The following is a 72,089-nucleotide window of genomic DNA, read 5'->3' on the forward strand; positions in this document are numbered from 1 at the left end:
TACACGCTATAAACTCTGCAAAAGAGAAAATGATTAATAATTATCCAAGAAATATTAAAAACACGCCTAAAATAAATTTCCTCTACTCACCAAAATGCTCTCTTTTCTTTTTAGCATTAGCAACATCCAAGATAGCTTGGGTATTGACGAGTCGTCTTTGCTCATTGGAAGACCCCACGTCTTCGAGGCATTTACTCTCTTCGAATCCCAAGTATTTTGATAACATGAAATAATATCGCATTTTTGGACTCGATTTAATTAAATTATATTATTATTTAATTCGATTTATTTCATTTTATTCGATATTACTTGGTATTTTCCTTCTATTTATTTCAGGCAACATTATTTGAAGCATACGTGAAAAACAAAGAAAAGGGGGTGCAAAAAGTATGAGAAACAATTCCACTAAAGCCCAGCCCAAAATTGCCTAAGCGCTGAAGCTGTGACGAGCGCCACGCATGGTGTGACGAGCGTCACGCCCTGCTACCTTGTGTTACGAGCATAACACATGGTGTGACGAACGTCACACTCCACTCCTATATTTTTGGCTTTTGACGCGCAACAGAGGCACGTTGAGCCTATTCTTCCGTTTGACTCGTTGAAGCGTGAAGGTTACTTACTGAAGGAATTTGTGGGAAACGGTTACAAATGGGAGTAATATAAATAGAGCCAAGGATCCAACCCTGTAGCTCTCTCGGTCTCTCTCAATTTTCCAGTTTTCGGCACTGCATTTATTTTACTGCCTTTTTAATTTTTTTCAGCACTTTACTTTCCTAGCAATTTTTATTTCTTTTCTTTTCCAGTCAATCTTTCAAGCATTCAATTAATTTTCTCACAATAGTTTCTACACCGGAAACTATTGTGTAATTTTTACTGGGTCTAACCTTACGTTAGATCATAGTATTTTATTCCTTCGCCTTTATTTTACTGTCTGATCGAAGATTGTGAAGAACAAATTCAACCGGCTTGTGGTGGAGTGTTCAAACATCGAAGTTAGAGAACAATCAAGATTTCTATTAATTTTACAGGTTCTTTAATTTATTGTTTTAATTTATATATGCTCTGCACTGTTATTTATTTATACTGTCTGTCTGATATGGCTGTATGTAAGCATAATTATTGTTTAGGCTTATTTAGCATGTCTGGCTAAATAAACTTAGATATCGATATGTAAAGTAAGCGGAATGAAGGAACCGAAACTAAGTTGGTTTAAATTTATTTAAAAATACAATCACTCTTTTTATGGTCTCAATTTACAGAATTAACACCAAAGTTTTTGTACGAGAGTAAAAGACATAAAGAAGTTAAAATCAATAAAACGAAAGTTTGAGCTTTTAACTGGACATGTAAATTGGACATTAATTTTAAATCAGGGCGAAAACAATTTTTAGAGTTAATTAAATTCTAATCATTTTCAAAAAGTATTTTTAAAGGTTAAATGTGAGGACGAGAGTTAAGCATTTAAGTTTAATTATATAATCTAAGTCAACAGAGCGAGAGTTTGAGACAAGGGTGTTTAAATGGTTAGTATTTTCTTAAAAAGAGTTTCTATAGATTCTATTGTTTTCAAAAAGTGATTTTGGACTTAACTAATTAGTGACAGCGCACGTTAATATAAAGTCATAGTCTATTCAACAGAGCGAGAGTTTGAGAAAAGGCTTTTAAATTAATAGTGTCTACTGAAAAGATTTATTTTAAAACTACGAAACCAACGAAGATTTGATTCCCTAATTACAACGAACTACATACCGATATCCGCTTATCTGATATTTAATCTAGATCTTATTTTAGTTTTGTTTTTTTCCCTTAATCAACAAAGTATCATCTGCCTTAGCTTTACGAAGTAACCTTAGAAAACGGTATATCGATTCATAAGTCCCTGTGGGATCGATATCTTTTATTACTACGCGATTAGGCTGTGCACTTGCAGTTAATACCCCAATAGACTCATAAAGTCGCGATCAAGTTTTTGGCGCCGTTGCTGGGGACTTTTATTTAGTCGATATCGTAACTCTTCTGTTACGCTGTAGAGACTAAGGCATTTTTATTTTTCCTTTTGTCTTTCGTTGATTTGTATGCCACACACTCGCTCACAAGGCGAACCGTACTACTTACGAATCAACGACGTCGAACGATATCTCCGAGTCTTACGACGAATTCGAGAGTATCGTGCTGCAAACAATCTCCCTCCAATCGAAATTCTTGATCTCAAAAATCTTCTTCCTTCGCCGATACCCGAGATGGCAGAACCAGCTCGTGCTCTTCGAGATTGCGCCGCTCCATCGCAAGATGAGCCGCATTCGAGTATTACTCCACCCGCAATCAAAGCAAACAACTTCGAACTTAAGCCTTCGCTGTTACAAGCAGTGCAACAGAATCAATTCTCTGGAAATCCTACCGAGGATCCAAACCTTCATTTATCCGTATTTGTCCAATACGCCGATACTGTTAAAGCTAATGGTGTCACTTCAGAGGCAATTCGACTTCGTCTCTTTCCTTTCTCGTTAAGAGATAAAGCTAGAAGATGGCTTCAGTCTCTTCCTTCCAACTCAGTCACCACATGGAATGAGTTGAAGAAAGTCTTTCTTGCCCGATATTTTCCTCCAAGCAAAACAGCTATGTTGAGAGCCCAAATAAATGGATGATAACGAGTCTATTTTCGAAGCTTGGGAAAGATACAAAGACATGATGAGACTTTGTCCACACCATGGTTTAGAAGACTGGTTAGTAATTCATACCTTCTATAATGGTCTCTTGTAAAATACAAGGTTAACAATCGACGTCGCCGCAGGTGGTGCGCTTATGGATAAACCTTACGCCGATGCTTATCAACTTATTGAAAGCATGGCCCAAAACCATTATCAGTGGGGAAGCGACCGAACAATGGTAGAAAAACCTCAAACGAAAAGTGGCATGTACGAGATAAGTAGCCTTGATCATGTTAATGCAAAAGTGGATGCTCTTGCCCAGAAAATTGAAAATCTAAACGTATCACCTCCAGCCACCGTGGTTGCCGTAACTCAAAATTGCGAAGTCTGTGGAATCCAAGGCCACACCTCTACAGATTGTCAACTCCTAACAGGAATCCAAGCAGAGCAAGTGAACTATGCTCAAGGAAATCCCTACTCGCATACCTATAACTCAAACTGGAAGAACCATCCTAATTTCTCATATAAGAGTAATAATGCTTTATACGCACCAGGACAAGCTCCCAGTCAAGCCCCAGCTATACCTCCTGGATATCAAAAGCCGACGACCCCATCTACACCTAACAATAACGTTCCTATGAAATCCAACTTGGAAATCATGATGGAGAACTTCATAGCTTCTCAACAGCAAACCAATAAAGATTTCTTAAACCAGAATGTACACACTAGCGAACAGATTAAACAACTAGCAAGTAAAGTAGATGCCCTGGCTACCCATAACAAAATGCTGGAAACACAAATATCACAGGTAGCTCAACAACAAGCGCCTACTGCTGCCCCTACTGGTACATTTCCTGGACAGCCCCAACCTAACCCGAAAAGTCACGCTCATGCAATTATATTAAGAAGTGGAACAGAGGTAGAAGGACCACCTGATCCAAGGATTGAAAACCAAAACTCTAAAAAGTCAACTGAGGAAGAAAATAAACCTAAGGAAAAGGATGAGAGTAATAAGGAAACCGTAGAAAAGAAAGAACCTTATATACCTCCACCGCCTTATAAACCACCTATCCCTTATCCTCAAAGGCTTATTAAAACCAAAGACGCGGGCCAATTTAAAAAATTTGTTGACCTACTGAAACAATTAAACGTCACCATTCCGTTTACAGAAGCTATTACACAGATGCCCTCATATGCTAAGTTCTTAAAAGAAATTCTTTCTAATAAAAGGAAACTTGAAGATAGCGAAACTGTTACACTCACTGCTGAGTGCAGCGCTATAATCCAGAATATGCCTCCTAAACTTAAAGATCCTGGTAGTTTCTCTATACCCTGTCACATAGGAAAATTCGTCATAGACAAAGCTCTATGCGATTTAGGAGCCGGTATCAGTGTTATGCCTTTATCCATATGCAAGAAACTGGAAATGGGAGAATTAAGACCAACTAAAATGTCTGTACAATTAGCAGATCATTCCGTTAGATATCCCGTAGGAATTCTTGAAAACGTTCCCGTGCGCATAGGTCAATTCTACATCCCAACAGATTTTATAATTATGGACATAAGAGAAGATGAAGTTACCCCCATTATATTGGGAAGACCATTCTTAGCAACCGCCGGTGCTATCATAGACGTAAAACGAGGACGACTCACTTTCAAAGTAGGAGAAGAGAAAATTGAGTTCATTCTTTCCCAATTTTTGAAAGCACCTGCAATAGATGACACATGTTACTTCATGGATATCATAGACGAATGCATAAAAGAAACAGAATTAGAAAATGACAAATTGTCTGACTATCGTGTAGAAGACGGATTGAATCATTGTTTAGCAATAACACCAGATCCTACGCAATGCCTCAAGAAACCAAACCTCGACCTGAAAACACTTCCCAAAAATCTGAGATATGAATTCCTAGACTTAGAACTTGAACGACCAGTGATAGTTAATGCAGACCTAGGAAAACTCGAAACCGAAAAACTCCTACATATCTTAAGAAAATATCCAACCGCACTATGATACAACATCACCGATATTAAAGGGATAAGTCCTTCTATTTGTATGCACCGCATTATGCTAGAAGAAGACTGTAAAACTTCTAGGGAACATCAGAGGAGACTAAACCCGATCCTGAGTGAGGTAGTGAAAAAGGAAGTAACAAAGTTATTAGAGGCAGGTATCATATATCCTATATCCGATAGCAAATGGGTTAGTCCTGTACACGTAGTACCAAAGAAAGGAGGTATAACCGTTATCGAAAATGAAAAAGGAGAAACTATAACCAAACGAATCGAATCGGGATGGAGAATATGCATTGACTATAGGAAACTAAACAAAGCAACCCGAAAAGATCATTTTCCTTTACCATTCATAGACCAGATGTTAGAACGATTAGCAAAGCATTCTCATTTCTGTTATCTGGACGGCTACTCAGGCTTCTTTCAAATACCAATTCATCCTGATGACCAAGAAAAGACAACGTTCACATGTCCTTTTGGTACCTTCGCTTATCGACGAATGTCGTTTGGCTTGTGCAATGCTCCTGCAACCTTCCAAAGGTGCATGATGGCAATATTCGCCGATTTTCTCGAAAACATCATGGAAGTCTTTATGGATGACTTTTCCGTATGCGGACAAAGTTTCGAAGAATGTCTTGAAAACCTAGAAAGAGTTCTAGAACGATGTGTAAAAGTAAACCTAGTACTTAATTGGGAAAAATGTCACTTTATGGTACAAGAAGGAATTGTTTTAGGACACATCATATCAAATAGAGGAATTGAAGTAGACAAAGCCAAAATAGAACTAATCGAAAACCTTCAACCTCCGAAAACTGTGAGAGAAGTACGAAGCTTCCTAGGACATGCCGGTTTTTACCGACGATTTATTAAAGATTTCTCTGAAATAACTAAACCTTTAACCGGACTATTAATGAAAGATGTTGAATTCGTATTCGACGGTAAATGCTTAGAAGCGTTCCAAACACTTAAACAGGCATTGATCTCCGTGCCCATAATGCAGACTCCGGATTGGAATGAACCATTCGAAATAATGTGTGACGCAAGTGACTACGCCGTAGGCGCTGTTTTAGGACAACGAAAGGATAAAAAACTTCACGTCATATATTATACGAGTAGAACTCTAGATGAAGCGCAGATGAATTACGCCACGACCGAGAAAGAACTTTTAGCAGTAGTGTTTGCACTAGATAAATTTCGTTCTTACTTGGTTAGAGCCAAAATAATCGTTTACACTGACCACGCTGCCATTAAGTACCTCTTAACAAAAAAGGACGCTAAACCTAGACTCCTAAGGTGGATCTTGTTATTACAAGAATTTGATTTGGAAATCAAAGATAAAAAAGGAACTAAAAACATAGTGGCAGATCACCTTTCTAGACTTGAAAATCTGGAACCGGAAAGAACATCGATCAATGATGACTTCTCGTACGATAAACTTATAGCTAATTTGGAAGAAAATAGAGCTGATGAACAGGAAGAGACCGTTTTGGCTGTATGCGTTACACCATGGTACGTCGACTTTGTCAATTATTTAGCCGACGAAATAGTTCCACTTAATTTATCCTACCAGCAAAAGAAACGATTCTTCCATGACTTGAAACATTATTACTGGGACGACCCTTTACTTTTCAAAAGAGGCCCCGTGGTATTTTCCGTCGGTGTATACCTGAAGAAGAGATAGAAAATATAATCTGACATTGTCATTCCGCTCCTTATGGTGGACACGCAAGTACATCCAAGACCTTCTCTAAAATCCTACAAACCGGTCTTTATTGGCCAAACATATGGAGGGATGTGCATGCTGCTGTCAAGAAATGTGATAGATGTCAACGCACAGGAAACATATCTAGACGTGACGAGATGCCACAAAAGGGCATTTTGGAAGTAGAGATTTTCGACGTGTGGGGAATAGATTTCATGGGACCTTTTCCACCTTCTTTCGGTAACAAGTACATACTCGTGGCGGTTGACTACGTATAAAAATGGATTTAAGTTATAGCTTCTCCAATAAACGACACACGAGTGGTAACTAAACTCTTTAAGAATATAATTTTCCCAAGATTTGGTGTCCCAAGAATAGTCGTCAGTGATGGTGGATCACATTTCATATCTAAGATACTCGAAAAACTACTGTTTAAGTATGGTGTAAGACATCGAGTAGCGATACCTTACCATCCTCAAACCAGTGGACAAGTGGAAGTGTCTAACAGAGAAATCAAACAAATATTAGAAAAAACAGTCGCCACCTCAAGGAAAGACTGGTCATCAAAATTACCCGAAGCTTTATGGGCATATCGAACCGCTTACAAAACTCCCATAGGAACAACCCCATTTAAGCTTATTTATGGTAAATCTTGCCACCTCCCGGTAGAGTTGGAACATAAGGCCTATTGGGCTATTAAAAATTTAAATTTAAACTATAAGACCGCCGGTGAAAAGCGAATCCTTGATATAAACGAATTAGAAGAACTTAGACTGGACGCATACGAAAATGCCAGGATCTACAAGGAAAGAACGAAAAAATGGCATGATAAGCGCATATCAAGGAAAACTTTCAAACAAGGCGATGTAGTCCTTTTGTTCAACTCTAGACTTAAGTTATTCCCAGGAAAACTACGCTCTAGATGGTCAGGCCCTTTCCGAGTTACTAATGTTTTCCCTAGCGGAGCTGTGGAAATTAAAGGAAAATCTATGGAAGCATTTATCGTAAACGGGCAGCGTCTGAAACATTATCACTATGATGAAAACGATGAAGACTCGCAAGTCCTGCACTTAGACGTACTGTCTCCAAAATCTATAGACTAATATTTGATAGTTTTATGTCGAGCTTGCGACATTAAACAAAGCGCTTCGTGGGAGGCAACCCACAAATTTTTATTTTTATTTCTTCTTTGATTATTCTTTTAAAATTTTATTTAGTTCTCATTCTTCGTATTCTTTATTTTAATTAAATATTTCTTCTTTTCTTTCGGCATTTGGCCAAATCCTGACTAAAACTCTTGTTTTTCTTTTCTTTAGTTAACACTAACCTGATGGGACAAATTGATCGTATGGGTATCAAATTCAGAGGGAAAGCTCAGAAACAAAAGTTCGAAGAACTAGCAGAGAGAGAGATGCACCCAAGTTTCTATGCTGATGATTGGGCAATGACTGCCCTTGGACTAAGAGAGAGTGTCATGTATCTGCTGAGTCAAATAGGGGGGAAACCACACCTATTCGAAGATAATTTGTTACTTACCGGAGGCTAACTCTAGAATTCCTTAGCTCCCTGATCTACCTACCAAGCCATGGAAAAGGAATAAGCAGAGGTTTCATCCAGTTCAGGATGTTCAACATGGAGTATCAATTTAATATTCAAGACTTTACTAACCTTTTAGGGTTCCCTACCTCTTTTGATACATTCACCATGAGCCAAGAAGACCTTTTTGAATATAGAGAACTTGAACATTTTTGGGGAAGTTTGACGGGAAATGACGACCCTGAGGAACATGAGTTTCTTTCTGGAAACATTCATAACCCATCATTTCGCTATTTCCACAAAATCCTAGCACACACTCTCTTTGGGAAGAAATCAAACAATACCACGGTATCACGTGATGAGCTCTTCATAATATTTTGTGCTTCCCAAAACTGTTCAGTGAATGGTGCCACTTATATGTTGGCAAATTTTGACCGTCTTATTCAGGATGACCGAGCACCAATTCAAATTGGAGGTTTGATAAACATGATTGCTAATGCTATTGGATTGCGCCAACCCATGCTCGACTTGAGCCCTTTTTGTGGCATTGCGCCTATGAGTATAGCTTTCCTCTTCAACACTATGTTTATAGGAAATCTCGGGCCTGAAGAGTTTGAGCTTATAATTAACAACCAAGTTCTTTGCCTATTCACCTTGCCTAGTCCGATGACTAGCGTTCATAACCGAAATAACTGGCTCCACAACCTGAACGGAACACCTTCCCTTGTTAGATCTACCGAATCCATCCAAGACTATGAGATTTGTGACAACCCAATTCCTTATGCTGAGTCTGACCCACAGACACCTACTGGATACCATGATGTTACCTCTCCACCTCATCCTATCCCGACCGCAGAGTCGGCTATACCTGATCTTAGACATCACATGCCCGGAACTGATTATAACACCGCCATTCAAGCCTTGATGTCAGAACAAGAAGTCATCAGAAAAGAGTTAACTAATATGGGACATAAATTTCTGGGATACATGAGTAGTATGACAAACCAATTTCATGAGTTGCTACACCGTGTGAATTCCTTTGTTCCTCTGGCCAGAGATCCTGCAAGTGGCTAGAAGTTTTTAGTTAATTAGTTCTAGTTTAGGTTATTTATAGTTTTGTTTCACATTACTTTTTATCTTAGTATTTGTTTTTTTTCGCATGTTTGCTTTTTCCTTCCAATGTTACATTATGATTATTTTATGAAGCTATTGCATTATTGGTTTATTTTATTTTATGCAATATCTACAATTATCAATAGTGATCTTTACTGTATGCTACTTACATAGCCTATTAGAGAAAAATATATTTATGCACTATGATGAGTAGTAGAATACATGGTATTTCTAAAATATAGCAATAGTAAAATAAAATAAACATAAGCAAAACAAAATAACAAAATAAAATAAAATAATAAAAACAATTATGAAGCACCCACGCAAGCAGTGACCGTTGCAAGCTGACTGTGTGACGAGCGTCACACACGCCATCACGGTCATCACACCAAGTGCCTGTGACGCCCGTAACACCTTCTGTCACGAGCGTGACAGCTTCAGCATAGGTGAACGTTAGTAACCGTTGGGGACACGACCGTTACACCTCCCTACTTTTTGCCTTCCCCATTCATTCACCCATTTACTCACATTCACCCACATTTATTTTTTTCTCACCCACTCCCTTTCCAACTTCCAAAACTTTTCCTATAAACACCTACCATACATTTCTCCCTAAACCACACCTTTCCATACATTTATCCATACAAATCCATTTTCATCCTTCCTCCTTCTTTCAACCCACTTATCAATATGGCGGAAAACCAACAATTCGGAAATATCATCTTCCGATTCGAATATGATAATTATCAACGAGAGCAATTCGAACGATTTCAACAACGAGGTGTCGTCTCTACCAGGTATCCTGATTTAAATTGTTTACAAGAATTAGGATTACTTCAAGGTATACAATGGATGCTTAGGCTTGCTGATTTAACTTTTCTTTGCACACACAATCAACCTACCTACCCATCACTCACCTTAGAATTTTTAAGTTCTTATTCCTACTCCACCCCAACCAGTGACGACGAGTACTTAACCGGTACCGCCACTTTTCGCATGTTCAACACCGAGTACTCACTATCCCAGGATCAGTTGAGTGCCATGCTACAGTTCCCTGTAGGAGACCAAGTCCACCCAAGAATCCCTCTGAACTCACAGTGGCCCATAAACGCCTTCGACCTCTTTAGAAAAATATCCGGTGTGGAAACCGATAATTGGGATGCACTACTTGCTTCCCACATACACAACCCAACCATCCGGTACTTTATCCGCATCCTGCAAAATACCATTTTTGGTCGACCCAACAACAGCAAAGTCAATGCCAAGGAATTATTCTTCCTCCACTGCGTCTTTGCAATGGATACACATGTAAACGCTGCCTCTTTCTTATTCCATCATATTCGCACCCTATGTGCTCGAGGCCGCCAACCTTTCGTGATTGGAGGATTAATAACCTCCATAGCACTTGGTTTGAATCTAGGGGACCGACTTCAAAATTTACAAGCTCTCCCACCCCTATTTATGGATATAAGCTATTGTCGCTCCAGCCGCTTAATCAAAAATAGGGTAGGCGGAAGGTATTATCTTATGGTGAATAACCAAGAAGTCCCAAGCGTTGTTTTACCCAACATTACCCTCACTGATGTCACCAACCCCGTCCGATTCATCTACGACCTTAATGCTCCCGAAGCTACCGAGCCTACACAAGCAAACCCGACCCCGAACGAGTTTGAAGAAATGGAGCAAGGTGATCAAGGTCTTGAACAACAGTCTGCCCCGCTTAACCCTTCTGATAATGCAACTGGTCCATCCTCCCGACGTCGTCGAAGAAGAAGGCCAGCAACTAATGATGACATCATGGATGCTATTGATGCCATGCATGCACAGAATACCGAAGTGATGCAACTGATGCGCCAGATGCAACAGCAACAGGAAGCGAGGAATGCAATAACCGACCAGCGGTTCACCGATTTGCTCAGCAGGTTTAATGACTTAGAGGTTCGTCCACAATCACCGAGGCCGAGAACAAGAGGACGTCGGCAAAATTAAGCATATTTATCTTTTTATTTCCTTTCTTTTCGCTTTTCTCTAAAAACATTGGGGACAATATTTCATTTAAGTGTGGGGGGGAAAACTTTGTTTCAGCTATGATTACTCCTCTTTCAACATTTCTTTTTCAAGTATGTATTTCCCTTTTCATTGTTATTTCCCTTTCTGTTATCAATATATAAGAATAAAAATAAAAAATAAAAAAATTTATAATATATATTATAAGTTGAGTCCCTAGTGTGAAAAATTTCTATTATCTATTCCCCTCAACTTTCTTGAGCCATAACAAAAATTCAACGCACTCAATAAGTATAAAGGTTGCGTATTTTATCAAACTTGAGAAAAATTTAGACAAAAACCATTACCGCCCCAACACTCTAAAAACCTCAACATGTTAGATCAGGCTAAGTACCTATTATACCAATCCCTTGAACTTTTAGTTTTATAGTAACCCCGAGTAGTTTATACGAGAAGTCGGCACCATCCTAATAGCAAACTACGTGGAGAGCCGATGAATATAAGTGAATGATTCCCAAGACAATATATTAGAAAAAGAAAAGAAAATCAGGAAATGCACTAATTAAGTTAGGTGATCCTTACCCGATCATTTAATCCAAAGGTTACGGGCCCTACAAAAACATTGTATGAACGATCCATTATGAGTTGGTTCAGCGGTTTCTGGTGCTGAACTTGGTAGGGCGGACTACGGTCCGATCCCCCGCAATTTGCAATGGACTAAATAACGAAGTTATCCAACTTATGTACCAGAACTTCAAGCTAAAAAAGGAATCAGAATCGCTAACCGGTTACTCCACTATGTGCAAGAAAAGATAAAGGGCTTAATGTGATTTCGCTAGAATGAAAACGGGTGAAATAAGAGTAAAAGAACTAGGCTGGCTATAATAGCGTGACTCGATCTGGTTTGCATAAGGTGGGGTTGTCTGAGGTTGTAACGGTAGTTGTTGATGTTAAGATTAAGCTCAGGTTATTTTTAAACGAGATTTACTTGCAACCTATTACGACTTGATGTGTGTTTGGAAATTTCATCTGGCTAATACTTTAAACTGATTTCTATATTGTATATTGCTTGAGGACAAGCAAAGATCTAAGTATGGAGGAGTTTGATAACATGAAATAATATCGCATTTTTGGACTCGATTTAATAAAATTATATTATTATTTGATTCGATTTATTTCATTTTATTCGATATTACTTGGTATTTTCCTTCTATTTATTTCAGGCAACATTATTTGAAGCATACGTGAAAAACAAAGAAAAGGGGGTGCAAAAAGTATGAGAAACAATTCCACTAAAGCCCAGTCCAAAATTGCCTAAGCGCTGAAGCTGTGACGAGCGCCACGCATGGTGTGACGAGCGTCACACCCTGCTACCTTGTGTTACGAGCGTAACACATGGTGTGACGAACGTCACACTCCACTCCTATATTTTTGGCTTTTGACGCGCAACAGAGGCACGTTGAGCCTATTCTTCCGTTTGACTCGTTGAAGCGTGAAGGTTACTTACTAAAGGAATTTGTGGGAAACGGTTACAAATGGGAGTAATATAAATAGAGCCAAGGATCCAACCCTGCAGCTCTCTCGGTCTCTCTCAATTTTCCAGTTTTCGGCACTGCATTTATTTTACTGCCTTTTTAATTTTTTTCAGCACTTTACTTTCCTAGCAATTTTTATTTCTTTTCTTTTCCAGTCAATCTTTCAAGCATTCAATTAATTTTCTCACAATAGTTTCTACACCAGAAACTATTGTGTAATTTTTACTGGGTCTAACCTTACGTTAGATCATAGTATTTTATTCCTTCGCCTTTATTTTACTGTCTGATCGAAGATTGTGAAGAACAAATTCAACCGGCTTGTGGTGGAGTGTTCAAACATCGAAGTTAGAGAACAATCAAGATTTCTATTAATTTTACAGGTTCTTTAATTTATTCTTTTAATTTATATATGCTCTGCACTGTTATTTATTTATACTGTCTGTCTGATATGGCTGTATGTAAGCATAATTATTGTTTAGGCTTATTTAACATGTCTGGCTAAATAAACTTAGATATCGGTATGTAAAGTAAGCGGAATGAAGGAACCGAAACTAAGTTGGTTTAAATTTATTTAAAAATACAATCACTCTTTTTATGGTCTCAATTTACAGAATTAACACCAAAGTTTTTGTACGAGAGTAAAAGACATATAGAAGTTAAAATCAATAAAACGAAAGTTTGAGCTTTTAACTGGACATGTAAATTGGACATTAATTTTAAATCAGGGCGAAAGCAATTTTTAGAGTTAATTAAATTCTAATCATTTTCAAAAAGTATTTTTAAAGGTTAAATGTGAGGACGAGAGTTAAGCATTTAAGTTTAATTATATAATCTAAGTCAACAGAGCGAGAGTTTGAGACAAGGGTGTTTAAATGGTTAGTATTTTCTTAAAAAGAGTTTCTATAGATTCTATTGTTTTCAAAAAGTGATTTTGGACTTAACTAATTAGTGACAGCGCACGTTAATATAAAGTCATAGTCTATTCAACAGAGGGAGAGTTTGAGAAAAGGCTTTTAAATTAATAGTGTCTACTGAAAAGATTTATTTTAAAACTACGAAACCAACGAAGATTTGATTCCCTAATTACGACGAACTACATACCGATATCCGCTTATCTGATATTTAATCTAGATCTTATTTTAGTTTTATTTTTTTCCCTTAATCAACAAAGTATCATCCGCCTTAGCTTTACGAAGTAACCTTAGAAAACGGTATATCGATTCATAAGTCCCTGTGGGATCGATATCTTTTATTACTACGCGATTAGGCTGTGCACTTGCAGTTAATACCCCAATAGACTCATAAAGTCGCGATCATATTTCCAGAAGGTACCAGGTATTCCTTCGATGACACCTCTTCTGGAGTCATATTTTTAATGGAGACGACATAGTTATGTGACTCCTGGCTTAAGTGATTACAAGTCAATATTTATTAATCTTTACTTTGCACTTGGAAGATGAAGAGGTATAGACGTCAGTCAGAGTAAATTCTCCCTCATGAACCTTTCAGAAAATGGAGTGGGCCTCTAGGGTTCAAGGAGTCACCAGGAGAAAGTGATCATTCATATTCTTCCAGCTATGCATACAAACAATTCCTTGCCCACATAGAGTATCATTGAAAGTATGGGATATCAAAAGAAATTGAAAAAGAGGTCAATGGACAACACTTTTTCCTGATACTCACATTGATATTGAAACACTTTGGTAAAGGCCCAAGCAGATGGGTGCAATTGAGAAGGAGCAATGTTCTAACGATTCATCAACTCCTCTTCAAATCCACTAAAGGGCAACCTAAACTTCAGTCGAGTGAAAAAACACTCGTAGAAAGGGATGAAGTGTTGGTCAAAAGAGCTACAATTCTTCTTGCCAACATTTATATGTAAAACTTACCGATGAGAAGAAATGTCAACTTCTATTTGAATCTTCTCCATTTTTTCGACGCTGACAAAAAAAGAAATTGTGTCCACTAACTCAAAATCCCTATAGTACAATCCGACCAACCAGTCTTTTCAATTGTTCAACATCTATTTCTTTATTTTTCTTTTTAGTTTAGAATGATTATTTTTTCTTACCGTGCGTCCTACACTTTTTTTCTTTCATTTTTTCTTAGTCAAATGATAAAAAAAATATGGGATTCTTGATAAGGCTTAATTCACTCAAATTTTAAAGAAAAAAGAAAGTATAAAAAATAATTAAAATGACAATAATAATCACTCTTAAATATTTTAACTGAATATATAATATTCGATTTAAATTGTTTTATTTTACTTAAAATGTGATTGGTTCAAAATACATTTTTCCATAATCAAGCATTAAAAATTGTTTTTACTTTTTAAAAATATTTTTTTCTAAGATTAAATAGCTCGTCATTAAAAAAAACAACTAATCAAATTCACAAATTAAACTAATTTTTTTATATGATTTTCATAAAATTTCACCGGACCGGTGGCCATTGCACATGAATCTTCATCTATGACCATCGTCATTTAAATCTTATATTCACGAATTCATGATCTCCATTACTATTAGATCAATATTCTTTTATGTTTATTAGTTGAAAAAAAAAAGAAACATAAAGTGTCTAAATTTGTGAGAAGCATAACTTCAATCCAGCGGATTCTTTTTTTTTTCTTTTTCAATAATATCATATTGAGTTAAATTTATCGAAGATATGACCATCATTTGAAAAAGGTCTCTAGAAATGATTCATTCCATTCTTAATGTTTACTTTTAGGATCAGGGGAACTCCAAAACAACATCATCATGAAGATATTTTATGGGAGTATACAAATTATCTTATTATTCAATGAATGTAAACTTTACAACAACTTTCACAATCAAATCACATATTTTACAAAAATCAATACAAATCATGTACACAATGAAGAATGAATAGCTATGGAGACATTTATGTGTATCTTGGCTAATTTTACAACTACATTTCTTCATACATATGCATACTCAAAAAATAGGACACCCTTTAGAAATGACACCTGAATCAGTTGGACATGAAGCTAAAGGGCATCTATCTGAGTTACTACCCCACCAATCTAGGCTGATATGCTGCATCCCCAAACACAAGTAAAGAAAAACTCCCATGAAGGCTAATCCAGCATCAAGAGCTCCAGACAAGAGATAGTTGTGACGGGTCCACCAACCACGATAGTAACGGTAAGCAACAAATCCTGAGGCAAATCCAACAAGAACCCAACTAGTGTAGTTAACTGGTGTAGCTGGAGGCATTTCGGATAATGCTCCTAAGAGCACAGGCATAGTAATAAGTTTAATCCATGGTTTATCAGGGGAGGCTTTGTGTGCTAGCCAAACAACTAAAGGAGCAGTAGCACCAGCCAAGAAAAACCAGTTGATGGCTGAGTAGTGTCCTAGATTTCCAAATATTCTGCGAGGCCCTATCAAACCCCATATCACAGATGCATCATAGAATACGTGATCACCTGGGCAAGTCCACGGGCTTCCTGCTGGAAGCAATTCCCTATGGCATATATTTGGAACTGTCTCTATTAACCACCATGCAGTTAATAGATGCACAATTGCAGCTATTATTGTGCCAAGTACCTGCCAAAGGAAATAGTGCAATTAAGCCAGGGAATCATAAATTACTACTTGTAGTATAGACACCTTCACAAGTCTCACACTAGTTACATTTAATTATTTTATTTTTCAAACTATTATTAATGTCGATGTGTTAAACTTAATTTCAATATTGTTTGTGATGTCCGTATCTGTGTTTGTGTCAATGCTTCATAAATTACAAGATAATTTAGATTGAATGTGTATTTGTCTAGTGTCGGCCACGACCTATACTAATACGACAAGGAAACATAAGGTTAAATTTTATTATTTCATAGATTACAAGATATGTGTTGGGTGTTTGTGTGTTTGTGTTTCATAGATAACAAGACAGTTTAGATCAATACAACATAAGAAAATCAACTCATATAAAGAGTGTTGTGCAAACCTGCGCCAAGAACATTGCTCTAGGAGGAATCTTCATGTAATGGCCAAGCTTAAAATCTTGCAAAAAGAAAATGGCCTGTTTCATACTCATGTTCCCATACACTTTAAACAACATGACTGCAATAGGATAACCAGGGTAGATGTATCCAATTATGTATTCTGTTATCACATTCAAAGCAGGTGCCTGATTTGTCGTAGCTCTGATTATTCCAACAGGAAGAGTAAATGATACAGCAACAACACATGCTAACATCACACCCCACCATGGTAGCTGAAGTTGATCGTTGTAATACTCACACACAAATGTAGCTGCCGTAATGCTGAACAAAAGAATGCACAAGAACCACCATTCAGGAACTTGTTTATAATTTTTTCTCATGATCTTCGTGTGTATATCTATCTTCTTCCCTTGAAAAGCAGACTTACTTAGCTGCAATATATCACTGCACGGAGAACACACACTATCAACCGGTGATGTGAAGGCATATGTTTTTACATTCATTAGATAAAGTGACAGTGGCAACATATATTGATCAATTGTGGTCCCCAACTATAATTGCAACTGCAATATAAATATTTTAGCAATCTCTGCAACGTCATCACAGAAACAATTGCAAATCAATTGTGGTCCCCAACTATAATTGCAACTGCAATATAAATATTTTAGCAATCTCTGCAACGTCATCACAGAAACAATTGCAAGAGTTTTGTTCATTTTGCTGCAATATCAAGGTTTATAGTGTAACCGCAACCACAATCACAATTTATAATTGTTGATATTTATAAATATAATATTAAGAATATTTGTATATCGAATAGTCTCATATGGATTATATCATGTAATTAGTTATAATTCCTCTATATATAATAAAGTCTCCGTAGTGCTTTTCAAAACACACGGTTTAACCTAAATGTCTCTTAGTCTCTCCTAATTCAAACAGGCAATTCTTTCTTCGCCGTGCTTTACCCGATTGACCCACTGTCTTCCGGTGACAAATTTTTTTTGCAAACCGTCTCATCACTCCGGTTTGCCTCTCACTTTTCAAAATTCTCCGGTAACCTACCAGCAGAAGTGCCTCTTCTGATCCAGCCGTTCCCCACTTTTCATCGGCAGAAACCTCCGCACGTGACAGCACGTCCGATGGCCGATCCCGACAATTTTTCCACCGCTCCACTCTCTGTAGGGCAATTGTTTCAGATCCGATACTCATGGCTACTCCTCGTAATTTTAGGCCAAACTACGATGATTTCCTCCGGTGGTATCAGAATTATCAGAACTTAGATTCTACTGCTTCGGTAGCACACACGGGTAATTCATCTGCTTGTCTCTCTCAATCATCTTCTCTTGGATCATGTTACCGGTAATAAAAATACTTTCTCTTCCCTCTCTACATCCGGTTTCTTACCTACTATAACTTCTGCCAATGGTTCTCAAACCCGATCCGAAGGGATTGGTACTGTTCGAATTCTACCCTCTCTCTCGGTTATTTATGTCCTCTATGTACCTAATTGTCCATTTAATTTACTTTCAATCAGTCATTTAACTCGTTCTCTTGATTGTAGTGTCACCTTCACTAACAATAATGTTACCCTGCAGGATCGGAGTTCGGGACGGACGATTGGTGTCGGATGTGAGTCTCAAGACCTTTATTACCTCTTAGTGTCATCTCAGACATGCTCAACTAAAGATTCTCCACTCACTATCCATGCTCAGTTAGGTCATCCCAGTCTTTCCAAACTACATAGTTGGTGTCAAATTTATCGAAGGTATCTAATTTACATTGTGAGTCGTGTCAGCTAGGGAAACACACTCGTGGTCAGTTTTCCAATCGAGTCAACAAACGAGCTTCGTCCCCTTTTGCTTTAGTTCACACCGATGTTTGGGGTCCCTCGCGTACTATCTCTACTCTTGAGTCTAGGTATTTTGTCACCTTTATAGATGTTTTTCACGTTGCACATGGTTATTCTTAATGAAGAATAGATCTGAATTATTTTCTATTTTTGAACAATTCTATCAAGAAATAAGAACTCAATTCGGTGTGTCTATCCGTACCTTAAGAAGTGACAATGCCCGTGAATATTTATCCCAATAATTTCAGAATTTCATGTCACGCAATGGTATTCTCCATCAAACGTCTTGTCCTCACACACCTCAACAAAACAGGGTAGCCGAACGCAAAAATCGGCATCTTATAGAAACCACTCGGACCCTACCTCTCCATGGTAATGTTCCACTTCGATTTTGGGGGGATGTTGTGCTAACGGCATGTTACCTTATAAATCGCATGCCCTCATCTGTCCTTAACAATAAAATCCCTCAATCAATTCTTTTTCCCAATTCCCCACTTCACCCAATTCCTCCCCGAGTCTTCGGGTCCACATATTTTGTACACAATCTCTCTCCTGATCTTGATAAACTCTCAGCTCGATCACTAAAGTGTGTCTTTCTGGTTATCATCGATCCAAAAAGGTTACCGTTGTTATTCACATACTTTACAACGATACCTAGTATCGGCCGATGTTACCTTCTTCGAGTCGGTTCCATATTTCGAGTCCAGTCACGTAACTCCAAAATCCATTCAAGAAAGTATTCCCACATCTTTTCCGACAATTATTAATGTCTCGCCTACCATCATCTCCCATCAGTCTAGGGCTCCTGACCCACCCACTTCTCGACCACTTCAAACATATCAGCATCGTCACCCAACGCCTGTCGTCCCTGAGGTCATACCTGTCCCTGAGGTCAAACTTGTCCCTGAGGTCATTGCAGACTCTCCTCCGACGCCTCCGCCATCACCGGATCTGATCCTGCAACCTGAGTCCGATCTTCCGATTGCCCTTCGAAAAGGTATACGTCAAACACAAAATCCTTCTCCACATTCTATTGATTTATGTTATCATCGTCTTTCCCCTTTGCAGTATATTTGTTTGTCTTCTGTTTTTATTCCTAAAACTCCAGGTGAAGCATTGTCTCATCTTGAGTGGAGGCAAGCAATGATTGATGAAATGTGTGCTCTTCAAAGCAGTGGTACCTGGGAACTGGTTCCTCTACCCCATGGAAATCTTTAGTAGGGTGTCGTTGGCTTTATACAATGAAGGTTGGTCCAGATAGTAAGATTGATCGATTTAAAGCTCGCTTGGTAGTCAAAGGATACACTCAGATTTTTGGATTGAATTATAGTGATACCTTCTCGCCTGTAGCCAAGCTGGCATCTATTAGACTTCTTCTAGCCATTGCAGCCATTCGACATTGGCCTCTTCATCAATTTGACATCAAAAATGTTTTTTTACATGGTGATCTTGAGGAGAAAGTATATATGGAGCAACCACCTGAATTTGTTGCTCAGGGGGAGTCATCGAATATGGTGTGTAGGTTACACAGGTCTCTTTATGGTCTTAAGCAATCTCCGAGAGTTTGGTTCGGCAGATTCAGCACTGTAGTACAACAGTTTGGTATGGTCCGTAGTAAAGCTGGCCATTCTGTTATTTATCGTCACCCAGCTCAAGGGTGTATTTATCTTATTGTGTATGTAGATGATATTGTCATAACTGGTAGTGATCAGCAGGGTATACTTCAGTTAAAGCAACATCTCTCGAATCATTCAGACAAAAGATCTTGGTAAACTTCGCTATTTCTTAGGTATTGAGGTAGCCCAATCTAAAGATGGTTTGGTGATTTCTCAACGGAAATATGCTATGGATATTTTGGAAGAAACATGTTTGTTGAATATTAAACCAGCTGATACTCCTATGGATCCAGGTGTCAAACTACTACCCAATCAGGGGGAGCCTCTATCTGACTCAGGGAGGTATAGAAGATTGGTTGGAAAGTTGAATTATCTCACAGTCACTCGTCTCGACATTTCTTTTGCAGTTAGTGTGGTAAGTCGGTTTTTAAACTCCCCTTGTCAGGAACACATGGATGTTGTTATCCGGATTCTGAGATACATCAAACGTGCTTCAGGAAAAGGTCTAGTGTATTAAAATAAAGGACATACTCAGATAGTTGGATACTCCGATGATGATTGGGCAGGATCCCCAATTAATAGACGATTCACCTCTGGGTATTGTGTACTTGTTGGAGGAAACCTTATATCCTGGAAAAGTAAGAAACAAAACGTAGTTGCAAGATAAGCGTCGAGGCAGAGTATAGGATCATGGCAATGACAACATGTGAACTTATTTGGTTAAAACAATTGCTCAAGGAACTTCAAATTGAAGAAGCAAGACCAATGACACTTATTTGTGATAATCAAGCCGCATTTCACATTGCTTCAAATCCAGTCTTCCATGAGAGGACCAAACATATTGAGATAGATTGTCACTTTGTCAGAGAGAAAATCGAATCAGGTGACATTATCATAAACTTTGTCAACTCTAATGATCAATTGGCTGATGTGTTTACAAAATCTCTGCGAAACCCCAGAACTAAATATATATGTAACAAGCTTGGTGCATTTGACTTATATGCTCAAGCTTGAGCGGGAGTGTTGATATTTGTAAATATAATGTTAAGAATATCAGTATATCGAATAGTCCCACATCGACTATATCATGTAATTAGTTATAATCTCTCTATATATAATAAAGTCTTCGTAATGCTTTTCAAAACACACGGTTTAACCTAAATGTCTCTTAGTCTCTCCTAATTCAACAATAACTATGATCATGCATGTAGTTTTAAATTTTTAAATTGTTGTGCGAAAATGCAATTGCAGCAACATATATAAAGATTTTTGAAATCCCTGCACCAACATCACGACAGCAACTGCATCTGCATAGGCCATAATTTACTGCAATATCAAGGTTTGTAGTTTAGCCACAATCGTAATTTACAACTATCTTCATGCTTTTAGTTCAAATTATGGTCTACAAATGCAACTGTAGCTTCCACATAAAAGATTTAGAATTTTACACAACATCATCATGACAGCAATTGCATCTACATCGGCCTCATTATGCTGCAATTTTATGGCTTGCAACGTAACTCATTTAGAACTACAATTTTGTACAGAGAAATGCATAGAATTTCAATTCAACTGTAATTATATACATACCTCCCGTGGAAGAGCAACACGTGAACAAGAGTTGCAGAAAGGCAAGCAAAATCAATACCATATGACATAGCAAACATGGTGCTAAGATAAAGAGGGCCCTCGCGTTGATAAGCTTCCAAATCAAGGTGGAAGTTAGAGTCAGTAATTGCTGAGATGTTATATTTTTGACCATTAGAGCTGAATAAACCATCTGAAAAGATGGGAAATCTTTTTGCATGGTAAAGATTAAGGCCATAAGCAATAGGAACAATGACATACATGAAAATGCCAAAACCAGCAGCAATGTTAGCGGTAGCAAACCATGGACTAGCCAAAGGGGTACCAAGATAAGAACAAATACTTGACCAATCAAATCCAATAGCTCCAAGTCCAAGACCATTTAATCCTGAACCTAACTGTTGTGCTATAACTGAATTGGGAAACACCCAACATACCCAAGAGAGTGATGTTAGCATTGGGAACACGTAACCTGGAAACACATAATATGCAAAACTGCATATAAATGTTATAAGGAAGAACTGATTTCGTGTTAACCCTCCTTTCTGTCTCTTCTCTGTTTCGTGTAATGCCCTGAAATCAAATCAAGTTCATTATGTTTTGATGGGATAGGATACTTAGATTAAACTTAAGTAGTTGTGTAACGTGTAACTAGCACTGTGTCCAAGTATCTCTCACTTTCATTTCTGACCTTTTCTAATTTTCTCCCTTTTACTTTTTCTCACATCTTTTTCATTCCAAAGTACATCAACACCTCTTTTATATTATCCAAAATTTGCCTAAAACCACTCTAACTTTTGCTCCTAAAGTTAGGGGGATAGTTGTCCTAGTTGAACATCATTTATGTAAAAGATAAGTGATAGTTATTTTTAAAAAATAATCCTGTGTTTAAATCTGCACCCTTACATCTGATATGATATTTTTGATTTAACGGGACTACTTAACTTTTTATTTAATTCTATACAACTTTTATCAAAATTGCGGTTCAAGGGATGATGCATTTGATAATTATTTTAGACTCTACCTTTAAAAAAAAATTGATTTTAAGGAATTAGTTATGTAAAATTAATTTAAAAGTAAAGAGATCTATATTTAAATAAATTTTTATAAAAATGGATTAAACAATACTCACTTCCATAATCCAGTTGACTAAGATTAAGAAAGAAAAAAAATGAAATAGAAAATGACGAAAATAATATTAATTAAAGGATAAAATTGGAAAATATATTTCGGAAATAAAAATAAATAATTTAGTTTGAGATATTTTTTATGGACTTTTTATTTCAAATGGATTAGTCATGATGTAAATTTTTTTCTAAAAAAATCAGAATTAATTCGCACTCGTTCCAAATCAATTCTGAATGGTTCAAACTAAATCAAACACACACTTATTGAATGAACATTGCATATCCATAACTCAATTTATTTTGATTAAAACAAAAAAGAAAAGAAAAAAAAGATAAGGTACCTGAAAAGCGACACTTGGACGAGATTTTGCGGCCACCACATAGCAGCGGGCTCCACCAAGTAACGACGGAAAACCCCCGCCCAACCAAACCCCAAAACCTGCGTCGTCAAAACAACCAACAACGCAACGAACACCGTTATCTCCTTCCTGTAAAAAATCTTAATAGCGCTAACGAAATGAATAGCGTAAACACTAGCAGCACCCGAACTAGCAAATATGGTAATAAGCACGTGCTCCTTCACGTTGAATTTCCCGGGATTCAGCGTGAACTCCCACTTCTTCCCTTTCATGAAAACTCTGTCCGTCAGCGTCGCTGCCATAAGGTGACCCAACGGAACCACCGCAATCTGTGCTGAGATTGCCGTCACGGAAAGAGGTTCTCGGCGGAACCCAAAGAATTGGTTCAAGAAGGAGAGAAAAACGCAGGCGAGAGTTCCTAATGTCCATGTTCGGAAAGTGAAGACCCGCAGTGATGGATCGTCGATTACCGGAACTGTCAGTGCTACCTGTTCGATCGGAGAATTCTCGTCGTCGGATCTGGATGCGTCGTCATTCGTAACTGAAAGTCAATGAATTAGTTTTTCGAATAAAACAAAAACGTGTTGGCATGGAAAATAATTATAGTAATTAATAAAGTTAATAGTAAAGTTTAAGGGGATACTTAGAAGTTCCTTGATTTCTTGATCACTGTCCATATTGCCTGATAGAAATAATAAAGAAGAGTTTTCGTGGACATTTAAATTTGTTAGTATCTATCTATCTATCTGGCTTTTTCTCATATAACATGATTCATATCTATATGGCTAGGTGATGCCAAGAACGAATCTGGTTACGAATTAAGACTATATTCATTTTAGATTCATATTGGTTGAAATGCAGTAAGATGCATGCGTACATTAGGAAAACTCTTTTTTTTTTTCTTTCTTTCAATAATTGTAAATGTTTGAATTTGTTTTGACAAAAAAAAAAGTTTGACTTTGCAAAATTTAAATAAAAACTTAATTTCTATCGGAAACAATTGCAACATTTTAGTTCATAATTTTTTTAAAATGACCAAATGAAACATATATTCACCATCAAAATAAATTATTTTAACATAAGATGTATAAAAGATAATAAGAAAATTTCGAAATTATAGTACAAAATTCTGAATCAGAGCAGTCTACAAAATAATTGATAAACAAGATAAAGGATTTGATCTCCAAAATTGATAATCAAAATCAAAATATTTTGACTTTAACTAAAAAAAAGACTAAAATTTTACATTTTATGATAATATCTGCAAATGCTCTTCTTTATTTTAAAAAATATGAATGTTTCGCTCTTTTCAAATAATTCAAATCACATAGAGTCAAATAGTATTAAGAAACAACCAAATATTTTTCGAAAAACCACATAACCCACCAAACTATAAGAGATGGTCCAATAACTTTCTTTAAAATGTCGTTGAAAAGCCTAACCAATTAGAAATAGTAAGTCACAATCTACTCAAAAAATCACATTTTACAAATAAGTGATCCTTGTCTTCATCCATGCCATAATTCACCACACATCTTTGATCGATCGTAGCAAAAATTTGTCGCCGAGCCAAATTATCTTTCGTCGAAATACGATTCAAAAGTAACCGCCAAACAAAAATAGAAACCTTAAGCGACATAGTCTTCAACCACAAAATTTAAGAATTATTCTAATTGTTGTTGTCATCAACTCCACACAAATTTTTATAAGCATTGTTGACCATGTAGCAAGAAGTGTGATGTAAATTCTAAACCCAACAATCTTCTACATCCACCTGCAAAACAACTGAGGTTAACCGCTCAATACACTCTTCCATTAACTCCTCCTCCCACGCAAACAACCTCATACACCATTTACACGACTCACCATTCTCCCCCACCCCAACTTGTTCATCTTTGCGGCTGATGCCATCCTATTCTCCACTAAATTAAACATCCTACTAAACCTTACTTTCAAAGGAATACCATCAAGTCAAAGGTCTTTTCAAAATAAAGTAGAAGCCTCATCTCTTATATTTCGATCAATGTTATCGAGCAACCACTCTCCATCAACCAAACGGACATCCTCCCTTATATTTTTCAAATTCCTCCACTAAACAGGTCCACCATCTCCCCCAAAATATAAACGCCCCCTTCCTCACCATACCGAGCACTCAATACATTATACCAAAGACTTTGTGTCGCATTTAGAATCCTTAAACACCATTTACCAAGTAAGTTTAAGTTAAAATTCTTCAATCTCCTAACCCTCAAACCTCCATTTTTTTTCAAAGAAATAGTATCCCATTTAATCCAAAGAATTTTATTCACTTCCTGACTCTCCTATCCACCCCCCCCCCCCCCCCCCCCCTAAAAAGTGCATTAAAAATAGATTCAAGAGAAGATATAATATTTGCAGGCGCCTTGAAGAAGGAAAGAAACTATATCAGAATGAACGACATGACATACTTAGTGAGAATCAAATGACTCACATAGAGAGAAAGCGATTTTCCATCGCGACAACCTTCTTTTGATCCGATCAATCAGAGAATACTAGAAATTGTGCTTCTTAGAATCACCACCAATGGGTAGCCCCAAATACAAAAAAGGTATGCGATCATGCTTATAGTTCATAACTAGCAATGCAAATTGTAAATGGGAAACATAAGCAATAGAGTATCGTCATCAAATTGTAAATGAGAAACATAAGCAATAGAGTATCGTTATCAAATTGTAAATGAGAAACATAAGCAACACTTTGCGCCCACATCCCATAACCTGTATACATACCTTTTTCCACTATATTATTCATCAAAACATGTAACCCTTCAGCTGCTAATAGGAAGATAAAGGGGGAACAAGGATCACCTTATCAAATACCTCTTTCCAACTTAAACTCATCAGTTGGACCATCGTTTACAAGAACATAAGTAGTTGTCGTAGAAATACATTCTAAAATCCACTTTCATCACAAAGTTAGAAAATAAGCTTTCGTAACACTATTCAAATACCGCCAATCCACCGAGTCATAAGCTTTTTCAAAATCGACCTTAAATAATAATAATAACAATAATAATAATAATAATAATAATATTTTCAAACTACGTGCATCATCCGCCATTTTATTAGCTATAAGAATGCCATAAAAAATCTTCCGACCTCTTACAAAAATTTGTTTGAGACTCAGAGATAACACTGCAAATCATGTGCCTCAAACTATTAGCAAAAACCTTAGATATAATTTTATATAGGCAGTTGACCAAAGAAATAGGTCAGAAAATCCGACAAGCGCTGAGGGCTCTCAACTTTAGGAATCAAAGTACTATTTATACCTTTGGTTAACTTGTTATTATGGATGAAACGTTACAAAAGAAATGCATCAAGCTGTCTTTTAAAATGTCCCAGAAATATTTTATGAAACCAAGATTGATTCCATCCAGACCTGGACTCTTAAAACTGTCACAATCCCAAACCACCTGCTAAATCTCAACCTCTAAAAAAAGTATCGACCCCTCCTCCCTAGTGATTAATTTAAAAGAAATATATTATATCCCTGGACGATCAACCTCTACTGATTGAAAATAATCAAAAACAACTTTTTTCACACCATTAACGCCCTCTACCTGAACACCATGAACTAAGATCGAGATGATATCATACGACATTCTCCTGGAGCACATAATATCCTGCAAGAATTTTGAATTTGCATATCCCTCCTTTAGCCAATGTAATCTATATTTTTGACCCTAGATGCTAGAGTGTAATTTGGATAAAGAAAGTATTTCTGAAGATATAGAATGTATCTCTCTCAACTCTTCCTCCACTAAATCTCGCTCATATACTTTATCATCCAAGAAAGAGATACAATCTTTTACTGATTTGGTCTTGCCTTCTATATTCTGAGTATGATTTTGATGCCATAATTTCAACCTTTCCTTAATAAACTTAAGTTCCTATTTCAGCATGAAACCTCCCCAATCATCCACCTGAAAAGAAAGTCATTGATCTTTCACAAACTCCTTGTAGCCTGGTAAATCATCCCAATATTTTAACATTTTCGTTGGCCTATGTGTTGGTGTAAGCCCTAGAGGCCAATACTTTTGGTACTTGTATCGAATTATTTAAAGGCATTTTCTTTATTATGGTTGATTAATAAAGTCCCTGGAATAGATAGTCCGTTTAATGTATTAAGTGTGACTTAATCATGAGAACACATTAAACATAAGGACATTATTCTTAAAGTATCCGTAGTCGAGCTTTAATGTGAAGTGGGATAACATTAAAGCATTAAAACTATTATGTTTGTAGACTGATGATCACATCTCATGGATCATGGATAAAGAGTTATCAAGTCTTAAACATAGGTATGAATATTAGGAGTAATATTTATACCGGATTGACCCGCTATGAGAATACTATATAGAAAGTTATGCAAAGTGTCATAAGTTATTCTCATGGTGATAATAGTGTATACCACTCTTCGACCTGAAACCACTATGGATCCTAGATGTAGAGTCGAGTGCTTTATTGCTGATCCAACGTTGTCCGTAACTGGATAACTATAAAGACAGTTGATGGGTACTCCACGAAGCATGCTGAGGGACATGAGTGTCCTAGATGGAATTTGCCAATCCTGCGTAACAGGATAAATGTCTATGGGCCCAATATTGAACTGGACAAGGGTGACACGGTCTATACCTTGTGTTCAATATAGACATAAGGGCAAAGGGGTAATTATACACATAATTATTATCACAGGAGGTTTTGTCAGATCACATGATATTTTCGTGACTTGGGTAGCAGTGATGTGTTGCTAGATACCGCTCACTGTTTATTATGTTAAATGCGTGATTTAATATAATTGCCAACGCCGCGAAAACCTATAGGGTCACACACAAAGGACGGATTGATGAGAGATAGAGTAACTAAGGAACACCGTAAGGTATGGTGCACTTAAGTGGGAGACGAAATATGGTAAGGTACCAAATACTTAAGTGATTTTGGGCATATTATAAGATATGGGTCAAAATACACTTAAGTGGGCTTTTTAGCTTGAAGCCCATACAAGTGGTTCTATAAATAGAACCCCTTGGGTAGAAGCATTGTAACTCCAACCCACTCAGACAGAAATTCAAGTAGAGACTTGGATTTTTGTTTCCCTCTTTCTCTCACTCAAAGCCTTCATTCATAACAGCTAGCACTGCGATTGAATGAATCCGTTCGTGTGGACTGAGTAGAGACGTTGTCATCGTTCAACGTTCGTGATCGCCCCGTGGATCTGTATCAAAGGTTTTGATCATTATCAGAGATCTGCACCAAAGGTTTGAATCGCCACAAGAGGTAACGATTCTATCACTGATCATGCCCATTCGTAAGGATCACTAAATGGAGAAATTTTTAAATTCCGCTGCGCCTTGGATGGCAATTCTCCTACACTAAGACCCCAGTTCTTTTCATCAGTAGACATCATAATCGGGAAATGATCAGAAATAATGCAAGGAAGAGCCACTTGAATTCAATTCGGCCAAAAAGAAACCATGTATCTGATAATAAGAAATGATCTAGACGACCCATAGAAAGTCCGTCCCCCCGATACCATGTGAATCTTCTCCCACACAACGGTAAATCAACTAGACAATTGTCTTCAATGAACTGATTAAAATGAGTAAAATCCTCCACTCGGTTAACATATACCATGCTCTTTCTTTCCTCAATCGATTGAATATCATTAAAGTCGTCATTCACATACTAGGCATTCCCCTCGTCATCATTAATCAGAACACACAAACGATTCCATAGCGATATCGGACCTCCACTATCACATGGAGCATAAACATTGACATTAGAAAACTTATTCCCTGACTTAATAAATCACCCTTTGATAATAAAAAAAAGTTCTGAAAACTCATTGAAATTTGCACCTCCTCTTATTAGTATCCCATAACGTCAATAAACCTTCAGAGTCCCCTATAGAAGGCCGAAAATAGTAGCCTACCTCAGGGGACCCCACACACATACTTACATAGGAGTCATCAATCAATTCTAATTTTGTTTCCTGAATGCAAACCTCTATTGGACACCGTTCTCTAACCAGTCTATGAACCTCCATCCTCTTTTCCCATCCTCATAACTCTCTCACATTAAAAGAAATAAGATTCATTATTACCACCACCCTCCCTCACCACCACCACTAAAACACCTTATTTTAAACGCCCACGCCAACCCCAAAAACTCCCTTCCCCCTTCCCCCCCTCACCTTTTCCCTCATTCTTAACCACATCATGTCTTCCCCTTGATAACACACAAATATATTAGAACAATCACCCTTGATCTTCAACCCAATAGATTTGCATACCTAACAAACATTGTAGATGTTTAATTGGCTGCATTGTATGGTAAAACACTAGCTGGATTCTAATGTCTTGACTGATGTCATGACATGCTGTGGAGATGTTTGTTTGACTGCATTGTATGTTAGAATATCTAGCTGTACTCTGATGGCTTGGCTGATGTCATGACATTCTGAGTAGTGTACTGCAGGTTTAGCTAATACAGGATTTATTGAATGTCAAACTGGATGTTATGATATTCATCCCTGTCAGCAGATACTGAGGAATAGAACAGTGGGTGTTCTGCTAGAACTCATCATTTAGTTTCAGACTGTTTATCAAGAGGATAACAGACCTGGCATAAGGCCTACTGTCTGGATGTCAAACTGGATGTTATGACATTCATTGACAGCATTTACTGAAAAATAGGCAGATTGGTTTTCTGTTACATTTCAGTATGCAACTCAGTCTGCTTACCAAGAGGATAACAGACCTGATGTAAGGCTCTATGTGTGAATGTCAAATTGGATGTTTTGACATTTATTAATGTACGCTGATACTGATGTATGGACAGATTGGTTTTGTACAGTACAGCAAATTGTACAGTCTGTTTTCAGGAAAAACAGACTTAGCATATGGTTAATGATTTGGAAGTCAAACTGAATGTTGTGACATTCATTCCTGACAGCATATGCTATATTGTAGGTTGTTTAGTTTTTCTGTTTCAGCATTTTTCTCAGGCTAAAATCCAAGAAACCAACAACCAAGCTACAATTAAGGAACCTAACAAATAGCCTATTTGTTAGCACACTAATATGTGGAAATTAGTTAGAATCCTATGTGGCATTATTTGTGGAGGTCTTGAGATATTTTAGGAACTAAATATGGAGATATTTTAGGAACTAAAAGATTGAAGACCTTGTTTGTAGCAGAAAGTTTCTGCTGATGTTGTAACAGCAAAGAAGAAGTTTGCTGCGATTTTTGAAGGCCCAAATCCAGTTGGGTGCTTAGGTTATAAATATCATATTGTAACCTAGGATTTGTAAGCCTCTTAGAATGAAAATTTAGGGGTGTGTGTGAGGTAAACCTCCCAATCTGTGGGAAGGTTACCATGTGTTTCTCAGTGTTCAAAGCTGAGAGTATTTGTAACTCAAAGCCTGTAGGCAAGAGTGATTATGTTCTTGAACGAAGCTGTGAAGCAAGTTCAAGTTGTTTAGCATTACATTGTAATTGTAGTGATAGGAATGGAAACTGGAGGTTTCTATCTAGGAGTTCATAGGTATAGATTGCATTGGGTAGGGATTAAGTGAAGAGTTGTAAACGGGGGAGTTTAACTCTAAATTAATACTGCTGATAGTGGATCTTCTTCCTGGCTTGGTATGCCCCCAGACGTAGGTGATGTTGCACCGAACTGGGTTAACAATTACCTGTGCTTTTACCTTCTGTCTGTTATAAAATAAGGTAAACCTGTAATGCTGTAACAGGTGATGTTCAATTCAATGTTGAGACATCATGCTGATAACTGTGCAGGCTCAACAGAAGTAAGTGCTATGTTGGATCTCTGCAGTGTCTTTGTACCAGATGGACAGAACTGGGTGTTCTTCCATTCTATGGTGATATAGTAGCAGATGTCGTGACATCTGTGAATGTGTGCATATCAGTACTAGGTTTTAATTTGTATAACTGTCTTGCTGTATTAGTAATAATGTTAGATCAGATGTCATTACTTGGAGTAGAACATCTGAATTCTGACTACGCCAGAATGTCAATTGGTATCAGAGCGTGGTTTCCTGTTCTGCTTCTGGATGAGATCCATGGGTGATACTTTCTGGTATCTTGCAAGGAGTTATGTTAGTACTGATGCTGGAACCTGTGGAAGGTTCTGTAATTCCCTTGAATGGTCCCTTGAAGTAGGTGGATGGACTGTTCATGACAGGAATGGTATGTACCTGTCTCTGGAGGTTGGCAATTGACCTTTGTGTGGGACAGTTGTGCCAGTATTGAATCACATTCAAACTTGGTATGGTCTTGGAGGCTGATCTGGTGAAGTGCGTGTTCATAGGTTGAGTTGTATTATGATTTCCGCTGCATAATACCTGGCAAAACTCAAACTCTGATGTAGTTTCCCCCTATGTGGATGAAAGGCTGCTGTATTCAAGATTTCATCATATTCTACTGAAGATGTCAAAGATACTTGAGTCTCATCAAGTCCACTCTTCTTGGTAAGAATCACCTGAGCACTGATTCTTGTACTATCCTGGGTAGTGTCTATGAAGACCTTGAAGACTTTCAAGGAGGGTTTGCTTCAAGGAGGTTAAACTAATGTTCTATGTGATGTTAGAACATGTTGTTCAACAAGTAGGCAGCTACTGGTTGAAAAGCAGATGTGTTTAGGTGTCAAACAAAGGGATACTTTGGTTTGAAACCTACTCCTGACCTGGAAGAGGAGACATCTGTGTGTGCTAAGTTGACAAGGGTAGGGTCAACTGTGTGTGTGCTCAAGAAGGTCACTTTTAGAAGTCTGATATCTAGAAGTGGAGCTGGTTGAGATGTGACATTGTGCAATCTCCGCTGTGTGCCTTTTTCCTATAGATTGATCAGGGTTGGATAGTTGTTCCCTAAAGTACTATGGTGTACTGGAAGACAAGTCCCCTGGATGATAGAAGTCAATAATGGGGTAACCTGACTGCTATTACATTTAAGAGGATTGGGACCATGAATCTTGTTATTCAAACACCACGATCAGAAGTGGCAGTTCTTTCAAGGAGTGAGAATATGAAGATTCAGAGGTTGGTTGAGGTAGTATGCTCTGGCAATGCATATCTACTATGGACTGGTGTTGTTGTCTTTCACTAGTAATTATGGTCACCTAGGGTCTGGTTGGCTGTTGACCTGTGTCACATGGGTTCTGGTTGTTGTGTGACACATGTGCAAGGAAGGATTCATCTCTCTCATCCCTAAGGGTGAATCTAATCTGGAAAGAGTCTCAAGACTGCTGAGGTGCTTGCAAGCAGAAGATGTGGACACTAGAAGAGTATTTTCAAAGTAGTCTTATGGTGGAAATATCTGAAAGGAATATTGGGAAAGGATTTAAGATCAATGTCAACTTGTGCCAAGTACAAGTAGTTAATTGATTATCCTTGGAGCTCAAGATAACTGATGTTCTTAAAGATGTTGGAGCATCTCTTCTTCAAGACCTTGTGCAGAATCACAGGAAGGATAGTACATTGGTTTATGATCTATCTCTTTGGTGGCAGCAAAAGCATATGATCTCTGAAAAGGTTTCCTGGCAAGAAACATGTTCAACCTTGGTGTGTACAAGAAGAAGAAGACATCATAGTCTTGATGGTGGTTACTTGGATCAGTTTATCTCTGATCTAAGTAAGGAAGTGCATTGGCTAATGCACACTGTGAAGTTAAGAACAAGTGGCAGCACTCTTAACATCATGGAAACAGCCTTGCTTTAGGAAGTGGAATCCTTGGTATAGCTGAAGGGTTAGTTTCTAACTGGTCCTTCTGAAGACTCATGCATCAGAGTGTCTGATGTCTTTGGAGAAGAAGCAGGAATTCATCAAGGTGTGAGCTTGGATGACTTAACTGCAAACCTGCAGGATGGAGGTTGTTTACTCAAACTTGGTTCCACAATCAAGGCTATGAGAACATTGAACTCTTGTTCTGTGAAGGGAGGAAGTTCTTTCAAGTGGCAGAAGAAGGAGATGAATTCAACAGCTAGATGTCAAAACACAATGTTTGTGACATTTGGTTCAACATCAGATTCTTAGTTGGTGAAGTGGCACATCAACTTGAGATAGAAGGGTCTACAGGGTTGTAGATTGGATACTTCAAAAAGGTCGTCCTCGTTGCAGTTCTTTGGAGTTGCTGGATAGAAAGGATGTTACATGTTCATGTCTTAGAAAATCTAAGTTTTGTTCAACATGTAGCTTGAAGTTCAAGTCTCACTTGGAAGGTCAGAATATCTTTGGGAGAGGTCTGATAGACGTGGAGAGGTCAAAGAATGGCATTTGACTTTTTCATATGAGGATTCATGAAGGAGGTAATCAACCAGTGGCATTTGGTCTATCTCAGAAGTGAGTTCGAAGAATTAAGATAATCCACATATGGCAGCTGATTATTCTTGAGGAAAGTCTGAGACAATTACTTTTGAGCAGAAAAGTAGTAAGTTGAAGACAAAAGGAGGTGTTTTCTATTCATCTCTTGGAGCTTGTGGTAGGAGCTCTGAGCTATCTATGGAAGATTATCTCTCGTAATGGGATGAGAAGTTGATCTCCTGTATATGTCCCAATTTATGTCTGGGTTCTTGTGGATCAAGCTGGTGACTCAGTGATATCTGAAGATTATCAGATGGTGTTCCTTGTTATGTTGTGAAGGATGTCCTAACGAATGTTAGAACATTTTGTGAAGTGGGTTTCTGTTCTGGTTAGAAGAGAGATTGGCACAGAGTGTGGATGTGTTCAGCCAAGAGGGTTGAACAGAGGGTGTTCTCTTGAAGACATGAAGATGCGTCTTATGTTTTCCATTCATCAAGTGGTCTGGGTTCTCTTTGAATCAGGAAGTATGTGAAGGTCCAACTTTGGGGTGTTGGATATGTTCATGTGTGATCTCCAAGTTTCAAGAGGAGAGTTGGTTGTTCATGACAAGGGAAGTTCTGTCTCTGCGCTGCAAGTAATCATCAAGCTTGTGGTCTATGTGTTCTCAGATAACAAGGTATGGCACCTTGTCAGTTAGTGGGATGATGTGGTGTGTGTCAAGGCTGAGTGAGCAGAAAAATGTCTGACCGGATGTCATGACATTGCCTTGGACAATATTGTTATTTCCTTCCAAAACTTACAGTCATAAGGAAATATGGATGTTGTGTGTCTCATTATGATATATTAGAATGAGCCTGTGTGTTACAGTTGTGTGGTACAGGGGGAGTAACCATCTACTATTGTTTTGGTTGTAGTGGTGCTAGATGTCAAGCTACCACTGGAGATAAGAAAGTGGTTTTAGGAAAGAGTGTGTGACTACTTGATCCAAGCTGTGAAGCAAGATCAAGTGGGTGGTGTCTTGATCAAAGTTGTAAAGCAAGATCAAGAGGGGGTATTCTTGATTAAAACTGTGAAGTAAAATCAAGATTGTCTGTCTGACATTTGTGTGTAATTCTGTTTTATTTTGGTCTGTAATTTAAAGTGTTGCTTTAGCAACATTTTTGACAAAAAAGGGGGAGAAACACCTGTGACGATGCCCCAGGACAACAGATTATGTGTTAAACAGATATTGAAGATCCTCTAATCCAGAGGTTGTGCTGCAGCTGTTGTTCCACTTCTAATGAGTGTGAGTGTGTTTATGTGTGCTGCAATTAGAAGTATTTATTTAACTTCTGTATGTGTGCTGATATGTGAAGTTTTTATTTAACTTCCATGTGTGTGAGTGTGCTGCAACTCTGAGTGTATTAGCTAGGTTAATTTCCTGCTAGATGTGAGATTTCCGCTGTTATGGACTCTGTTGTGAGACCAAAGTGTTTTAGCCAAAAATTTGCCAAAGGGGGAGTTTGTAGATGTTTAATTCGCTGCATTGTATGGTAAAACACTAGCTGGATTCTAATGTCTTGACTGATGTCATGACATGCTGTGGAGATGTTTGTTTGACTGCATTGTATGTTAGAATATCTAGCTATACTCTGATGGCTTGGCTGATGTCATGACATTCTGAGTAGTGTACTGCAGGTTTAGCTAATACAGGATTTATTGAATGTCAAACTGGATGTTATGATATTCATCCCTGTCAGCAGATACTGAGGAATAGAACAGTGGGTGTTCTGCTAGAACTCAGCATTTAGTTTCAGGTTGTTTATCAAGAGGATAACAGACCTGGCATAAGGCCTATTGTCTGGATGTCAAACTGGATGTTATGACATTCATTGACAGCATTTACTGAATAATAGGCAGATTGGTTTTCTGTTACATTTCAGTATGCAACTCAGTCTGCTTACCAAGAGGATAACAGACCTGATGTAAGGCTCTATGTGTGAATGTCAAATTGGATGTTTTGACATTTATTAATGTACGCTGATACTGAAGTATGGACAAATTGGTTATGTACAGTACAACAAATTATACAGTCTGTTTTCAGGAAAAACAGACTTAGCATATGGTTAATGATTTGGAAGTCAAACTGAATGTTGTGACATTCATTCCTGACAGCATATGCTATATTGTAGGTTGTTTAGTTTTTCTGTTTCAGCATTTTTCTCAGGCTAAAATCCAGGAAACCAACAACCAAGCTACAATTAAGGAACCTAACAAATAGTCTATTTGTTAGCACACTAATATGTGGAAATTAGTTAGAATCCTATGTGGCATTATTTGTGGAGGTCTTGAGATATTTTAGGAACTAAATATGGAGATATTTTAGGAACTAAAAGATTGAAGACCTTGTTTGTAGCAGAAAGTTTCTGCTGATGTTGTAACAGCAAAGAAGAAGTTTGCTGCGATTTTTGAAGGCCCAAATCCAAATGGGTGCTTAGGTTATAATTATTATATTGTAACCTAGGATTTGTAAGCCTCTTAGAATGAAAATTTAGGGGTGTGTGTGAGGTAAACCTCCCAATCTGTGGGAAGGTTACCATGTGTTTCTCAGTGTTCAAAGCTGAGAGTATTTGTAACTCAAAGCCTGTAGGCAAGAGTGATTATGTTCTTGAACGAAGCTGTGAAGCAAGTTCAAGTTGTTTAGCATTACATTGTAATTGTAGTGATAGGAATGGAAACTGGAGGTTTCTATCTAGGAGTTCCTAGGTATAGATTGCATTGGGTAGGGATTAAGTGAAGAGTTGTAAACGGGGGAGTTTAACTCTGAATTAATACTGCTGATAGTGGATCTTCTTCCTGGCTTGGTATGCCCCCAGACGTAGGTGATGTTGCACCGAACTGGGTTAACAATTACCTGTGTTTTTACCTTCTGTCTGTTATAAAATAAGGTAAACCTGTAATGCTATAACAGGTGATGTTCAATTCAATGTTCAGACATCATGCTGATAACTGTGCAGGCTCAACAGAAGTAAGTGTTATGTTGGATCTCTGCGGTGTCTTTGTACCAGATGGACAGAACTGGGTGTTCTTCCATTCTATGGTGATATAGTAGCAGATGTCGTGACATCTGTGAATGTGTGCATATCAGTACTAGGTTTTAATTTGTATAACTGTCTTGCTGTATTAGTAACAATGTTAGATCAGATGTCATTACTTGGAGTAGAACATCTGAATTCTGACTACGCCAGAATTTCAAACATCATCGACAACCTCCTGAGTTTTACCATGTAATGCCATCTAATTTTTCTAATCCTTATTAGAACTTGAAGCCTTTGATCCCACCGACAAATAACCCTCATCCTTTTTCTTAGACAATGATCTCAACGAACTACTAAAAGTTTTTCCTTCTTTTATTCCCTTAGGAGAGTGAATTAAATCATACCTATCTTAAGTTGATAACCTTTCCACTCTTTTCAGATCAAGTACAGATGATACAAATTTCCTATTATTGGATCACGCGAGCATCTTCCCTTCCTTGCTTATTGTGAAAATTTTCAATTTTCTTACCATCAGAATTTACTTCCTCCGTTGTTTCTTTATTTTTGATAGATTCATAACTCCAAGGTCATTGCCATTCATTAATAGCCTTTTAATTCAAATTTTTCTTACATTGATCATCATCACTCCTTCTTATTTCATTTACACGTGTTGACCAATTGATGTGGAGTTGATTCACAATGTTATCAACCAAGGGCACGTCTTCAAAATTGCGACTCAGTTCAATACCCTGAGACTTATTCTCCTCCTTATACTTAGGTAGACAAGTGTCATCCATTGGGCCAAACTCCAAGTCTTCCACAATCAAATTGGATATTTCTTCCCGTCAATCCAAAAATCCTCAACCCCATTTATTTCCCCCACCAGTTTTGTAGTGATCAAAATATGAGCATAATCCAACCTCAATTTATTAATAGTACATTCTTCTATTTTCAACAATATTCCTTTAACCGGAGGAAGTTCCCCAAAAAAATCTCACATTCCGTGCATGTAACGGTATACCATAACAATATACTGAGGTCCCTCTTTCATAAATCAAGTCACTATCCTTCAACCAAGTATGAAAATCATACACTAAAGTCCTAAAAAAATATGTTGCTTCATTAAAAACAAACATGGAATATACGGGAAAATTAGCATGTAACATAAATAAAATTAAAATATATATAAATAAAACACCAATTCAATTGACCTAACTAACATTTTTTTATTATTTGAAAGTTAAGTAGTATAAGATATATAAGAGAAGGTTACTTATTTCGAAATATAAGTTTCAAAATAAAAGATTCAATTTGGGAAAGAAAGTTTAGACTTTAGAAAATGTGACTTAAAGTGAGGTTCGAGTTCCTTACCTGCGACATTTGAGGTCTAGTTTTATACATCTTCAAGTGTCTTAGTTTGTTTAAGTGTTCTAAGTTGTTTTATTTGAGGCACTATGGTTTTCCTTTGGATTAATCAACTTTTGATTTCTTAGATTCAATTTAGTTCACAATAAATAAAGAGAAAAATTCTCTTTCAACGCTTTAGTTGTATAAAATTCTAATAAGCTTTTTCATTTCAAAGACATTTCAATATATTTCCTTCATTTTTACGGTTTATTAAAAAATATAAATCTCTTTGATTGTAAGATTTTTTTACACTCCAACCTTAAAATAGAGTAAATATATTTGGATTAATAATCAATTCACCCTTGTCATATAAGGTGAATTCTAAAGTCGCACAGGTAAAAAAAAATTGGTTCTTAAAGTTTGAAGATTTCTCCATTTTTAACATTAAAGAGGGTTTCGAATATTGGACCTCTGCAATCATAGGTCCAAGTACTCGGCCAACCCATTTTTTTTAAATAATAAAAAATTTCAAATAACCATCTTTCTCTGTTAATTTCTAAAATACTCATGTTTCAAATAAAAAATACAACGGAGAGCATTGAATTGACGACTGACATTTATTTGAAAGCACTTTTAATATGGATCAATTGTTAACAATGCATGCACGTATGTTATATGATCTGTATAGTAGATAAATTTGTTTCTTTTCGTAAAAAAATTGATTTCTTTTACTAAAATTAAATAACATTGTTAAGTAAAATTGATTTCTAGTTTGGGAAAGTAGATTTTCTTACTAAGAAAATCCAAAAACAATTGTATTCAGTTTTGTTTTAATCCAAAAACGTGGTAGATTAATGACTATTATTGTTATAATTAGTACCGGGCTTTCTGTTCCCCTGGGCCCAAACATTAATACCCATGAAAGCACAATCTCTAGCTACCTCATGAGCTTCCTTATTCTCATTACGAGAAACATACGAATCCTTAGTATTCTCAACATCTGCTTACTTTTTTCATTGTTCTGAATCACACACAACCTTAGTTATAGAAAGATGTTGAGAATCTTCATTCATCAACTTCATAATTTGCATGTTGTCCGATCTAAACCATACTTTTCAATATCCATTCTCCTCCACTTTCCTAAACGACGTTAACAGTGTCATCATCTCAGCTTCAGTTGGATCTTCATCGCCCTTCATTCTGTTGCAAGCGAGATCAATAATCTTGTATTGATGATTCCATAACATAGCTCATAGTCCCCAAATATCCTTAGCAACAAGAATTGCATCAGTATTGCAATAAACCCAAATCGTGGAATCATGGTCTTTCACATACAGATGTTGAGAATCGTTGTTGCTATTTTTATCCTTAAAATTATTGTTTCAAAGTTTCAGCTTGTCTATTGAAAGCATAAGGTTCTCTTTTCTATATGTCTGGTCGTTATCGTTATTACTCTCAGTCTTCTGCAAGTCTCTTAACATTATTTCTGTTGGTTTTGTCCTTGGGTGAAACATTATCGTTCATCGGAGCCTTACCTTTGTCATAATTGTTGGGAAGGTCTCTCTTATACTTTTTCGTTAACTTGAATATTATTGCATCCCTTACACTTCCTAATATCATGATTATTGATATACATCATGTTATCCTTCTTCATATTCATGCGTTTTTGCACCTTATTGCTCTTCTGGTGAATCTAAGATGAGCTTTTATTATTGATATTCAAATGTAAGTTGACCATAATGTTAGCACATATGTTATTATTCTCCAGACTCAACTGCCTCTTTATTATACCACTGATGTTGCTCTTATGATGGTTCATAGGAGAGTAATTCCCTTTTGTTTTATTCCTCGTTGCTTGAGTAAACTTATTTTTGATGTGATTTTTGACACTTCTAACATTCCTGAATTGATTGTTTTGCTGAAGATTTACAGTATGAGTCTTTTTGGCTTTAACTTTGTTCTCAGCATAAGAATTGCCTTTGCATGATTTCTTCCACAAATGAGTACTCTTTCCATACTTAGTTATATTTTCTTCCTGGATATTGCTATTGTTCTGACAAGTAGCCTCTGATTTTGTTTGAGTGTCAGGGTTCTTACATCTGCTTTTCTCCTCCATGGTGAAGAAAGTTGTGTGGTTATTGGTAGCTCTCTTGATGTTGCCACCAACAAGTGTGTATACTTATTTAAAAATAGTTGTGTTTCTAGCGTTACAGACTTCATCGGTTAGCTTTATGAAAAGAGATAGGTTATTGTTGTTCATGCTGTGAATGTTGTTTCTAATCCAGTCATTGAAATTGAAGTTCTGAGAATTAGTGTTATAGAACCTAATATTATGTTGTAACCTAACCCATACATGGTTTGACCAATCACATGTTCTGAAATAGTGGTCAATGGACTATAAGCTAGAGTTATATCTAGGGAAGAGGGGATAGCATTGGATACCTCTCTTGTTTAGGTTCTCTCTAACAAAAAAGCAAGAATTTAGAACTCTCCACATTAGGTACTTTTGTCTATGAGCGACCCTGCTACTCTAGATTTACTTCCAAAAAACCTTGTCCCTAGTCATGTTAGAGTTATTAGGGTTCATATGTTATTCGCAATCCTTAATATTGTAATAACCTTATTTTACATTGTATTTACCATCCTTGTTTGCTCTCAAACTCAGAGTATCTTCTTCATCCAGAGATTAAAGAGGTATACTAAGTATATTATTTTTGTTTATATAAATAAACAATCTATTTATAATGTTAGAATCATAACAACCTTTCTCCTCATCTATGAGATCCCTAACTTCATTAACCCTTGTAGACATGGGTTTCTGTGTTAAGAGTTTAAATCTACATAGATTTGGGATCCAATTGTCATTCCAAACATTCACTTGTTTCCCATTCCCTATAATTCATCAACTCCTTTTAGTAATGATCTAGCTGCAGTTGTGTATTCTCCTGAAAGATAGCTAGGCCTTCTACTAAGGTTAACTTTATGAATATCTATTTTCGGATAATGTTTAATCTTAAGAAACTTGGCTACCAAAGAAATAGGATATCTGTGAAATAGGGGTGTTCAAAAATTTGGTTAACTGATCCAAATATCTAATCTGAACTGAATTGAACCATAAAAAACTTAAACTATTTAAATGGTTAATAAATTGAATTATTTATTTTAACCAATTCAATTAATCTAATTGAATTTAAAAATCAGTTTAAACTCTTATAAACTCTTTCCAAAATTTTATCTAAAATATAAATACTATTATTTAACAAATTCAATAAACTTAATAAATCATTATATTAAAATGATAAATATTTTAATTATAATCTTTTAATATTTCTTAGAAAGTTACTATTATCATAACCTTTTCATTTTCACATTACGTGTTCTTCCCCAAATATGAAATATGGACCCTAATTCATCTTCTCTCCAATTCAAACTCAAGATCAATTTCAATTTCACCTTCTATTTGTTTTGAATCGATTTCGATTTCAATTGATTTCAAATTTCACTCGATTTCATTTTCGGTATGTTCCATTTTCACTCGGTTTCGATTTAACTCGGTTTTGATTTCACCAGATTTCACCTTCTCTACTCGGATCTTGCTCGTAGAAACTCTTTTGTCTCGACTCTTTTTGAGGTAAACCTGTTATTTTCTGCTCTCAATTTCACTTTGAATTGAAATAATATCTGAAAATTGCTTTTAGTCTTGATAGGATTTTATTTGAATTTTAATCTACTGGTTGATTTGTGTTCTCCTGAAAATGATGAAGACATATTAAGAAAATCTTGATTCTTTTTGGTCTTGGATTAGGGCAGTTTCTTTCTCTCCTTATTACTGGAACTGGTTTCGCCTCTTCTGAATTATTTAAAAAAGGTTATTTCTTCTCTTTTAGTGCGGTTTTGTTCTGTTTTGAATTTAAATTTCAAATTTGTATGTTTTTAATTGTTGTTAATTAATTTTTCTGTTGGAGGTTTGATCAGTTAGAGGCTGAAGAGGTTATAGGGGTGGTTAATTCAGTTAGTTAGTAGAAAGGAGGGTTTTGTTGGAGGTTAGGATTCAGTTTTTGCATTCTGTTATGACAGTTGGGTTAGAAAACTGTTATGGGCTAGTTGAAGCAGTTAGAGAGAGTTATCAAGTTTTGTTTCCTCCTGTTATCAGTTTTTTCCAGTGTGGTGAAAAGTTTCTCTGAAAGTGCTTGTGAGTTGCTTTCCTCTGTTTATTTATCTTATTCCATTATGTTAGAATCTTCTATTTAATTTTGTTTCTTTTTCGCTTTCCTGGTTCTGGCTATGATTATGTTGTTGTGAGAGTTTTGTTGAAATCTGTTTGTAGGCCCTTTTTTGGTGATCTCTGTTATGTGAGGTTGTGAAGAATTCTCCTATCATTTCTGTGCAGAGTTAAGGTTTTTGTAGCAGTTGCTGGCTTGGTTATCAATTGGAGGTTAGAAATGGTTGAGATTGTTTCCATTTTGGATGTGGTTCAGTTAAGAGGTTTGTAAGTTGTTAGGAAAAAATGAGTTAGAGATTATTGTTGGAACTCTGTTTTTGCAGGTTTTGTGTAAGGAGAACTCGTTTTTTGCTTTGTTATTTGACAGGTTAAAAATGGAGGTACAATTAAATTGTTAGTGAAAATAACTTGAATTTTCCGTTTCATTTGCAGGTTGTGTATCATGGATTGGATGCTTGAACTGAATGGATATGGAATGCATTGCTTGAATTGGATATGGATTTTTGTTGTAAATTTTGTATTGTTGTAAATTGACAATAAATGTATGCATGGATTTTTGAATGAATGAAATGGTGTTAATGTATGTATGTTTGGAAATGAATTGAACATTTGGAAATTGGAATGAATTCATAGGAAAATGTTGGTTTAATGTATTTGAAATGTATTATGGTTCATGGTTCTGGGTATGTTTAGAAATGGTTGTAACATGAATTTGTGGTTTATGGAAATGTAATGTATGGTTAAGCTTGAAATATTGTAATGAAGTTTATTGGTGAATGGTTTTGAAAATCAATGTAAGGTAGAATATAATATGGATTTAGGTTTAAGAAATTGAAAAGTGAATGTATGGATTATGATTGTAATGACATGGATTATTAATGAATAAAATTTTATTATGGGATATTGAATGGTACAATTGTACATAAAACGACATGGTTTATGGAATTGAATGGTGTAATGAATCAAGGTTTAAGTATGGAAAATGGCTAAAAGTGAAAAATGGTTTATGTATTACATAAAATAAAATGAACCTGGTTCAAAGAGGTTTAAAATTTGAATTCAATTTTATTATAAAAACAAAAAAGAAACAGTTTTTCTAAATATATAAAAAAACCAGTTTGGAATTTGGTGAAAAAATTAATCCAATTTTTTAAAAAAATGGTTTTAAACTGGTTTAAATAAATTAAACTAGTTTTAAATTATGAACCGGTTCTGAATTGGTTTTAAACCGAATTGAATTGATTAAACAGATTAACCACTTTTTGCTAAAGTGGTTTTTAAAAACTGCATTGAATCATTAATATGGTTCGGTTCAATTCAATTCATGAACCACGAACACCCCTAGTGTGAAATATACAAACCTACTTAGCAATAAGGGCTTTATAGAAGTCATGTAAATCTCTAAATCCCAAAACACCTTTATTTTTAGATTTGCAAAGGTCTTTCCACTTCAGCCAATGAATCTTTTTTTTATCCCCACTCAAACTTGTATATAAGGACGGCCATCCTTTTTCACACCTCTTTAGGAATTAAAAATGAGCTCATAACATAAGTATGGATTGCTTGGGCCACAACTTTAATTAAAGTAGCTCTACTTGCAAAAAATAATGTGTTAGCTTTCCACACCTTAAGCTTTTTCCTAATTCTATCTAGAATGAAGTTGAAGCTTTGAATTTTATATATGCCAATACGCGTAGGTAATCCTAGGTAGTTTTTAATCTCTGGACTATAGGAATACCCAAGAGAGTAGAAGTTTTCTCCATTTTGGTATTGTTGGTATTTGATCTGAACATAACTTCTGATTTTTGCAAGTTGATTCTTTGCCTAGAGTTGTCTTGGTATATATTTATGATGTTGATGAGGTTCCTCACATCTTTTTCCTTTGCCTTACAAAATATTAGACTATCATATACAAAACAAAAGATGGGTGATGTTAAGGGCATGTTTATTAATTTTAATACTATGAAAGTTATTCATCTCATGGACTTGTCTATTGAGATTAAATAAAACATCAGCATATAAGATAAAAAGATAAGGGTGGGGTCTCTCTATCTTATTCCTCTAGATGGGTTGATATGGTAAGTGGCAAACCATTTATGACGATAGAGAAAGATACATTTTCAACACACTTCATAATAGTGCGAGTAAAATGATAAGGAAAGCCAAGACTAGTCTGAGTATTTTTGATAAAGTTCCATTCAAGCCTATCATAGGCTTTTTCCATATCAATCTTGATACCCATGTACCCATGCTTCCTATTTTTAGCATTATTAACAAAGTTGAAAACCTCATAGGCTATCATGGGGTGATCACTGATCAACCTGTTTTGAACAAAGGCATTTTGATTTTCACTAATGATATGAGAAAGAATCTTTTATAACCTGTTGGAAATAGTCTTAGTAGTGATTTTCATAATCACATTACATAAGAATATATGTACATACTCATAGGGTTTAGTGGGGTGTTTGGTCTTGGGAATAAGACTGATAAAAGTGTTATTGAATATTTTAGGATTCTCATCATTGTTAAGGATATTGAGAATGGTTTTAGTGATGTCTTTTCCCACAAGATCCCAATACTTATGATAAAAAACGGCAAGAAGACCATTAGGACCAGGGTCAACATTGCTCTTGAGCCCCTTCATAGCTTCCACCACTTCATCTTCAATGAAAGGGGATTCCATTTGTTTAATCATACTCACATCTAACTTCTTGGTATGAGCAGAGAAACATATATGGTTATTAGTAGTGATAACACGAAATTATATCATATTTTAGGATTTAATTCAATTAAATTATATTATTATTTACTTTAATTTATTTCATTTTATCAGATATTACGCGGTATTTCCTTTCTATTTATCTCAGGTATCTATTTGAAGCAAAAGTAAAAAAAGGAAGAAAAGGAGGTGCAAAAAGAAGTTTCTGGAAACAAATAACAAAAGCCAAGCCCAGCCCAAAGAAGGCACAGGCGTTGTGCCTGTGACGAGCGCCACAGAGGTTGTGACGAGCGTCACGCTATATGCACTTGTGTGACGAGCGTCACACATGGTGTGACGGACGTCACACCATTCCCCTATATTTGAGGCACAAGGAACGCTTCAGAGACGTTGAGAGAGAGTTGAGCCCTATTTCCACGCCCAACTATTCTGCACGTTGAAGACTTTTGACGCGGAAGCAGTTGCAGGAGGTGGATATAAATAGTAGCTTTTTGGAAAGCTCAGGGTTCCACGCTTTTTCCAGATTTTTGCCGTTTTCGCATTCTTTCTTCTTCCAGCAGCTTAGGCATATTTTTACAGTATTACTTTGACAAATTTTTATATTGTTTTCCTTTTGCAATTCTATTTTCTTTTTCCAGCTCTTAATTAATTTTTCGCACAATAGTTTCTACACCGGAAACTATTGTGTACCTTTTACCGGATCTAACCTTACGTTAGAATCTAGTTTTTTTTATTCCTTCGTTTTATTTTTCTGCCTGATTGAAGAACTTAAGAACAAATCCAACCGGTATGTGGTGGAGTGTTCAAGACTGCTATTTAATTATTCAGGTTCTTTATTTATTTGTTGAATTTATATATGCTTGTTTTTATTATTAATTTTTGCTGCTTGCCTGTGATGAATATGTTTATGCATGTTATTTATTTAAGTCTGTTTGGCATGTCTGGCTGATTTATTTAGGTATCGGTATGTAAAGTAAGCGGAATGAAGGAATCAAAACTAAGTTGGTTTAATTAAGTTTAAAATTAAAATCACTCTTTTTACGGTCTCAATTTACAGGTTTAATAACAAAGTTTTTGTACGAAAGTAAAAGACATAAAGAAGTTAAAATCAATAGAGCGAGAGTTTGAGGTTTTGACTGGACAGTGTAAATTGGACATTAACTCTAGATCAGGGCGAGAGCAATTTTTAGAGTTAATTAAATTCTAACCTTTTTCAAAAAGTATTTTTAAAGATTGAATGTGAGGGCGAGAGTTAAGCATTTGAGTTTAATTATATAACCTAAGTCAACAGAGCGAGAGTTTGAGATAAGGGTGTTTAAACGATTAGTGTTTTCTTAAAAAGAGTTTCTACGGATTCTATTGTTTTCAAAAAGTGGTTTTTGACTTAACTATAAGTGACAGCTACGTTAATATAAAATCATAGTTTATTCAACAGAGCGAGAGTTTGAGATAAAACTTTTAACCAATAGCGTCAACTGAAAAGATTTACTTTAAAACCAAGAAACCAATAAAGAATTGATTCCCTAATTACGACGAACTACATACCGATATCCGCTTTATTGATATTTAATCTAGAATTTAGTTTAGTTTTAGCCTTTTCCCCCAAAAATCAAAGTATTGCCTGCCTTAGCTTTACGAAGTAACCTTAGATAACGGTATATCGATTCATAAGTCCCTGTGGGATCGATATCTTTTAAAACTACGCGATAGAACTGTGCACTTGCAGTTTGTACCCCAATTCGACTCATAAAGTCGAGCGATCAAGTTTTTGGCGCCGTTGCCGGGGACTTTTATTTAGTCGATATCGTAACTCTCCTGTTACGCTGTAGAGACTAAGGCTTTTATTTTTCTTTTCTTTCTTTCGTTGATTTGTATGCCACGTACTCGCTCTCAAGGCAAACCGCTCTACTTACGAATCAACGATATCGAACTATATCTCCGAGTCTTACGACGAATTCGGGAATATCGTGCTGCAAACAATCTCCCTCCTGTAGAACTTCCTGATTTCAAAAATATTTTCCCTTCGATACCCGAGATGGCAGAACCAGCTCGTGCTCTTAGAGATTACGCCGCTCCATCACAAGATGAACCGCATTCAAGTATTGCTCCACCTGCAATCGAAGCAAACAACTTTGAACTCAAACCTTCACTGTTGCAGGCAGTGCAACAAAACCAATTCTCTGGGAATCCTACCGAGGATCCTAACCTTCATTTATCCGTATTTGTCCAATACGCTGATACTGTTAAAGCTAATGGTGTCACTTCAGAGGCAATTCGACTTCGTCTTTTTCCTTTCTCTTTAAGAGATAGCGCTAGAAGATGGCTTCAATCTCTTCCTTCCAACTCAGTCACCACATGGAACGAGTTGAAGAAAGTTTTTCTTGCTCGATATTTTCCGCCAAGCAAAACAGCTATGTTAAGAGCCCAAATAAATGGATTTAAACAGAAAGATAACGAGTCTCTTTTCGAAGCATGGGAAAGATACAAAGACATGATGAGACTTTGTCCACACCATGGTTTAGAAGACTGGTTAGTAATTCATACATTCTATAATGGTCTCCTGTACAACACGAGGTTAACAATAGATGCCGCCGCAGGTGGTGCGCTAATGAACAAACCTTATGCTGACGCTTACCAACTTATCGAAAGCATGGCTCAAAACCACTATCAGTGGGGAACCGAACGAACAATGGTGGAAAAACCTCAAACGAAAACTGGCATGTACGAGATAAGTAACCTTGATCATGTTAATGAAAAAGTGGATGCTCTGGTCCAGAAAATTGAAAGTTTAAATGTATCACCACCAGCCACAGTAGTTGCCATAACTCAGAAATGCGAAGTCTGTGGAATCCAAGGTCACACTCCTGCAGATTGTCAACTCCTAACAGGAATCCAAGCGGAGCAAGTAAACTATGCTCAAGGAAGCCCCTATTCGCATACCTATAACTCAAATTGGAAGAATCATCCAAATTTTTCATATAAGAATAATAATGCTCTATACGCACCTGGACAATCTCCAAATCAAGCCCCAGCTATACCTCCGGGATATCAGAAGCCGACCCCATCTACATCTAACAATAACGCCCCTAGGAAATCCAACTTGGAAATCATGATGGAGAACTTTATAGCTTCTCAACAGCAAACCAATAAAGATTTCTTAAACCAGAATGTACACACTGGCGAACAAATTAAACAACTAGCAAGTAAAGTAGATGCCCTGGCTACTCATAACAAAATGCTGGAAACGCAAATATCACAAGTAGCTCAACAACAAGCGCCTACTGCTGCCCCAGCTGGTACATTTCCTGGCCAACCCCAACCTAACCCAAGAAGCCACGCTCATGCAATTATACTGAGAAGTGGAACGGAAGTGGAAGGACCGTCTGACCCAAGGATAGAAAACCAAAACTCTGAAAGGTCAACTGAGGAAAGTGAACCTAAGGAAAAGGCAGAGAGTAATAAGGAAACCGTAGAAAAGAAGGAACCTTATGTACCTCCACCACCTTATAAACCACCTATCCCTTACCCTCAAAGGCTTGTTAAAACCAAAGATGTGGGCCAATTTAAAAAATTTGTCGACCTACTAAAACAATTAAACGTCACAATTCCGTTTACAGAAGCTATTACGCAGATGCCCTCATATGCCAAGTTTTTAAAAGAAATTCTTTCTAATAAAAGGAAACTTGAAGATAGCGAAACCGTTACACTTACTGCTGAATGTAGTGCTATAATACAGAATATGCCTCCTAAACTTAAAGACCCAGGTAGTTTCTCTATACCCTGTCACATAGGAAAATTTGTCATTGACAAAGCCTTATGCGATTTAGGAGCCGGTATTAGTGTTATGCCTTTATCCATATGCAAGAGACTTGAAATGGGAGAATTAAGACCAACTAAAATGTCTGTGCAACTAGCAGATCGTTCCGTAAAATATCCTGTAGGAATTCTTGAAAACGTTCCAGTGCGCATAGGTCAATTCTACATTCCAACTGATTTTATAATTATGGATATTAGAGAAGATGAAGTTACACCCATTATACTGGGAAGACCGTTCTTAGCAACCGCCGGTGCAATCATAGACGTAAAACGAGGACGACTCACTTTCGAAGTAGGAGAAGAGAAAATTGAGTTCATCCTTTCCCAATTTTTGAAAGTACCTGCAATAGAAGATACATGTTACTTCATGGATATCATCGATGAATGCATAAAAGAAACGGAGTTAGAAAAAGACAAATCATCTGACTACCTTGTAGAAGACAAACTTAACCAATGTTTAGCAATAACACCGGACCCTACGCAATGCCTCAAGAAACCAACCTTAGACCTGAAAACACTTCCCAAGAATCTGAGATATGAATTCCTAGACTTAGAGCTTGAACGACCAGTGATAGTTAATGCTGACCTAGGAACACTCGAAACAGAAAAACTCCTGCATATCTTAAGAAAATATCCAACCGCACTAGGTTACAACATCACCGATCTTAAAGGAATAAGTCCTTCTATTTGTATGCACCGCATCATGTTAGAAGAAGACTGTAAAACTTCTAGGGAACACCAGAGAAGACTAAACCCGATCCTAAGTGAGGTAGTGAAGAAGGAAATAACCAAGTTATTAGAGGCAGGTATCATATATCCTATATTTGATAGCAAATGGGTTAGTCCTGTACACGTAGTACCAAAGAAAGGAGGCATAACAGTCATTGAAAATGAAAAAGGAGAAACTATAACCAAACGAATCGAATCGGGATGGAGAATGTGCATTGACTATAGGAAACTAAACAAAGCAACCCGAAAAGATCATTTCCCTTTACCATTCATTGACCAAATGTTAGAACGATTAGCAAAACATTCACATTTCTGCTATCTAGACGGTTACTCAGGTTTCTTTCAAATACCAATTCACCCTGATGACCAAGAAAAGACAACATTCACGTGCCCTTTTGGTACCTTCGCTTATAGACGAATGTCGTTTGGCTTGTGTAATGCTCCTGCAACTTTCCAAAGATGCATGATGGCAATATTCGCCGATTTTCTAGAAAACATCATGGAAGTATTTATGGATGACTTTTCCGTATGCGGACAAAGCTTTGAAGAATGTCTTGAAAACCTAGAGAAAGTTCTAGAGCGATGTGTAAAAGTAAACCTAGTACTTAATTGGGAAAAATGCCACTTTATGGTACAAGAAGGAATTGTTTTAGGACACATCATCTCAAATAGAGGAATTGAAGTAGACAAGGCCAAAATAGAGGTAATCGAAAACCTTCAACCTCCGAAGACTGCGAGAGAAGTACGAAGCTTCTTAGGACATGCCGGTTTTTACCGACGATTCATTAAAGACTTCTCTAAAATAACTAAACCGTTGACCAGATTATTGATGAAAGATGCTGAATTCATATTCGACAATAAATGTTTAGAAGCATTTCAAACGCTTAAACAAGCACTGATCTCCGCACCCATAATGCAGACACCAGATTGGAATGAACCATTCGAAATAATGTGTGATGCCAGCGATTACGCTGTAGGTGCTGTTTTAGGACAACGAAAAGATAAAAAGCTTCATGTTATATATTACGCAAGTAGAACTCTAGATGAAGCACAAATGAATTACGCCACAACCGAGAAAGAACTTCTAGCAGTAGTGTTTGCGCTAGATAAATTTCGTTCTTACTTAGTCGGAGCCAAAATAATCATCTACACTGACCACGCTGCTATCAAATACCTCTTAACTAAAAAGGATGCAAAACCTAGACTCCTAAGGTGGATCCTGTTACTACAAGAGTTCAATTTGGAAATCAAGGACAAGAAAGGAACTGAAAACGTAGTAGCAGATCACCTCTCTAGACTTGAGAACCTTGAACCGGAAAGAACAGCAATTAACGATGATTTCTCGTACGATAAGCTTATAGCTACTTTAGAAGAAAATAACGCTGATAAACAGGTAGAAACTACCTTAGCAATATATGTTACACCGTGGTACGCTGACCTCGTCAATTATTTAGCTGCCGGAATAGTTCCATCTACCTTATCATACCAACAGAAGAAACGATTCTTCTATGATATAAAACAATATTACTGGGATGACCCCTTACTTTTTAAAAGAGGTCCTGATGGTATTTTCCGTCGGTGTATACCCGAAGAAGAGGTAGAAAGTATAATCCAACACTGTCACTCCGCTCCTTATGGTGGACACGCAAGTACATCCAAGACCTGCTCTAAAATCCTACAAGCCGGTTTTTATTGGCCAAGTATATGGAAGGATGTACATGCAACTATTAAGAAATGTGACAGATGTCAACGTACAGGAAACATATCTAGACGTGACGAGATGCCACAAAAGGGCGTCATGGGACCTTTTCCATCCTCTTTCGGCAACAAATACATACTCGTGGCAGTTGACTACGTATCAAAATGGATTGAAGCTATAGCTTCTCCAACAAACGACACACGAGTAGTAACTAGACTCTTTAAGAATATAATATTTCCAAGGTTTGGTGTCCCAAGAGTAGTTGTCAGTGATGGTGGATCGCATTTCATATCCAAAGTACTCGAAAAACTACTGCTTAAGTATGGCGTAAGACATAAAGTAGCGACACCTTACCACCCTCAAACCAGTGGGCAAGTGGAAGTATCTAACAGAGAGATCAAACAGATACTAGAAAAAACAGTCGCCACTTCAAGGAAAGACTGGTCATTGAAATTACCAGAAGCTTTATGGGCATACCGAACTGCTTACAAAACACCCATAGGGACAACCCCATTTAAGCTAATTTATGGAAAATCCTGTCACCTCCCGGTAGAATTAGAACATAAAGCCTATTGGGCTATTAAAAAACTAAATTTAAACTATAAAGCCGCCGGTGAAAAGAGAATCCTTGATATAAGCGAATTAGAGGAACTCAGAAGAGACGCTTACGAAAATGCCAGAATCTACAAAGAAAGAAATAAACAATGGCATGACAAGCGCATATCAAGGAAAATCTTCAAACAAGGCGATACAGTCCTTTTATTTAACTCCAGACTAAAGTTATTTCCGGGAAAACTACGATCTAGATGGTCAGGTCCTTTTCAAATCACTAATGTCTTTCCCAGTGGAGCAGTAGAAATTAAAGGCAAATCTATGGAACCATTTACCGTAAACGGGCAACGTCTAAAACATTATCACTATGCAGAGAACAATGAAGATTCGCAAGTCTTGCACTTAGACGAAATGCCTCCAGAAATCATAGATTATAATTGATTGTTTTTATGTCGAGCTTGCGACATTAAACAAAGCGCTTAGTGGGAGACAACCCACAAATTATTTTATTATTCTATTATTATATTTTTATTTCTTCCTTAATTATTCTTTTAATTTCTGTTTAGTATTCATTCCTAATTCATTTTAATTTATTAAAAACTTTTCTCTTCTTTCGGCATTTGGCCAAATCCTGACTAAAACTATTGTTTTTCTTTTCTCTAGCTAACACTAACCTGATGGGACATATTGATCGTATGGGTATCAAATTCAGAGGAACAACTCAGAAACAAAAGTTTGAGGAACTAGCCACGAGAGAGATGCTACCTAGCCTGTATGCTGATGACTGGGCAATGACTGCCCTTGGACTAAGACAAAGTGTCCTGTATTTGCTGAATCAGATGGGGTGGGAAACCGCTCCTATCCGTAGACAGTTTGTCACTTACCGGAGACTGACTCTAGAATTCCTTAGTTCTCTGATCTATCTACCCAGCCATGGAAAAGGAATAAGCAGAGGTTTTATACAGTTCAGAATGTTTAACATGGAGTACCAATTTAATATTCAAGATTTTACCAACCTTTTAGGCTTCCCTACATCCTTTGACACATTTACAGTGAGCCAAGAAGAACTTTTCGAATATAGAGAACTTGAACACTTTTGGGGTAACTTGACTGGAAATGGCGATCCCGAGGAACATGAGTTTCTCTCTGGAAACATACATAACCCGGCCTTTCTCTATTTCCATAAGATCCTGACCCACACCTTATTTGGGAAGAAGCCAAACAGTACCACAGTTTCACGTGATGAACTCTTCATCATATTTTGTGCTTCCCAGAACCGTCCAGTAAACGGTGCCACTTTTATGTTAGCAAATTTGGACCACCTTATCCAAGATGAGCGAGCACCAATCCGAATAGGCGGTTTGATAACTATGATAGGTAATGCTATTGGATTACGTCAGCCTATACTTGACTTAAGCCCTTTTTGTGGCATTACTACTATGAGTATACCCTTCCTCTTCAACACTTTGTTTAGCAAACCTAGGGTCTGATGAGTTTGAGCTTATTATTGATAACCAAGTTCTTTGCCTATTCACCATGCCCGATCCTAGGACTAGTGTTCACAACCGCAACAACTGGCTCTACAATCTGAACGAAACCCCCTCTCCTGCTAGATCCACTGAATCCATCCAGGACTATGAGATTTGTGATGACTATGAGACTTATGATGACCAGATTCCTTATGCTGAATCAGATCCTCAGACACCATCTGGATATCATGATATTGATCCTCCTCCTCAACCTGCTCAGACTGAAGAATCGGCAATACCCGACCTTAGACATCATATGCCCGGGATTGATTATAACACTGCCATGGAAGCTTTGATGTCAGAACAAGATGCCCTCAGAGAAGAGTTCACTAGCTTGAGGCACGAATTTCTGGGATACATGAACAGTATGACAAACCAGTTTCACGAGTTGCTATACCGTGTTAACTCCTTTGCTCCTCTGGCCAGAGATCGTGCAGATGGATAGAATTTATTTGTTTTTCTTAGTTATTTAGTCTTAAGCTAGATTAATTCGTTAATGTTATTTCAAATTATATTTGTATTTGTTTCTCTTTCACACTTTTTGTTTTTCTCCATTGTTACATTATGATTATTTTATTGAAGCTATTTATTCATTTTATTATGTAATATCTATTATGCTCTCTACTGTTGCTGCCTACATGACTTATTAAAGAACAATATATATATGCATCATTGTGCAAAGTAGAATGACGTGCAGGAAAATTAAATAGCAAAATAAAATAATCAAAAGCAAAAGCAAAACAAAATAATCAAAATAAATATATTACCAAAGTAACTATGAAGAACGCTAGCTGAAGCCTTGCCAAAAAGACTGTGTGACGAGCGTCACACAATCTATGACGAACGGCACGCCAAGTACTTGTGACGCCCGTCATGCATCTGTAACGAGCGTAACACCCTCAAGACTAGGTGAACGTTACAGTGCCGTTGGAGACGAACGTTACACCCTTCAACTTTTTATCTTCCCCATTTATTCACATTTACCCACATTTATTTACTTTTCAACCACCTCCTTTCCAATTTCCAAATTTCTTTCCTATAAATACCCACCAAACCTCCCTTCATTCACCACAAACCATTCTCTAATATCAAATACATTTCCTTTCTTTCCAAATTACTCCTTCAAATTCATTCATCACTATGGCGGAAAACCAGAATTTCGGAAATATCATCTTCCGATCCGAAGATGAAAATTATCAAAGGGAGCAATTCGAGCGTTTCCAACAGCGAGGCGTCGTCTCCACCAGGTATCCCGATTTAACTTGTTTACAACAATTAGGATTACTCCAAGGTATCGAGTGGATGCTCCGCCTTGCCGACTTAACCTTCCTTTGCACTCATAATCAACCCACCTACCCCTCCCTAACCTTAGAATTCTTAAGTTCATACGACTACACCACTCCCGCCGGTGAAGACAAATTTTTAACCGGTACCGCAACCTTCCGTATGTTCAACACCGAGTACTCCTTAACCCAAAACCAATTGAGTACCATGCTACAATTTCCCATAGAAGGTCAGGTACACCCCAGAATACCTCCAAACTCAAACTGGAACACAATTGCCGTTTTCGATCTTTTCAAGCGAATTTTCGGTATTGATGCCAACAACTGGGAAGAGCTCCTTCTTTCCCACATACATAACCCAACTATCCGGTACTTTATCCGCATCTTGCAAAACACCGTTTTTGGAAGACCGAACAACAGCAAGGTCAACTCAAAGGAGTTATTCTTCCTCCATTGCGTCTTCGAACCGGATACTAAGGTAAACGCCGCCTCCTTTCTATTTCATCATATCCGCACCTTATGTGCTAGAGGCCGGCAACCTTTTATAATTGGTGGATTAATCACCACCATAGCACTTGGCTTAAACCTAGGGGACCAACTCCAAACTTTAGAATCTTTACCTCCCCTATTTATGGATATAGGCTACTGTCGGTCCAGCCGCCTAATAAAGAACCGAATAGGCGGAAAATATTACCTTATGGTGAATAACCAGGCCGTCCCAAGCGTTGTTCTCCCCAACATTTCCCTAACAGATGTCACCAATCCCAACCGCCACCTCTATGATCTGAATGCTCCCGAAGCTACCGAGCCTTCGCATACAAACCCGTCTGCAGACGAGTTCGAAGAAATGGAGCAAGGTGATAACGCTCCTGCACAACAATCAGTTCCGCTCAACCCTTCCGATACTGCAGCTGGCCCATCCTCCCGACGTCGTCGACGAAGAAGGCCTGCAACCAACGACGACATCATGGATGCTATTGATGGTATGCAAGCACAGAATGTCGAGATGATGCAAATGATGCGTCAAATGCAACAACAGCAGGAAGAGCGGAATACCATAACCAATCAGCGGTTCACTGAGTTGTTTAGCAGGTTCGACAACTTAGACTTACGTCAGCAATCACCAGGCCCAAGAACAAGAGGCGGAAGGCAACCTTAACTTTCCTTTTTCCTTTCTCTTTCATATTTCACTTCGTTTCCTTAAAACATTGGGGACAATGTTTAATTTAAGTATGGGGGGGAAACCTTGTTCTTTCAACCTTCCCTTTTCAAGTATGTTATTTTCCCTTTCATTGTTATTTCCCTTTCTTATTTTAAAAAAAATAAAAATAAAAAAATAAAAAAAATTATTATAATATATATTTATTTTAAGTCAAGTCCCTAGTGTGAAAAAATTCTTATTATCTATTCCCCTCAATTTTCATGAGCCATAACAGAAATTCAACACACCCAATAAGTATAAAGGTTGCTTATTTTATAAAACTTGAGTGAAATCAAAAACAAAAATTATTACCATAACAACGCTCTGAGAACCTCAACACGTTAGATCAGGATAAGCACCTATTATATCAAGTCCATGGACTTTTAACCTTATAGTAACCCCAAGTAGTTTATACGAGAAGTCAGCACCATCTTAATAGCAAACTACGTGGAGAGCCGATGAATATAAGTGAATGATTCCCAAAGTAACATAAAAAAATATATATCAGGAAATGCACTAATTAAGTTAGGTGATCCTTACCAGATCATTTAATCTAAAGGTTGCAGATCATACAAAAGCATAATACGAGAGATCCATTATGAGTTGGTTCAGTAGGTATCTGGTACTGAACTTGGTAGGGCGGACTATGGTCCGATCCCCCGCAATTTGCAATGGACTGAATAACGAAGTTATCCGACTTATGTACCAGAACTTCTAGCTAAAAGGGGATCAGAATCACTAACCGGTTACTCCACTATGTGCGCGAAAAGATAAAGGGCTTAATGTGATTTCGCTAGAATGAAAACGGGTGAAATAAAGTAAAGGAACTAGGACAGCTATAAGGGCATTGCTTGAACTGGTTTGCATGAGGTGAGGTTATCTGAGGTTGTGGCGGTGGTTGTCAATGCCAAGATTAAACTCAAGTCACTTCTAAACAAAGTTTACATGCAACCTAATACGAATTGATGCGTGTTTTGAAATTTCATCTGGCTAAAATTTTTAAGTTCTATACCGTATTTTGCTTGAGGTTAAGCAAAGATCTAAGTATGGGGGAGTTTGATAACACGAAATTATATCACATTTTAGGACTTAATTCAATTAAATTATATTATTATTTACTTTAATTTATTTCATTTTATCAGATATTACGCGGTATTTCCTTTCTATTTATCTCAGGTATCTATTTGAAGCAAAAGTAAAAAAAGGAAGAAAAGGAGGTGCAAAAAGAAGTTTCTGGAAACAAATAGCAAAAGCCAAGCCCAGCCCAAAGAAGGCACAGGCGTTGTGCCTGTGACGAGCGCCACAGAGGTTGTGACGAGCGTCACGCTATATGCACTTGTGTGACGAGCGTCACACATGGTGTGACGAGCGTCACACATGGTGTGACGGACGTCACACCATTCCCCTATATTTGAGGCACAAGGAACGCTTCAGAGACGTTGAGAGAGAGTTGAGCCCTATTTCCACACCCAACTATTCTGCACGTTGAAGACTTTTGATGCGGAAGCAGTTGCAGGAGGTGGATATAAATAGTAGCTTTTTGGAAAGCTCAGGGTTCCACGCTTTTTCCAGATTTTTGCCGTTTTCGCATTCTTTCTTCTTCCAGCAGCTTAGGCATATTTTTACAGTATTACTTTGACAAATTTTTATATTGTTTTCCTTTTGCAATTCTATTTTCTTTTTCCAGCTCTTAATTAATTTTTCGCACAATAGTTTCTACACCGGAAACTATTGTGTACCTTTTACCGGATCTAACCTTACGTTAGAATCTAGTTTTTTTTATTCCTTCGTTTTATTTTTCTGCCTGATTGAAGAACTCAAGAACAAATCCAACCGGTATGTGGTGGAGTGTTCAAGACTGCTATTTAATTATTCAGGTTCTTTATTTATTTGTTGAATTTATATATGCTTGTTTTTATTATTAATTTTTGCTGCTTGCCTGTGATGAATCTGTTTATGCATGTTATTTATTTAAGTCTGTTTGGCATGTCTGGCTGATTTATTTAGGTATCGGTATGTAAAGTAAGCGGAATGAAGGAATCAAAACTAAGTTGGTTTAATTAAGTTTAAAATTAAAATCACTCTTTTTACGGTCTCAATTTACAGGTTTAATAACAAAGTTTTTGTACGAAAGTAAAAGACATAAAGAAGTTAAAATCAATAGAGCGAGAGTTTGAGGTTTTGACTGGACAGTGTAAATTGGACATTAACTCTAGATCAGGGCGAGAGCAATTTTTAGAGTTAATTAAATTCTAACCTTTTTCAAAAAGTATTTTTAAAGATTGAATGTGAGGGCGAGAGTTAAGCATTTGAGTTTAATTATATAACCTAAGTCAACAGAGCGAGAGTTTGAGATAAGGGTGTTTAAACGATTAGTGTTTTCTTAAAAAGAGTTTCTACGGATTCTATTGTTTTCAAAAAGTGGTTTTTGACTTAACTATAAGTGACAACTACGTTAATATAAAATCATAGTTTATTCAACAGAGCGAGAGTTTGAGATAAAACTTTTAACCAATAGCGTCAACTGAAAAGATTTACTTTAAAACCAAGAAACCAATAAAGAATTGATTCCCTAATTACGACGAACTACATACCGATATCCGCTTTATTGATATTTAATCTAGAATTTAGTTTAGTTTTAGCCTTTTCCCCCAAAAATAAAAGTATTGCCTGCCTTAGCTTTACGAAGTAACCTTAGATAACGGTATATCGATTCATAAGTCCCTATGGGATCGATATCTTTTAAAACTACGCGATAGAACTGTGCACTTGTAGTTTGTACCCCAATTCGACTCATAAAGTCGAGCGATCAAGTAGGCATGTTGGATCTGAATTAATTAGTGTAGAACTTAATTAGGATTTCTTAGATCTCATCTTCATTAAAGGCGAGCTTGCCAGAGCTTATAGTTATATATTTAATATTATTCTAATTCCTTATGGAATTAGCTTTTTGGTAGGAAAACTTGAAGTTTTTATCATCCTCCATGAGCTAATGAATTTTGGCGTGTTGGGCCCTCCAAACTTCCTCTTGGTATAACAGATTATCAATGTTGGACTGAACTTCTACAATATGATTATAATTCCTATTATTCTGATTGGATTCTTGGAGAGATTTAAGAGTCACATTGAGAGAGTCAAGTTTCTTGGTAGGGAATCCAAACTTATCCTTTCCCCAATACCATAATCTTTCAAAAGTAGAATGGAGTTTGAGTCTGGGATCTTTACTAGGAAAGAGATTCCAGTTATCTTTAGTTATGCAACCTATCTTCTCATCATCCATCCATATGTTTTCAAACATTTTGGGTTTTTTATCACTATGGGCCCTCCTACATTTTCTACCCATATCAGAAACAAAGTCCAACAGTATTAGGTTATGATCAACCTTGGTTTTAGGGAGGTGGTAGTTAGTGTAATAGGGTAAATTGGATGTCCAACCCTTAGTAGCAATAAAACGGTCTAATCTAGCATCTATAAAGTTACTTCATGATTGGTTATTGCACCAGATCTCCTTATTGCCTTTGTAACCTGAATCAAAAAGTTGACAATTAGAAAAAGTATTATTAATGAGATTTTTCAAGTTAACATCTAAGGGGTTTCCCCCATATTTTTCATTATTGGAGGTGATCAATTTAAGGTCTCCAAAAAAGATCTAATTAGGATTATTATTTATTTGGGATATGTTACTAATCAAACTACAAGTTTGAGTTTTTTCATTGTTTTTAGGATAACCATATATACCAGTTCCTCTCCAAACAAATCAGTTATTGTTAGAATTAATATATATAATGTAGAAATCAATCAAATTTTTATTAGCATCAATGATATTGAGGTCATCACAAGTGTTCCATAAAAGAGCGATATCACCTGTTTTACCACCACTATTACTATTACAACTAATACTATGATAGTTAGTCAAGTGACCAAAGTTCAGGATAACTTTGAACACTTTATCCAAATCCATCTTCTTAGTCTCTGTAAGGAACATAATGTGAGGACAATGATTCTTTATTAAAAGTTTGAGAGCCCTGATGGTTTGGGGGTTTACCAACCCCCTGTAATTCCTAGATATGACTCTCATGCTTACTTGGTAGCCTTAACAATAAGGATATCCATACTGTTAGTTATTTTCTAATCTTTTTTTATAGTGCTTCCAGTAATTTCTAGCATCCTTCATTTTTTAGTTTGACTTATCACCATATATTTTAACTTGTTGGATCTATCTTCATGTATAACTAGGGTGTCCATTTGGTCTAGCATAGCCTTAGGAATAAGACTATGTAAATTGATACTAGGTTTTAGAGTTGGATTACATCTAAATCTTCTATAATTATGAGAAATCTGTTTTCTGCTTGACTGGTTTCCTTTCATCCAAGGCCCAAGGGGATTAATCTCAGTGATTCAATGACTAGGTATGATAGATTTTGAGAGAAATGTTCCTCACTGTGACCCATGAAACCATAGTAAAAGCATAACATATGAAGCTTTTCATAGAGAAAATCAATCTAACGAACTCCATTGTTTTTGCTTCCTATATACATTTTGGGTATTATGGGGGATTTAATACTCAAACCGATTTTGACTTTGACTATAAAAGACATGTCTAGCATTTTAAAAACACCATATTCTAAAACATCACCAAGTTTGACTCCCAATTTGAGTCCCATCTGCACAGTTTTACAATGAATATGGAGACCCCAAGTTTGAACCCAAATTGGGGCTTTTGAAAATTCTAGAGACCCAATAGTTGAGATGCCATCCCATTCTTGAATAATGAGCCAAGAGTTTCTAAAGATCCATGGATTACCTTTTAGAATACATTTATGATCTTGAAATCTTGCCATAGTAATTTTGTAGATTTAATGGTCAATTTCATTGACTTCTAGATTCTGAGGATTGCACCATATGTTTGATAAATCAGTTTGCAAAGAGCCTTTGTGAATATGATTTTTTGTGATAATCTTCCCAAGTGTGCAGATAGGTGTTGTGTCATATGTTTCTTGAATATCTTCTTCATCAAAAAAATTGGAGTTGTTCTCCTGGTGGGAGAACTTCTGAGACTAATTCTGTCAACCTGAGATTTGAAAGATTTAGGGGGACCTTGATATTATCAATGATTCTGATCGTATTGGTAGTAGTATGAATTTTGGGATAAGAGCTTTCTTTCTGAATTTTAACAGGGTTGAAACTATTTTTGAGATTAATTGGGTTTTTCTAGATAGGGTTGGAATTGTTAAGTTTGAATGTAAAATATTTACTATTCACTTATTTCTTTTTCATTGTTATATCTATCAGAAACTACTATTTCAAATATTTTAATAGTGCTATGCAAATTAACAACAATAGTTTGGCATAATACTGCAGGACATGAAGCATTTGAAATTGGAAGCATGAAGATTTTTATGATTGAGTGCTTACTTTTGTCTATAGAAGATGGATCTACGACATAAATAATTGAAGAAATAGGTTAGAAAAAATTGGTGAATGATGACTTATGATGTTTTTGTTACTTTGCAGGACATGGGATCTTAAAGTGAGAAAGACTCTCAAATGTTGGAATTAGAGTTGAAGCCAATGGTGGACATCCGGGTGCCATGGTCCTTCTAAATTTTCAATACTCCATCTGTTTTACAATGACTGTCGTTTTAAAGAAAAATAATTGTTTTAAAATGAATGTTATTCTCACTTTTCAATATAAAAATGATTGTTATTTTCTTAACGGCGTCCTTTAATTATTACTCTATAAAAATGATTGTTATTTTCTTAACGGCGTTCTTTAATTATTACTCTTTACACTATTTCCAATATATTAATAAGGTCAATTTAGTAAAAGTGTAATCTCTGATGACAATATTATTACATTTCTTAATTTGTGTGCAAAAATCTTAAACGACAGTCAGTTTCAAACGGAAGGAGTATTATGTAAGATGGCATGACATATAACATGGAAAATTATATCTCAATTGGATACTAAAGTTTATGAAAATAATTAATTCTATAAAGTCTTTTACTTGGTCGAGTTCCCCAATGTTGGGATTTTTTTTAAATAACAAAGTTTTTAAAATAAAATACTCAAATAACCAACATTCCAAATTACTTACTAAAGTGACCATGTTTAAAACAAAACATTTGTCACAAAGAGGATGCGCCAATCCTACTGGTGCATGCAGTCTAAATTTAACCCATGCTCTATGACCTCTGGCACATGAGCGTGTCATGCCAATTCTATTAGCGCATGCTTTTGGAACTTAAGAGCAAGCACCAATACCCCTGACGCATCTGAGTATTTGATTAGTTTTTTAATTAAATTAATAATAAAATAATAAAATTAAATTATAATATATTCTATAAAATAGAATTACATAAAGATTAGAGAGAATTTTAATGACTCGCTTGATCGTAGTAATCCCTAGCTTTTTGAATAAAGTAATCTGAGGACCAAAATCGCCTCCCCCATTCATAACAAACCATCAAGGTTAAAGAAGAAACAATGCAGAATTCATTATGGGAAAGAGGGGAGATATGGGAAACCAAGAAATAGTGTTCTTTGAAATTTTTCCAACTATCTATATAAACATTGAGGATCTCGTTTCTAAAATGGCAAGAGAAACAAGTCCATTTCATTTGCTCTTGGAAAGTGGACTAACTTCTAATAGATGGAAGAAGATATTTAGAGAAGCCAAGACCATTTGTCCCTGATACTCATACCAGTATTGGAAAACCCTTGCAAAAGCCCAACCGCATGGATGAAGCTGCGACGAGGGAATATGAAGATGATATAATACCCCTTTTCAAAACCAGTCAGAGGAAGTCGTACTCCTAACTTCTCAAAGATGCAAGGGTAAAAATGGTTGAAGCGCTCCTCGAACATATGGCATACCCTCTTAACTGTAGGGACCACCAAACATTTCTAGTTCGAAGGAGACATAAAATTTTGGGATGAAGAAAAAGATTTTAAGAGAGAGTAAACAAAAGAGTTATACTAGTTCACCAAAATGGTGAGTCCAGTCCTCACAATTTATGAGATTTTTTATTGATATTTGAAACAACTTTTCTTTATATTACTATTTCCACATTGTGTATTCTCTTAGTCTCACAAATGTTACAACTCTAAATGATTGAGCTTTCGAAGAGCTTATAGAGTTTTCTACAAGAGTTTTATATCGCTTGAGGATATTTAATTATAATAATGTTTTGATGTGTTCAAAGATGGACTAAAACTTCACTGTATGGTAGTGAGAGATTTTAGTAAGTGATCTTTGATAATGTCTATTGATGACTTGAAATAACTTAAAAGTGAGAAAGAAGGTTGTTATGATGCTTAGTCAATTATTTTTCATCATAATTATCATATTTTAATAAGTGATATGACTGAATATTATGTTAATTATGGCATAAAACTCATATGAATAGTAATAGTTGTTCTTTTGAGAGAACAAGTTCCAAGGAAAAATGTTTCCTTTCAAAGGAGTGAAACTGCATTAATGACATATTTGTAATTTATGGTGCTTTTCATGGACAATATTTAGTACATCATTCTGCAACAATCACATGCCACATTATTCAGCTATAAATTGAAGTCTTCTCGAACGTATGACATACGCTCTTATCTATAGGGACCGCCAAATGTTTCAAATTCGAAGGATACCCAAGAGTTAATCCTCTTATCTAGAAGAGTTTATGTTGCTTGGGAGAGCGAAAGTGATTCTTCAAGTGATGAAAGATCAAATTCAAATGTCATATCAGCCAAAATTTCTTCATGACCAACAAAAAGAAGAAGAAGAATGTAAGTCATTCTAAGCTTGAATCTATTAATGAATTATCTTATTTTCAATTACAAAAAGCTTTTGAAAGTCTACATAGAGAAGCCGTATAAGCTTTTAAAAGATTAGCTTCAAACAAAGTAATCTTTTCAAATTTTGAAGCTAAAGTTTTAGAAACCGGAAAGGAAATGGAAGCTCTTAAGAAACCTATGGTAGATATTCAAATAGACAAGAATGAGGATGAAGAATCTTCATGATTCGGTTGTGAAACTAGTCACATTTGGCAAAAAGAGATAAATACTCTTTAAGCTAAGTTGGACAAAGCATTACAACCAAATATTACATTTTCTATTGATCCATTAAAGTTTAAAAGGTCTTTGAAACCTACATATAAAAAGTATAAATATGTTCAAAAGGATTCAAATAGAAAAAGTACATCTCATCACAACTTATCTTATCATTATTGTTGCAAGAAAGGTCACACTATTGAAAAATGCAAGTTTAGGAGACTCTTTGTTCCTAAATGTGTTTTTCAATAGTTGCCCAAATGCAACCAAAGTTTTATTAATCCTCAAGGATCCAATGAAGATTGGATACCTATCACTTTTTGTTGATCTTGTAGGATAAATGTCTTGAATCTATGAAGAGAGTATGGAATCTCGTTTGTGGATGCTCAATACATGTTATGGGTGACATCTCCCTATTTCATTGAATTTGTGGTAAGGAAGAAGGGTTGTGTGACCAAAGATGTCAATAACTAGTGTTTGTTAATCGGTAAAAGTTATGTAGATTAATTTTAATGTTTCATATCTGATAAATGTCAGAAAAGGTATTTTGTTTCATGATGCAGGTGTATCTTCAAAAGACATACTCAAGTACATCGAATGAGGGATTCATCAACTAAGTCGATGAAACCTGGGGAGGAGCAAGATAACTATCATGATATGGACAAGAATGAAAGTCCAACCAAAAAGGATGGCAATCAAATCAATAATCTTCTTGGATACATTATTAATCACACTTTTGGGTACTTTGACAAAGAGAAAAGTGGTAAGAACGTTGATGTCTAAAGAGTTTGTGGCACGTTTTACATTTATTCCAACATTCATTCAAGAGTTCCTTGTGAAATGCATGTGCATCCTCCGTCATTCGTACGATGAGGTAATATTATTTCAATTTTTTCTTTGTAAGTATGTCCTTTCCTTTACCTATTTATTTTTCAAAAAGGTATATGATATATTGTGTGTACGATACATGTTATGAGTGTTTATTTCCAAAAAAATTAATTAATAACCATTATGTGTTTCATTTAATAGGTTTACAGTGACCTCATCTTAATGTCTTCACATGTATTCTATATTGTTATTATTGTATGCTTACATCTGTGTGTTTTCATGTTAATGACTAGCAAATCATGAAAAATGATCATTAGCATGTGTCTCTCAAAAACTCTTCATGCGTGTTTAAATTTGAGTCTTCCAAAGTCAACCCAAAATCTTATGTGTCAAATTAAATCATGTTTCAATTTTTAGACTTCATGTGCCGACTCATGTGTGTATAGGTCGACTCATGTTTGCATAGGTCAACTTATAAAATCAGTTTTCATATTTATTTTGAATTTGGTTCAGTATGTGTCGACTCATGGTACTTATAGGTAGGCTCATAAAATCAATTTTCAGAATTTATTTTGAACATGGTTCAATATATGTCGACTCATGGTACTTATAGGTCTACTCATATAATTAATTTTCATATTTTTTCAAATTTGTTTCAATATGTGTTGACTCATGACCCGTATAGGTCGACACATGCTTCCAACAGGTCGTGGAGGAGGTTGAAGTGTTGAATTCTTGTGTCTTTGGGTCAAATATCTTGTGGAGCATTTCTTTCATGCAGTTCATACTTTGAGTCATCATGCATTTTTTTTTGTTGGTTTGTTTTGTTTAAGCTTGACAATGTTACTACTTGTTTACTGTGAGACAATGGTTTTACTCTATGTATTTCCTTGGATGACAACTGTGTAATTTTGTTTATATTGCCATTATATTTATGTTTTGTTAAATTCTATTTGTGTTACTTCATGTATGCAGTGTATGTGAGTGCACACTCTTTCTTTGTAAACACTTTTATATGGTATATGGTATATGTGATATATTGTATCTATGTCATACTTATAATGGTGTGCTTTGTCTATTTTTGATGTTGTCAAAGGGGGATATGCATATGCTAGTTAGGAATTTATGATGCACACATTTAGGGGGAGCCTTCATGAAGACATTGAATGCATCGTCACAAGTTTTACCATCATAAAAAATGGGGAGTATGTGAGTGTCCTTCATGTTATAGTTGGTTTGTATGATGTCAAAACTAGGATACTTTAGCGTTTATGTATATTGGATGGTATTCTCTGAGTAAAAATGTACATCTTAGTATTAGGAAGAATAATAACATATTGGAAAAGGTTTAGAAAAGGTTTCATGCATCAAAAACTGATTTTTATATGAAAAACAATTTATGTGTCGACACATACGTGCTATAGGTCGACACATAGAAGAAACATTTTCCTACAGGTCGACACATACGAGTTACAGGTAAGCACATGCAAGTCATTTTAAAAACTTATAGCTTATGTTTGATGTGCCGCCTGTCGCACCGCGAAAAATACAAAATCGCCACCAGATTTTATTTATTCCAAAGGAAAGGGAAAATAACGATAAAACCCTGAATGAAGAATGGTCTCACGACAAAGTGTGGATTCAAAAACCGGTTATGAAAGGGGAAGGTGTTAGCATCCCTCACATCCATGGTACTTCATGGGAACCACTTGCTTGTATCAATGCGTATGGATGTTGTTTGCTATCGGAAAATGAGATGAATAAACTAAGATAGGGGAAAGAAAATAAGTTTTACTTTAGTGTGCTCGCCAAGTGTAAGACCCCAATTTTGACCCTAATATCCCTCATGTTATTCTCATCATATGCATTAGCATTGGGATCACACCTTGGCATCCTCCTTACCCCTCATTCATTGGGGTTGCATTGGGAGAGGCCACCAAGCACATTTGATTGTATCATACTTCATTTTTCTTTGTTTACTAACCAAAATACCAAAAATATAGTTTAACTCTTTTGTAGGTAGGGCACATGCTCACCCTTTTGATCTATCAAGCTTACATCTAGGGTTTAAGACTCTCATTGTAATGAGATCAATCAAGAAATGGTTCACTATGGTTCTATGAATCCCCATGATCTTCACATGTTATTTTGATCAAGAAATCATCAAGAGTTTGGAGTTGATTTGCCTTGGAAACCCAAATTCATCTGGGTATCTTATGTGACTTCTTCAACAAGCTTCTTCACCATTTGATCAAATATTTTAAGGAATACCTCACATTTCATCATCTTATGCATACATGATCCTCCATCAGTCCCAAAAGTCAAGAGAATATCAAGCTAACAAGTTGGTTCATGGTAGTTGACCAGAGGAATTCAACTAATCAAAACTGAGGTTCCCTGGACCCTATCTCCTACAATGTTTGTCATATGAAAATTATTCCAAGAGAAAAGTTACTTTAAATAACATTCCAAACAACTTTCATGTTGATGTCAAGAGCTAGTTTTGCTTGGAAAGTCATTTTTTATGGTGAAAGATTATAGGTCATTTTGTCTAAACCCTAATTTGGAGGTCAACTTTGCAAGACCATAACTTGCTCAATTTATATGAGATGAAAGCTATTCAAGTTGAATGATCAAATTCAATATGTCTACTTCAACCTTTATGTTTGGAGGAAGACCAAATTCAACTTTCAAATGCATGTGATATGAGGAGACATTATGGGTCATTTTGGGCCAATACCATTGAACAAATGATTTTCCTCAACTTCTAAAATGCATAACTCCTTCGTGCTAAATCCAAACGAGGTCAAAGTTGTGACTAATTTTAAGGACTTTGAGAGAGCTACAACTTTTATGAAGGAACTTTTCTCATTTGAAGTCCATAGAAAAAGTTACTCAAGGTGGAAGAAGTGAACATATGGCTTGATACGTAGATTTTTTTTTGATATGTTTGATTTTCCAAACTTCCACCTTACAAATCATATTGATACAAGCTTAAAATGAAAAAGTGTTCAACATGAAAGTTGTTCCTCTTGATCTAACCTTTCCAAAAAGTCCAAGTTCATCCCATTTGGATAAAGCATGAGTGACTTGAGCATGGCTTAAAGTTGGATGACCATTTGGCATATTTGAACTTCCACTTTCCATACACAAGTGCATGGCTTGTTAACATGACTTCAGCATTACTTGCACACGATTTTGGACCTGAATGCATCATTACATGGGCTTATCACACGCCCATGCATCCATGCAAAGCCATTTTGCTATTTTTGAAAGTTTGAAACAAATGTGCAAATAACAATGCCTTGGCTATAAATAAAAGCTCTTTCACTCAGAAATAGGGACCCTTGCGCGCCAGCTTTGAATCATCACCCCTAAACCCTCTCATTCAAAGGAATACCTTGAGGACTTTCATTGAAAATCGAGTTTGAATCTCCACTATTTTGAGATTCAAATCTTCAAGAGTCCTGGTTCTTTCTTGATCCATTTCCACTCCATCAAGCATCCAGAGCAAGGCCAAGCACAATTCAAAGCAAGATCGTGTCCATCTGAACCTGCAATGAAGGTGAATTTTTGAATTTTTCATCTCTTCGATTCTCACTCAATTCTCCATAATTCTTGTTTATTTTTGGTTGTCTGAAGTCCTACCAATGTAGGCAACAAGATTGAGTTGCTTAGAGGTCAAATCGAAGCAACTCAGATCATGATCCTCAAAATTCAACTCCCTGTATCTTTCAATATACTTGGAGTTAGATAAAATTGAGGCCAGATTCGAGCTCCTGAGCATTTTTACTTTAAATTCATGTCCTCCTTTTTCATTTTGGTGATGGTTGAGGGTGGACCAGTCCGGTGAGATCCACCAGAAAAGAAGACCGGAGCTTTAGCTCCGACAGTGCGCTGACATGTCTCAGACCATAAGATTCATCTATTTTGTTCTAATCCTGAGCGTTGGTTTCAATTACCACTTGTGCAGCGCATTGACTCTAGTCCACCATGGAACGCGCGCTGGAAGCCACTTGATCTGCCACCTCAATTAATGAGGGAGATCAAGTGGTCCACGTTTTTTTTGCATTTTTCTGATTTTTAGTTTAATTGCTTTATTTTCATTAATTCATATTAATTTTAATATTGATCCAAAAAATATGGACTTTCACCAAAAAAATTTAAATAAATTCCTCTTTTATTTTCTAAATTAAAATTATTTTTTGGATCAATATTAATATTTTTCTTGATTTAATTATTTTTGTGTATATTTTTAATTGTTTAAAAATACTTTTAAGTTTCCAAAAATGATGAAATTTTTTCTCCAAGGTCCTTTGATCTGGTTTGACCTATGATAAATCTCATGGTCATTTATCTGGTGGTTTAATGAGGTTTTAGGATTTTGACCAACCATAATTTAATTTAATGTATTTTTAATTGATTTTTAATTGTTTAATTGTAAATAAATTGTGTTGAGCTATTTGTGTTGACTTGTTGAGTTTGACTATTGTTGTTGGGCCTCGGTCAAGGTTGATTTGACTTTGTTGAGTTAAAATCATTGGATTTAGGGGGTTGATGAAATGTACATTTCATCTCCCAAAATGAATGAATGGTTTTAATTTAATAAAAAGTCCTCCTTTGACCAATTTGTGTTGATTTCATTTCCCCTCCCTCTTCATCTCAATCCTATTCTATTCCCATTCATTTCATCGACCTATGATATCTCAATATCCTAAGGCTAGTTGATTGCAAAATCAACATAAGTATGGATGAGATTAGGTCCACCCCTTTTGCCATTTTCTTTTAAGTTTGGTATGTTTTAGGAGTCTGGTTCATAATACCATATCTCTAACATGCATTAACACTAAAATTTCTTTTGCCCGACCTCAAATAGTTGTGACTTCTACATAAGGCCAATTATGATTGCTTAACATAAAGCTAAATTTTGACCCAAAAGTAAAGCATTCTAGTAAGTGAGATTGTAAGTCTCCCCCCTTTCATGGTATTATGTGTAAACTTGGCCTTTTTTCCTTCCTTTGGAAGATGTCTTGGCTCAAGGATCCATGCTTGTGAATAGTGGGTTGAGTATTCTCCAAAGAATGACTTAAACAACAAAAGCAAAAGCAATACTAACTTCTAGTCAACTAAATTCAACTAACATTTAATTTCAAGCTCTTTACTTTTATGCACTTTAAGTTCAAGTCTTAATTCATTTGCCATTATTCATACCATTTAACTTGTTTATTTTAATGCCATTTTCACTTTTCTCACTTGAGCTTTGTTTTATGATTATATTATGATTATATATACTTGTTTGTGTATCTTGTTTGGTTTTATGGTCTTTTGACCTTAATGTACATAATAACAACAAAAACTCTAAAAAAGGATTTGTGTGCACTGTTGGTTTTGATCAGAGACTTTGGACTTAGAATTAGACAATATTCCATATGCAAAAAGACTTGGCCAATGCCAACTTTTCTAAAACCGAGTGCTTGTGAAGTGAAATTTCATCTGATGCAAGTTTTGAGATCCCATTTGAGTTCATCTATTACATGGTCTTATTGAAGCTGTTACTTTGAACTTGTGTCTAGTGCCTATCTCTGAGCCATTCAAGGAGTATGTCATCTGGTACGTGGGAGATTATGAAGAAGATCATGAAGTGGTTAAGCTTGGATGTGGCTATCTTTATTTGATGCCTTACTCTTCATCTTGCTTTTTGTGTATTGATATTGCTTGATTCTAAAGTCCAAGGGAAATTTGGGTTTCTATATGACATCCCATTGGTCAGATCTTTTCAACTCTCAACTTTTAATTTTTTCTTAGGATTAGTCTCTTCATCTCCTCCCACTTCTTTAATTTCAAATATCTCCCTCCTTTTAAAATCTTCTTTGCTTGTGTTTTTTTTTAAATTTAGACCTTGTTGCAAATTAGAAACTTTGGCCTTATGCCATTGCATTCTCAAACTCTTTTTCTTAACCAAATTTGTAATAAACTTAACTATACTTGACTTAAATTTTTCAAAAGACAAAAAGAACTAACACTCATTCAAACTCTTTTAGGCCTTTTGTGACTTTGTTAAACTTTAAATTTTGTTAAAAGCAATGCAGTGACTTTGAAATTGTTACCAGGAACTACGAGGTTTTGATCCCTCATTTTATGTTGGTACGTAGGCACAAGTCCGAAGGTCTTGTCAAACACAAAAAAATATAATTAACGAATTCTTTTCTCATCCCCACTGTCGCACCCCAAAATTTGACTTTGGCTTTGTTGACCATATCCTGATTAATCTCGTTGTCTCGTATTCATCTCAATTTCTTAAACTTCGCATGATAACTGGTTTGATTAGGTTTTGTGTGTTTTCGTTGCTTACCGCGTTGTATTTCATTGTTTTAGCAAAACCTGGCCGATATCGTTGCCTCGTATTTATCTCGCTTACCTCTTTTGTGCGTGGCATCGCTTCGATTAGGTTTTGTGCGTTTTTTTAATTGTTTGTTTGTCGGTATTTTGACTGTATTTCGAATATATTAGAGTTTTCGTATTGTCCGATTATTTGTGATTGTGTTTGTCAGCGTTTTCGTGATGTCATGTTGATTTTATTATTGCCTAGGGTTGTTTATTTAATTACGTGTTGTGCCGTGTGATTTAATCGAGTCTGTTTGAGTCGTGTATTTGATTTTACTGGTTTACCGGTTTACTGGTTTATTGATTTTATCAATTTGTCTGTTTTGCTGTGCAAATTGTCATCGTTTTTATCGCGTTCGTGTCGCTCGATTTTATCGTATTTTAATCGTGTGCCGTTTAATATTATTTGTGCTTAATATTAATTGTGTTTAGTTGTTAATTAGTTTATTTAATTAGGATTAATATTATATTAGTTTATTATTATTATTATTATTATATAATATATAAATATATATTATTAATTTATGTTAGATATTTTTTAGGTTTCTTATTGTTTAAGTAATCTAAATATATATTATTAATTTATGTTAGATATTTTTAGGTTTCTTATTGTTTAAGTAATCTAAATATATATTATTAATTTATGTTAGATATTTTTTAGGTTTCTTATTGTTTAAGTAATCTAAATATATATTATTAATTTATGTTAGATATTTTAGGTTTCTTATTGTTTAAGTAATCTAAATATATATATATATATATATATATATATATATATATATATATATATATATATATATATATATATATATATATATATATATATATATATATATATATATATATATATATATATATATATATATATGTGTGTGGTTAGTAAGAAAAAAGCAGAAAAAAAAGGTGGATCAGTAAGAAAAAAACGTGTGGTGAGAGAAACAGAGAATTGAAAAGAAATATTTTTCCAAAAGGTTACCGTATTTCACTTGTTCTTCATTTTCGGTAACCCAAAATCGTCCCGATTATTCACCGAAACACAAAACCGATTTCATATCTTTGAAGTTCGTTGAGTCCAGGTCACAAATATCCAAGGTTCATTTCATTCCGGCGTCGTTTCACCGATCAAAAACGACGTTGAAGTCAGGTACTCACGAAGGCAGCCAGCACTGCGTCGGTGACGGTTTCCAGCTTTCGGTCGATCATTTGGACGATCAGAAGTTCATCCTCTTCACACAAGGTAATATTCTTCACTTATCTCTGAAATCGGCAAAATTCCGGCTTGCCGA

At 36.1% G+C, this 72,089-nt stretch overlaps 1 protein-coding gene, 1 long non-coding RNA gene and 1 other non-coding gene across 3 annotated transcripts; 1 reads left to right on the plus strand and 2 right to left on the minus strand.

Moving 5' to 3' along the window:
• Positions 1–15,317: 15,317 nt before the first annotated feature.
• On the minus strand, positions 15,318–23,942 carry LOC127075411 (oligopeptide transporter 7). The gene is made up of 5 exons (XM_051016880.1): positions 23,718–23,942; positions 23,057–23,615; positions 21,592–22,161; positions 16,536–16,977; positions 15,318–16,132 (listed from the first exon to the last, which is right to left on the minus strand). The coding sequence occupies exons 1-5, from the start codon at positions 23,749–23,751 to the stop codon at positions 15,518–15,520; spliced, it is 2,220 nt and encodes a 739-aa protein (XP_050872837.1). The 5' UTR covers positions 23,752–23,942; the 3' UTR covers positions 15,318–15,517.
• A 17,650-nt stretch (positions 23,943–41,592) lies between these two features.
• Positions 41,593–42,669, plus strand: LOC127135514 (uncharacterized). The gene is made up of 3 exons (XR_007808595.1): positions 41,593–41,986; positions 42,122–42,229; positions 42,449–42,669. It is a non-coding gene; the product is annotated as an uncharacterized LOC127135514 (long non-coding RNA).
• A 4,479-nt stretch (positions 42,670–47,148) lies between these two features.
• Positions 47,149–47,255, minus strand: LOC127078052 (small nucleolar RNA R71). Its single transcript, XR_007787799.1, has one exon. It is a non-coding gene; the product is annotated as a small nucleolar RNA R71 (small nucleolar RNA).
• Between the last annotated feature and the right edge of the window lie 24,834 nt (positions 47,256–72,089).

Source organism: Lathyrus oleraceus, chromosome 4 (genome assembly GCF_024323335.1).
Source record: "Lathyrus oleraceus cultivar Zhongwan6 chromosome 4, CAAS_Psat_ZW6_1.0, whole genome shotgun sequence".
NCBI classification, from domain to species: Eukaryota; Viridiplantae; Streptophyta; class Magnoliopsida; order Fabales; family Fabaceae; genus Lathyrus; species Lathyrus oleraceus.

Bases quoted from the DNA above. Each gene is read 5' to 3' on its own strand.
- LOC127075411 (XM_051016880.1), bottom strand. From the start codon at position 23,751: ATGGACAGTGATCAAGAAATCAAGGAACTTCTAA. The intron at 22,162-23,056 runs GTACCTTATCTT...ATTTGATTTCAG, and splicing joins GTCCAAGTGTCGCTTTTCAG to GGCATTACACGAAACAGAGA. The intron at 16,978-21,591 runs GTATGTATATAA...TTCTCCGTGCAG, and splicing joins GTGTTGCTCTTCCACGGGAG to TGATATATTGCAGCTAAGTA.